Genomic DNA, 71311 nt, shown 5'->3' on the forward strand with positions numbered 1-71311 from the left:
GTTGCAAGAACTAACAGCAGGAGCACCAAAATTGCAGAAATAGATGCTAGTATATAAATAACTCTGTTATTTTTCTTGCTTTTATCCTTTGTCTGTTGGTCACAAAGAGCAGATTCACATAGCAGATTTGGATTTTGCCCCAACCTAGCATCATTCAGTAACGAGAATTAAGTCAGAACGAAAAACTACACTTGCATTCTTCGGTTGGAGATTCTTACTTTCAAGTTTCTATGTGTCATGATTTAAAGTTTTTTGGGTATAATATAAAAGAGAAAAAGACAACAATAATGAAATCAAGATATTGTTGCTGATTCATGGCATCAAATTGAATAAGAATAAGATGCACACCTTAGTGATAGTACTCCTTCACTTGATCTTTGGATGAGTGCATTCGGAACTTGACCTGTGAGGTTGTTATTATGCAAGTTTCTACAAATGAAAACTCATCAGCTTCTTATATATATTGCCGTATAACAAGTCTAATTGTATACGTATTTAACATATAAGATAAATTCTCTCATTTATATTTTATTTGAATAGAGTATCATGTTTGAATTAAATTTTAAATAATTAACTTATTATATGATTTTCATTCTCACAGGGCTATAAAACTTGAAAACTATATACAAATGCATGGTGAAATATGGGATGAACTTACAGGACTTTAAGTGATGGCAGGTCTGCCAGAAAATCAGGTATCTCCCCGTTTAAGCTATTATTTGATAAATCCCTAACACCACAAACACAAATCAGTACAAAACTTGGTTGAATCGTTGAGTATATTAACTAAATGAGCTGAGTTAGTTACTCACAAGGACTCTAAGTCAGTAAGCTTGGCGATATAATATACAATTTGTCCCGTTAGTCCACTAGAAGACAAATTCCTGCATGCATTTCCAAAGATACTCTCAACTTAAGAATTTATACATCATTTTTGTGAGGATGAATTCAATTGTTGTACAAAACATTGGTAGTTAATAAATAAACTTACAAGGCTGTGATTTTTAAAGTACCAACGGAACTACAATTTAGACCGTCCCACTTGTATGCTACAGGGGCACATGGATCTCCTTGCCAATTTTTTGACACCTTATAAGCAATCTTGATATTTCTCATAGCATCAACTGCCATTTTATTTTGATAAACACCAGTTCAAAAGAATTTTAACTTATAAGCCATTCTATAAGTTACAAATAATGAGAATGGAAATTAAGGAGTATGCTTAGAAAAATAGAACTAGGCAACTACTGTTTATGGTATTTTCTTAAAGTTAGAGGGTAAATTATTTTTTGTCGTATATTACTGTGTAATAAATCTGATTATGCACTCATTTAATGTATGCAATAAATTTCTTTACATAATTTTTTTCGAATGTAAAGTATTGTGTTTGAATTGGATTCTAAATAATTAACTTATTGCATTATTTCTACTTTTAGAGAAATATAGAAGTTTATAAATACTTCTGTAATTCTAAAGTATATTTAATGCATACTTTAAAATTTATTTTTGGTCAAACTTTAATTTAGTTTACAGGTTAAATTGATTGAAAATGTGATAATTTTATGCATTATAAGAGTGTAATAATGTTTGGAAATAATACAAAATTAGCTAAAATAATTCAAAATTACTTTATTTAACATTCATTAAATTATCGCTAGGATAATTATATAATTTTTGTCTTAATAAATATATAGTTACAAATGTTATATGTATATAAAATAACTTTAGATATGGTCTCTATAGCATTACCGATAAAAAGTATGTATAATAAATCTATCATACAATTATGCATACTAGAAAATAATTTACCTTTAGCTTTAATTTCAAAAGATACCAAAACAATTGCCATAGAATTATAGTTTTATTATACATACCTTGATCATTTTGAGTTTGTGGCTGTGAGAAATCCTTAAAAAGAAAAATCTCAATAGCGTTGGTGATAGGAGGAAGGGTAGAGAACTCTGTAGGAAGAAGTGAGAATCGATATTCACTAACTCTTTCAAAATATGTACTGAAAAAATCGTAGAAAACTGTTTGATTGTATGTGGGTACAATGGGTCCTTCCCAATAATTGCCATTGACGCTGATGTTGAATGATCTACTTTCATTTGCTGACAGCTTTTGTACCTCAGCAAAATAGAATCTGACATGATATATGTGTGCAACATAATCCAAGTGAAAGTAGAAATCCAAAGAATCTCTTGCATTTCTTGGTGTAGCGGCTGTTCTCATCACACTTGCTGGTGGAACATAAATATTATCAATATCTGCCTTTTTCTGAGTTGGATTAGGATCAATATTTGTGCTGATTAACTGTCTCCACCCATTCACGGAATAAGGCTCCCATAAGCAGTCATATATGTCATCTCTGTACCTGCATGTACACCCCCAATTTTCTTTCTTTTAAATATTTATTCTTTTAATCATTTCTAAAAGAAAAATGATATATGTATTACTTTTTGTGTATATATTTTTTATCTTCTTTTTTCTTATCAGTTACTTTTAGAAGGCACAGAATGAACTTTGCATTTAGAATGGTGGAATTCACACAATATCAGATTGATGAATTGGTTTATATAAAATTAAAATTTGGATTATACTTTAACCATTGTGGTTAGCTAAACTATAGAGACTAAGTTACTGTAGCTTTATACACTAACCATAAATAGTAAAAGTAGAAGGTGTATAATCCTTTAAGGTTTATATCTAATCAAATTCATGCGTCTTGAGCACCCCTAGTAACAAGTGAAGTTGGCATGCAGAAACTGCAACCATATTTTAGAAATCACTCACCTGCATGTTGAATTGTTCTTGCTGCCCAAGTCTAATCCTTTGAGACGTGCAACTGAGGAAGAGCTGGGACCATTATTCTTCTCAAGAATCCTCAATTCTATAGCCGAAATGAATGGTGTGCCAGTGCCTATGTTAACCAGACAGATATCTACATAATCCCTTGTTGGAGAGTGAGAGAGCTCTCTGTATATGCTCACTGATGCATCCGAGAATTTCAATGTGTCCCACAAATTAGTTCCAACATGAACTTCAAACTGTGGGAGCTTATTTAGACCGTCATAGTTTCCATACAAAAAACTAGTTCTGATTAAATATTCAGTGTTGATGGTTACATTATTTATTCTGTAACAGTTTCTTGTTCCATAAGGAAAGCTTCGAAGGTAAGTAAAATATTGTTGATGAGTAGCCTTATCTTGAGGCGACACAATCTTACTCACACCAGAATCAATGAAATTAGCATCTGAAATGTAACTGATTCCTGTATTCTTTTCAACGTAGCTGTAATTTTCAGGTAGTCCACAATCTATGCTAATAAATCCTGATAGAAATCATTATTATTTAGACTTGTTAAAATTAAGAAATGATGAAACACAAAATGACTCTTAAGTAACCGAACCTGATTGATCCTGGCCTTGGATCGTTGCTATGAAAGAAAGAGCTCCAAGCAGTAGAAAAAGAGAAGTTGCCATTGCACATGCATATCAAAGATTACGAGTGGTTCAGTTCAGTGCTGCTATTTAAATATAGCTCAAGATTTTTTTGTATGTAGCAATTTATTTGCGACTTGCATTTTATTTTTTGATAGGTAAAAACTCAGGTGTAATTACTTTATATGAAGTTGATAGCATAGAGTCATTAGATAATAATTTAATTAAATTTATTAAATTATTCAACGACTCTCAATTATTAATTTACATATATAGTTAACTGCACATACGTTTTTACTTTTTGATAAACATTTTATTATAATTGTGTTTCTTTTTTGTACTAGGCTACTAGCTTCCAATGATATATGATTTTTAATATACACATTATCTGATATTGTAAAGTTGACCCGGGCCGTAAGGGGAAAAATCCTGAGTCAGCTTCTATTGTTCATTCATATATATGATTTTTTTATTTTTTATTGTTTGTGGTAATAATTGTTTATTGTTTCTTCAGATATTCGTCCTATTTCACACCAAGACTATTCAAAGTACTAGTTTATAATATTATATATATATATATATATATATATATATATATATATATATATATATATATATATGAAGAGTATTAAGAATTAGTAGATTTTGTGATTTGTAGTTATTAATTAGTTATCAATAATATTTTTAATGGTATAAAATTATATCTAATGATGTGAAATTATTTTTTTTTTTGTTGGTTAAATACTGACCAAATTTTAATAAAAATGTTGGTCTCTAGACTTTCTCTAATCTATCGGTGGTGGATTAGAAAAGGGTGACTAAGGATGGATAGAAATTGATTAACCAATACCTGTTGAATACTTGGCATTTAGCAAGAGAATTAAAAAAAAAAAGGATAGTTAATCAACGCAAAAACTGAGTAAGTTACAGAAATTTACTAGAATGTTACTGTAAGGGTATAAATAGGATTTGGACACCAAAAAGTTAGGCCTGTGTTATGGGACCTGGACTTAGGTAAAAATCGGGATAAAACAACATCATCAATAGGTACCAAAAAATTCGAGTCTATAAATTTTGATGGTGGTTTAATATTTTGTTACCCCAATACTAAATAAGTAATATCAATAAAAAAGGTAACAAGATTATAATTGAATAAATTATCATATATATCTATGGTGGTAGTAGTGGTAGAGAGAAAGACAATTTAAAATTTTTAAATAGCTTTTTAAAGTTTGAATATTTCTATTTTCTGCCATACCGAATCCATCTTTTTATGGATACAATGGTCATTTTTTTATTTAATGGATATATTTATTAGCGTTTATATCTTTTATGGGTATATATAGTAATTTATTCTTTATAATTATTGAGTGGAAAGAAAAAAAAACTAGAAAAACAAATTTATTAGAATATATAGTAAAAATAAAAAAAATTTGTTAAATAGTTATTTGAGATAAATTTTTTTTAAAATGAAGTGACTTATATTGAGACATAAACTTTGAATAACTTTTTATCAATTATATATTAATATTGAGGTTTAGATTTTAGCTTTTATTTATATAATTTTTTTTTCTTATTGACATATAAGAATTTAGGGTTTAGAATTTAAAATTTAGAATTTTAAATTTTTTCTCTTTTTATAGAATTTATGGAAAAGATTTTCTTTGAAAAAGATTTATATATAACGTATATTTGCATAAAAAAATTACATAAATGTTCCAAAAAAAATTTCACTACATACAAAATTCTACGTGATATGTTTGCTGATGATAACCAATGGAATCTAATAATTTAGTATAGAAGAAAGACAACACTAAATCATGGGATGTCATCATTATCTCAATGCATGTTTTTAAATTGTGTAAATAATTGGTTTAGGAAAAAACTGTCTCATATGAGCAAACCTAACCAAAGTGATAAAATTGAGTAGAATTTGATTGATTTAAAATTACTTGTAAAATTTAAATATTGTATGAGTCAGGAAGTAAATTCAACTCGATGAAATATTTTTTTTGTTACGATTGATAGATTCGTACTTGACATAGCATATCCAATTATTCGGGTTTATTCCTAATTTTGATTAAAATTATTTTTTTGATAGTGTCAATTGAAAATTTTTTCTAATATATTAAAATTGAGTTGTTGAAAATTAAATAATATAACATGAATTAACTATAAAAGTTATCTTAGATTTATTTACTTAAAATAACTTTTTTTTAAAATAATTTTTTTGCCTACAATTTTTTATTATCAAATAATTTAAATAATTCGCATTAGTTTGTAGCGCTTAATAAGTTGGAGAAATAAAATTATTCAGATAATAGGTAATTAGAATAATATCTGAATTTTTCAATAAAAGAATTAAAATTGTAAAATATAATACTTTATTGTCTTATTTTTTATTTATTTTAAAATAAAAAAAAACAAAAATAGGATAATAAATAATTTTGTTTATTCTAAAAATTGTAAAGTATAATGTTGTTTGCTCTTTTTGTTTTTTCAATTTTTAGAATAAACAAAAAGAAAATATTATACAAGTAAAACCTAAAACCTAAACTCTAATATTGATATATAATTGATAAAAATTTATTCAATGTTTATATCTCAATATAAAGCACTTTATTTTTTAAAAAAAAATTTATATCAAACATTTATTTAACAATTTTATTTTTTTTACTGTTTACTCGAATAAATTTGTTCTTTAGTTTTCTTTTCTTCTTTCCACTCATAAACTGTAAATTTGCTTTTTTTTTTCCTACTGATTAATATTATTTATTTAGTATTTAAAATAACAAAAAACAATTCATCATAAAAATTTATGAATTTTACGAAATTTTTCGGTCTATTAATATTACCTTATTCAATATTTTTGTTTAAGTTCAAGGCCTATAACTCAAGCCTAAATTTTTGGTATCCAAATTTTATTTATACTCTCATAGTAACACTCCAGCAATTTACCGTATTTTTTTTTTCATAATCCTTTTATCAAATATAAGTATCTAACAGATATTAGTCAGTCAACATCATCCTTAGCCATTCGTCTTTATGCCACCACAGACGTCACCATCTGATCTCGTGGCATTGAATTTGAGATTTTGAGGCACAATAAAACAATCAATCATAATATATACCAATTTGGTACCAAGAAAATGAAAGAAAGAAAAAGCCAAGACTTAGCGACTTAAGTCTTCAGCTACAACATAAAACATATCTTTCAAAGTTGCCTGCCTTTCATTTGTATCTATTCTCTAACGTCAAATATGTGCTTATTTATTTATTTAGTGTCATTATTTTGTGATGAGAGTGGAATAATACTTGATTTTATACTGAGAATAATTTATCATGGGACCATCAGATTCGACACTTCTCTTGCATGCAGGGGAAAAATGATTACAACATTTTGAAAATATTTATTTCCATCCAAAATATTGGTCTATTCTTAACATTCATATTTTTTCATTAATAAATTTATTAAATAAATAAATATAGGATTTTTCACAAAAAAAGAATAAAATAGAAATAAAATAATTAATAAGTATAATTTTATATTCTCTTGAATGTATCTATAATCAAATATTTTGAATACATTTTTAATCTTTATAAGTAAATATAACAGGTTCTTTTGATAGAAAAACGTATAATATGTATTAGCATTTTTTATTTTCTCCCTAAACTCTATTTAAAAATATGTTATTGGTTAATAAATTTTTGTATACACAAGGTAAAACTCAAATTCTCTTTAATTAAACAATAGAGGTTGCAAAGCTTTTCTGATTGTTGTGCAAAGTAATTTGGCACAAATGGTTGACATTAAAAATAATTCAATAATTAAAGTCGAAAATTATATATGCATAAAACATACTAGGTTAAAAAAAATAAAAATGAGTTAGGTTTGGTGGTCAAGCTAATTTATGTTTGATACACAAATTTACTTAAAGAGTTAAAGTACAAAATTACTTTGAGTTTAAATTTATTTGAGGTCTAAGACTACTTGAAATCTAAAGTTATACCAATTATTTTAGGATTTTTTTCTATAAATAGAATTAATTTCAATAAACTAGAGGAGACTTCAATTTATTCACACGCTTACTTATTTTATATTGGGAGACTTCATTTTTCTTTCCGTCATTTCAATTTTTTTTTATTATTTAAATTTTATTATTGCACATTTTAATACAAGCTAAGTTTTGCAATTTTTAGTTTTTTTTTGTATTTATTTTTTTATTTCTTACTTTTCATATTTTTTTTTACACTTTTATTAGACATGATTTCTAAATCCTAAGAATAACCCATAAAAATAGTCGTATCACTGGAATCTATTTATCTATATATTCTTAATATATAAAAATAAATATATAAGTTTACCAATATTATTTTTAAAATATTTTTTTTTCTACTAATGCCATGTTAGCAACATCGTTTACTTGGCAAAATATTAGAATCAACCACTCAATTTTTGCCAAATCAACTATTATTTTCAAATCACCAAAAAAAAAAATATAAAAAAATTTGTAATCAAATTTGTAACCTACAAAGACATTCAATCCATATCCATATATTTATTATATCTCACTGTTATAAACAATACAATATATTTATAACTCCAATAATTATTTTGTTAATTTCTATAAATAACTCATTAAATATAATAAACATTCATATTACAAATGTAATAATAATATCAATAATCATAATAAATTTTACGTTACAAATATTCAAATTCCATACTATTTGAACTACTTATATAAGTTTCTTATCACTATTCCTTCAAATGACATCAAATTTAGCACAAAAAATTTATTTCCTAACTACACAACATCTTAAACTTACTCAATGGAGCATCGTTATTTGGACAATATCACTAAACAAAAAGACAATTGATTTATCAAAATTCGCGTGGTTCATATATAAAAAATATTAACACCCACAAATGAAAAAGAGTCTTTTGGCTTAGAAATTATTATATTAGATGAAAAGGTACAAAACAAACATATTTATTATATTTTCAAATTGAATTTACGAAAAAATACTTTAATTACTTTTGCTTTAATTTTTATACTTTTTATATTATTTTATAATACTTTATATATAATTATATTTTAATATCGTTAAAATTATACTTCTTTTAATATGCTATTCATTGTTCTTTTTTAACTTATTATTAACTATGATTTACTAACACTGCAGGGAACACATCTTCATATAATTGTGAAGAGAAATATGATGAACAAATTCAAACATGTGTTACAAGAAGAAAAAGTCTATACTATAAAAAATTTAAAAATAGAAGATGCAAATGATTTGTATAGGCCAATTAAAGATACAATGAAAGCAAACTTTTTACTCACAACTGTGAAAGAAATTAAAGATCCAATTTCAAACATTCTTCAAGACTATTTTAAATTTGAATCATTTGAGACATTGTCTGACAGAGTGGGTCAAAGAAAAATACTAACAGATAATTTTATTTTATACTATTTTAATTATTCTTATTAAAAATAATTTATTCAAAAAAATCTACACATTTTTGTTCTTTTTATTGTAGATGTCATTGAAAAACTACATCAAGAAATTAAGAAGAAAGAAAACCATACAAATTCAAGACACATATTCAGAAGAAAAATATACATGTAAAGATGGAACAAACAATATAATAAAAAATGCATACAACTCAAAAATTTATAAATAATATACCTTTACAAGACCCTACGACAAAAAGAAGAAAGCAACAATTCTAACAATAACCAATAAAGAAAAAAAAAGGAAGACGAGCGCTACATACATAAAAAGACTAAGCCCATCAACTAAAACAAATGTAAAAATCAAATCACTAAATAAAAATATCGCTTTGTACAACTCCAACATCCAAATTTTTTGTACTATAAATTATTTTAAACAAAGCACCTTTCAAATTTAACTTTAGTTTACACATATTTAATTTAATTCTACAAAATATAGTCATTTTTAATATTTATTATATACTATTATTAATTTACCGTGCGCGGGTCTCATTCTAGTTAAAGTAAAGAAACAAGGAAACAAAAGAAAATGAAACACAATACAACTTAGAGTATTTCATTTTAAGCACTAGGATTAGGAAGGAATTATTTATTAACTATCTAGCTATGGGACTAATTTCAGTAACTGGATTCATGGTAACCAACTCATTTGAATCTTTGGCGCCAACATTTTTCCGAGCTGATTCCACCGCCAAACACTCCTTTAGCTCCACCAAAACATCTCTCATGTACGGCCTTTCTTTAGAACTAATGGAGACACATGCCATTGCTACTTCAACTGCTTTCCATGCAGAATAAATGTCGAAATCTCCTTCTAAGCTTGGGTCTACAATACGTTCTATGTCCCCTCTAGCAACCACAGAACCCACCCACTGACTTATGTGAGCATTGTTATGTGCTTTTGATGATGCTGCTGCTTCACCTGTGATTATCTTCAAAAGAACTACTCCAAAACTATACACATCACTTTTTTCAGTTAATTTATTTGATGTTTGGTACCTGCATCACCAATAATATAGTTTCGTTAATTTATAAAGGTCTTATAATAATTTCTTCAAACTCATGAAAATAACATAATTACAGAATAAAAAATAGTATAGAGACTTCATTGAAAAGAAAAAAAGTATAGAAACCTAATTATAAATTTGGTGAAACTATAGAGACCAACACAGTAATTAAAATTAAAATTAAATAATTCAAACCAAACTTTAAAAATAAAATTTAAACCAAAAGTAATTACAACACTTACTCTGGATCAAGGTAGCCAGGAGTTCCAGCAACCATAGTGGACACATGTGTGTCTCCACTGAAAATGAAGCTTTTGGAGAGGCCTAAATCCGCCAATTTTGCTTGAAAGTTTTCATTTAACAAAATGTTTGTACATTTTATATCTCTGTGGATTATAGGTGGCTTGCAACCACTATGCAGATATTCCAATCCTGACACAAGATTTTAGTACAAATTAAAGAAAATAGGATGAGATTGAAGAAAGTAGTTTGTTAGCTTTCTTGTTAACCTTGGGCTACATCCACTGCTATTTGGAGTCTGTCCTCCCAAGTTAAGAATTTTTTCCGGGTAGCTTTTCCTGCACAATTATGATTAAGTATTTTTAAAAGCCTGTATTTATAGCATAATTAAGTTAATTAAATCTAAATTAAACAAAACATAAGTAATTCAGATATACACCTGAAAGATGTTCATTGAGGTTCCCATTTGCCATATATTCATAGATGATCCCTATCTTGTCGTCTTCATTGCAGTATCCAATCAGAGAAGTCAGGTTTCTGTGGTGAACCCTCATAAAAAATTTAACCTGTAATTTATCTCATTTCAGTGTGTAAAAGAATTTGATTATTTGGTTGATTTAGTAGCGAATTTGTTTTTATACTTATTGAATATTTTGTATTGAGATTCAAGAAATATTAGATAACCAACATTTTTATTATCAAATTTACCTCTGCAAGAAATTCCTGATATCCTTGTACTGATGATTGCAAAAGCATCTTGACAGCTACTGGAATATTATCAATAATGCCATAGTAAACTGTTCCAAATCCACCTTTACCGAGGACTTTTTCGAAGTTATTGGTCATGTTAACAACTTCATCGAATGAATATTGTCGGCGCTTGGATTCCAAAGGATCACCAGATTCCATATGAATGTAGACATCATCTAATTTTAAGGTCAAAATGTGTGTCATGGTTAATTGTACTTAGAGGACTGTAAATTGTAGTTTGCAGTATTGTTTCTTTTACCTTTTAGCTCTCTCTTTTTAATGTGAATGATGTTAACTGCTGCAAGAACTACCAGTAGGAGCATCAAAAATGCAGAAACAGATGCTAGTATATAAATAACTGGATTGTTTTCCTTGCTTTTATCTTTTGTCTGTTGGTCACAAGGACCAGATTCACATAGATTTGGATTTTGCCCCAACCTAGCATCATTCAGTAACAAGAATCAAGTTAAAGTGAAAAACTACATTTAATTTGCAATCTCTATGGAGGTTCTTACTTTTAAGTTTCCATGTGTCAAAGTTGTATGATATGTGATACTACATAATTTGTAGAAATTCATGTAACTATGTAAATAACAGGTATTGCTGATTTAGGGTATCAAATTAAATAAGAGTAAGATGTATACCTAAGTGATAGTATACCTTCACTTGACTTTTGTAGAAGTGCATTTGGAATTAGACCTGTGAGGTTGTTATTCTGCAAGTTTCTACAAAAGAAAATGCTTCTTTATTTTTTCTGTAACAACGAAATCAATCATTTATATTAATGCAGAGAGTATGAAATAAACTTACAGGACTCTAAGCCATGGCAGGTTTTCTACCAGAAAAACAGGTATCTCCCCAATTAAGCTATTATTTGATAAATCCCTGACACAACAAACTCAAATCACTACAATCCAAGAGGAGGATAGGAAAAAACACAGAAAAATTCAATGAATTTGCATTGGAGTGACGCACAAGGACTCTAACTTATTAAGCTTGGAGATATAAACTGCTATGTATCCAGTGAGTCCTCTTGAAGATAAATTCCTGCATGAATTTCCAAATACATTATAAACGGTTCATTATACTTAACAAATCAAATCTATACATGCATACTTACAAGGATGTGATTCTTGGGGTGCCATTAAAATTACAATTTAGACCCTCCCACATGTATGCTACAGGAGCGCATGGATCACCTTGCCAATTTTGGGTCACCCTGTAAACTTTCTTGATATTTGTGATAGCATCAACTACCACAGATATTAGAGAGTTAACAATGAGGCTCATATATACAGAACTATAAGATTACTGATGACAATGAAAAGAATAATATTTTAGAACATACCATCATCTTGTTGAGTTTCTAATTGTGAGAAATCCTTAACTTGATAAATCTCAAGAGCATTGATGATGGGTGGAAGGGTAGAAGCTTCTGTCTTAACAAGAGAAATGTTATTATTCTTATAGAATACATTATTTGGAGATGGATCAAATATGGTATTTACAAAGTGACCGGGTCGAAGTAGATTATAAAAGTACTCTCCATTAAGGGTGATGTTGAATTCTCTAGTTTCATTTGGTGCCAGATTTTGAACCTCAGCAAAGTGCAGATAGAAATAGCACTGTTGCTGTGTAGTTACATTAAGTGTATCAAAGTAGAAATCTAAGGAGACACCATTAGCATTTCTTGGTGTAGCAGCAGTCCAGATTACTGAATTTGGCAGTTCATATTCGTTGGAAGGTAGATCATTGCTAATAGGGTTGTGTAGTTGTGTCCACTGGTCGTTGGAATAAGGCTCCCATAAACGATCATGAAAATCATCCATGTACCTGGATACCACAATTTTCTTACACTTTGTAACATTTATATAGGTTAATTATCAACAACTATAATAATCAAATATGTAGTAGAGGAATAATCAAATATCCATCCAAACAATACTAGCAAAATCTGACCTGTATGTTAGGTTGGTGAATGAACCAAAATCTAAACCAACCAAACGAGCCAATGTTGTAGCTCCGGAAGTTTTATAAACATTGTTAAAGTCCATATTCCTGAACTCTATGGCAGAAATAAAAGGAATCCCGTTGCCAGTGTTAACTAGACAGATGTGTACATAATTCAGTGTGGGAGTGTGCATCAGTTCTCTGTAACTGCTCTGTGATGCATTGGTTAGTTTCACTGTGTCCCACAAATTAGACCCGAGATGAATATCAAATTGTGGAAGCTCATTTAGACCGTCATAGTTTCCATACAGAAAACTTGCTCTGATTAAATATTTAGTGCCACTTATCACACTAATTTTGTAACAGTTTCTCATACCGTTGGGAAAGCTCCTCAGGTAACTAAACTGTTGTTGGTGAGTAATCTTATCTTCATTCGATACCATTTTGCTCACACCTGAATCAATGAAATTAGTATCTGAAATGTAATTAATTCCTGTGCTCTTCTCAGTATAGTCCTTTCCTTCGGGTAGCCCACAATCTATGCTAATGAATCCTGTGGCATACAAATAATATTGGTTTCAAATTGAGTTGTTTCAATTGACTGTTCAAATAATTAAATATTGGTAAGTATATACCTGATTGTAACTGGGTTTGAACCAGAAGCCCACTAGTTACAACCCCAAGCATCACAAAAAGCAAGTGCATTAACATTCTCATTATTTTTCGTTGTATTCTATTCTGCACCTTATAATGAGCGGGAGAGTAAAAAGAGTTCCATATATAATATGGTTGATAATGTTGAAGTATGAATTCGAGGTAATTTAAGGGGCAACGTAGTCAATTATGGTGTAGGATGTAGTTTAACTGTTTATGGCAAATTTAGAGCAAGGATATTTGTATATATCATTTTTTAAATATGTAATAAAAATAAGCACACTGCATATATATTTCACGTTACTGAGAAATTAAAGCCAGGCTTGTTTGAAAAGTATGTTTTACATTGTAGCTGAAGACTCAAGTCGCCAAGTCTTGGATTTTTCTTTTTCTCTGCAAATTTCAACCTCGAATTAATTAGTCTCTGAAATAAAAAAGTACTAATTTAGTTATCCATGATAGTAAACGGTGAAAATGTGATGTTCTTCTATCAATTCATCATGTAAACTTTAATGATGGTGTTTATATGTACCGTTACCTACTGTAATATGTTTATTTATGAAAGACCGTCATACAGATCCATAATAACTTTTGGAGTGAAACTTTATCTATTTTGGTAGGATTTGTGATAAACAGGGAACAGTTGATAAATATTATATAAATTCTCAAAAGATAATAAATGCTTCACGATCTAAAACTACATCGTTTCAGTGCTCATGTGGCAACAACGAAACATAATATATAGATAATTCCGTTTCGTTTTACAGCTTTGCACTATCCATTGATGGAAGAAGATACATGTCCACCGTTTGTTATCATGAAGAATATAATTGATAATTTTTTTTCTTCAAAAATTAATTAATCCTTAAAATCTTTAAAAATCTAATTATCACTTTACTCATAAATATATTTTTAAAAAATTTTGCCAAACTAAGTTTAAACTTTAAATGGTTGAGCCTTGGCTTTTTCTCTCTGTCATTTTCTTCTTTGCAACAAAAAGACCAAACTTGTATATGTTGTGAGTTGTGACTGATTGTTTGTATTGAAGAGAATATAAAGTTCTCATTAATATTATTCTATTCCTATATTTATTCATTTAATAAATTTATTAATGAAAATATATTAATCAATATTCTAAACTGAATTGAATTTTAAGAATAGACCTTTTTTTTCAATATCTCTTAATTCAACTGGTCAAAACTTAATTGGTCATGAATTAAATTTTTTTTAAAATTTATTATTAGCTAATGTCTGATAAATTATTACATGTATAAATTAAGATTTAAATTCTAACTTATTTTAAATAAGTAAATTAATCACTGAATCAACCCGATTAAATAGACCATTGTTTTGTATCAAAAGAAATATTTCCAAAAAGTTGTCATTTTTTCCAGCACGTAAGACAAGTATCGAAGCCCATGGTCCTATGTAGTCTAATTCATTGCATCTAGAGAATCAATCCTGCACCTCATGACAATCACAGCTGCCAATTCAACTGTTTTGGTAGTTATTGATACCAATTGGTTGATGAGGTAGACGAAGACGTAGCTTGGATAGTGATCATGGAGGATAGGTGCCAAGGTAGACGAAGACTTAACTAGAATAGTTATCGAGGACATTAACTTCGTGGCCTGGCTCTTTCATGTTGTTATTGCATTGCATGTCTCAGATTGGATTGTCCAACCCAAAACCTTGACCACAAAATTAAAAAAAATAATAATAATAAAGTAAAAATAAGCACATCGGATATATATTCCACGTTAGAGACAAACTAGAGCTAGATACTTAGATAGTTTGAAAGGTATGTATTATACTGTAGCTGATGATTGATGAAGACCTAGATTTTGCTGTAGACTTTGTAACAAAAGACCAAATTGTTATATATTGTCATTGATTATTGTTTTTATTGTGCTTCAATGGTTTATGGCATGATGGGACTATTTACAATATATATCAAAGCAATAAATTATTACCACAAAATAAATAATAAATAAATAATCCTACGAAGGAATAGTATAAAAGCGGACGTAGGATTTTTTTTTTTTCTCCTATTCCGGGTCGTCAACTTTAAAAATTGCATAGTAGTTGTAAAACATAGCTGTAATTTGTAATTTAATGCATGAGCATGACACTAAATTGTGATGTTTAATTCAGACACTCTCGAGTTTAATTTGTTGATAAATGAGGTGTTATTTGTTGATGTTACAGTACTCTTGGATCTCATCAAGCTAAGCTTATATTCAACCAGAGTAACTTGTATTTCCTGGTTCAACCATGGGCTTGATTTATGGCTGAACTCACAAATGGAACATCAAAGTGAATTTATCCATATACACATGCTATGCCTTCACATTCTCCTGTTTTAATGGAAGCCGAAGAGAGACACACTTTTGCTTCATGCAACTATGTATAAGTCATTGAAATGCTCATTGTGTAGCCTCTTTGGTGAAGACGGTGAGTGAATAGAGTTATTTCTAGGGTATCTTTTTTAATTTCCACCTTGAATTTGATATCTAATTGAAATTCAATTCAAAATTTACATTATATTATTCTTACTGGAATGTTAACTGTTTTTAGACCCTTTTTTTCTTATGTTCAGATGTTAACCATTTATGTTTTTACACTTTTTTGTCTTTTTCTCCCTATAATTACTCCCATTTTTTAAATTTGTATTTTCACAACCACCAATATAATTGTGAGTCTGTTATCATTTCTTATTATCCTGTCTCCTTACAAAAAGAAAATTGAATACCCTAAGGCTTCCACTCAGAAGGATCAAGGTAAGTTCTGGCCTCACTCTCACTGTATCAGATTTGACGTTATAGTGACGAATTTTTTATTTTAATAAATAAAATAAATATATTAATTACTGAATTAAATAATTTCAAAAATTATTACCAAAATCTGTCACCTTGTCATATCTTGTTTATATTATGAACGAGTTGAATTTACATGTGATATAAACTCATCTCGTTCACAGTATAAACGAGATATGAGCAACGTCAACTCGTGTACAGTGTAAATAGACGAGATACGTGTAAATAATTTTTCAACAACTATAAAAGGATGTCTAACTTTTGGGATTCTTCACATTCATTTCATATCTTTTTTTGTTCCGTTTTTTTCACAAAAAGAAGGCAATAATGACTAGTAATAACGTATACTATAATACTCCGAATTTTTTAAAATTAAATAATAAATTATTTATAATTTATTATTTTAATTAAAAAAATTATTTTTTAAAAATAATTAAAATTAAATTTTATAATATTTTAACTTTAAAATTTATTAAGATTTTTAAACTATTTTTATTATAATAAAATATTTAAAAAAAGATAAAAATTATTATTATTATTATTATTATTATTATTATTAGTAAAGTAAAAAAAAAAAAAAGAAGAAAGGAAGGAAGAAGTTGGCCGAAGCCTTAAGGGAATTGAAACAAAGATATATATATAATGACACCTATTAGCCTCTAATATTTTCATTTCCTTCATTCATAACTGTTCCGTTCGTACGTTGTCGAGGTATAGTAACTCCTTCTGCCCGCAACTGTGCTTGAGTGAGAGAGTTATACATCGGCTGAGTTGGAATACCGCGGCGGGAGCACCTGCAAAAAGCACTCCAACGCTCAAGTAAGAATGTGAATTATTAGAAAATAAGAGAAATAACTTAGAGTGAGTTCTGTGACCTGCCTTACTCCGAGGTTAGTTATGTGTTTATATAGGCGTCTTTAGTATGTTCGGTTATAGTATATCTCGGGATTCTCTGTGTCTTTCGAAGTTATCCTTAATGATAACGTTTTAAAATGTCAGTTATGTTCCGAGCTTTTCATAGCTCGTCCGGATTTGGTGGGTTTGTTGATATTTGATTTTGTTTTCTTCCGAGGTATTCGCTTGTTGTGTTGGCCGAGGTATTCGTTATGTATCATAGCCCCCAAGCTTGCTTTGTTGTAAGAAAACAAAGGTGAGCTTTAAAAAATTTTTTGTATACCTCGGCCGAAAATATGTCCTTGGAGGTGTTCCTTTTCCCCCGAGCTTGCCTTGGTTTTCTTGGGAAAAAGAATATGGAGCATTTAATTATCGCTTCGTTTCCCGCACTGGGGGAAATGATTGATGTGAAGTCGTAGCTCAGTTTTCGGAGTTATCTGAGCTGCTGGATGTTGATGTAATAATTGGACGGACAGGATGGGAACGGTTATCGAAAGATAAAAAATTGTTTCACTTCCCTCATTAGCTTATTACCTGGTTTGTCTTAAGTGAGCCCCCAATTTTACCTTGTTTGGTTTTGCACTTTGAGTTTTTCTGTGTTTAGAGAAAATGAGTGGAAAAGGTAAGTTTTGACGTTTTCTGGTCTTCTTCCTTTCTTCTCTGTTTTGTTGTTGTCTTATGGTAACGGAAAAAGGTAAGGTTGTGATTGTGGAAAGTGATCCTTGTAGTTGGGTCAGTGAGCAATTGAAGTGTTGTGTGTCATGTTTTCAAGATGTTGAGTCCGTGAAACTCTTAGGGTCAGATGTGTGGGTCAGGGATGGCTCTGGGGTAAGGATAGAGGTTTTGCCTTGTGGGGAGAGTGACCGTGTGTGTGAGAAGGTTGACAGTTGAGCTTATTTTTATCTTTATACCTGTTTGCTGACTGAGTTAGGTGTCCGGCTTCCGTTTTCTGATTTTCAATGCGGTGTCTTTAAGACCATGTTCGTTAAAATTAGAAGTGTGGAGGAGGAGTTTCCGTTTTACCTGAACCAATTTTTAGAAGAGAGGTTTCCAGTTTCTTGGTCTCTGGAGCCTGTTCAAGTGCTTGATGTCGATGATAGGGTGCTTGATGATGATATTGTTCTGGAATTTTTGTTAGAAATGTTGGAATCTAGTGGGCTTTTATCTGTGGCCGAGTTATTAAAGTGGAATTCGGATAAAGAAGCTATTTTGGACTATTTAGGTAATTAGTTTTGGTGTGGTTCTACTGTTGTTTCTGATGTTTGTTTTTTGCTATCTTGTTTGTAGCTGAAAAAGCCCCCACTATCACCACAGCTGGGCTGAAATAATTTTTTAGCCAGAGGAAGAAAAATGAGAAGGAGGGGTCGACGACAAATTTAGGCAAAGGTGGTGGTGCTGCAGCACAGACCGAGGTTAATCCTCGTCCAAAGAGGAAAAGGATAAAGGCTTGTGCTGAGGTGGTTGAGAGTAAAGAAGAGAACTCTCCTGCTTTGCCGATTGTGGAAGCTGTGTATGAATCTCAGAAGAGGCTTCACACCTACCGTGAAGATGATAATATGAGGTCTCTATGGTCGAGGTTCTTCCCTTTGCCACCCTTGCTGATGAGCTGTGCCGTTTCCCTAATGATTCGAAGATGATTGAAGAAGTTGGTCAGGCTGGAATCAGCCATTTCCTTCAGGTATCTTTATTCCATTGTTTGTGTTTGCCATATTTTCCATTCTTGGTCCATTGACTGATGCTTTCTATGGCAGGTTATTGAAGCTCAGATTGTTGCTATTGGGAGGGTTGAGGAGCTTGCTGTCGAGTCAGAGGTGAAGGACTCTGTTGATATTGCTGAGCTGTCTACTGCTGTTCAGGAGAAAGAAAAAATGATCGTTGAGCTCTCCTCATCTCTGAAAGGGAAGGAGAACGAGCTAGCTGAGGAAAAGTGCCTTCATTCGTTTGTTATCGAGGATAACAAGGTTCTGAAATATGATAATGGTCAGTTGGCGGCGCGAGTGAAGGAGTTAGAAAATGAAGTCTATGAGGCTTTTGCTCAGTGTTTCAAGCGAGCTGCTTCTCAGGTCCGGGTTCTGTTTCCTGAGGTTGATGTTGGTAAGCTTGACGCGACGAAGATCATTGTAAATGGAGAGCTGATTGATGATGAGGCTGACAAGCCAAGCGAAAGTTCTAGTATTGGTGATAAAATAGAATGAGGACTGTTAGTTTGTTAGTCTTTTGTAGATTTGATATTTTGATGTTTTTGGATATTGCCAAGGTTTTGGTTTTTGTTTCTTTATGCTGTTACCGACTATGTAGTTCGGTTATTATGACTTGTTCCGAGTATGAAGCTCAGTTTAGCTTTTTTGAATATATATATATATATATATATATATATATATATATATTGACTAGATGTGGTTTGTATGAGTGGTATAGGAGTCACCATGGACTATGTTTTTTGGAAGTATTTGATTAAAGTAGTTATGTTATTGAAAGAATAGGATATGGCGTCCGGCCTCGTTAAAACCCCTTTTGAGTAAAACTCTGTTTTTTGTGGGGATAAAACCTCAAAATGGGAAAAAGAGTACCTTCATCCGCTTTGGCATACATTATGACTGATATTTCCTCAAAGAGGATACATTCCAGTTCCCTGGTATTTGATCTCCTAATAATGTCTCTAGTTGATATGCTCCCTTGCCGAGGACCCTATTAATTCGGAATGGGCCCTCCCAATTTGCTGCTAACTTCCCATGGGCTTGTGGCTTTCTTGCTTCCTTCGTTTTTCTGAGGACGAGCTCTCCCCTTTCGAATGTTCTGGGGATTACTTTTTTGTTGTGTCGCTTTTGCAAAAATTGTTTCATTGCTTGTTGCCTTATTGTTGCCATTTCTCTTTCTTCATCGATGAGATCTAGGTTGGTTGACCTTGCTTCGTTGTTTTTGCCTTAATCGTATAGTTCGGCTCTTAGGGTTGGCATTCCGATCTCTATAGGTATAAGAGCTTCTGCACCGTATACTAGTTTGAAAGGGGTCTCCCCAGTTGCAGACTGGACTGTTGTGTTGTAGCCCCATAGTACTTCTGGGACAAGGTCGGCCCATTCTCCTTTTACGTCGTCCAATTTCTTTTTTAAAGCCTGCAAAATAACTCGGTTAGCTAATTCTACCTGCCCATTTGTTTGGGAATGTTCGACCGAGCTAAAATGATGTTTTATATTGAAGTTTTGTAAGAAAGTTACGAGGTTATGATCTGTAAATTGTCTTCCATTTCTAGAGATTATTTCTCTTGGTATGCCATAGTGACATATTATGTTTTTCCAAAGGAAAGATCTCACCTTTTCGGATGTTATTCGTGCTAGAGGTTGTGCTTCAATCCATTTGGAAAAGTAGTCTATTGACACCAAAAGAAACTTTACCTGTCCTGGCGCTTTTGGGAAAGGGCCGAGGATATCTAATCCCCATCTGTCAAAAAGCCAGCTTACCTTCAGGGTGTGTAACTTCTCGGCGGGTGTTGTTGAGATTGTGGCGTGTTTTTGGCAATTGTCGCATGCTTTTACTTTGGCTATGCAGTCTTTCTTCATTGTAGGCCAATAATACCCTGTTCGTAGTATTTTGGCGGATAGTGTTCGGCCTCCTATATGGTTTTCGCACACTCCTTCGTGTGTCTCTGCCATCACTAGCTCGGCTTCATTCTTATTTATGCATATTAAGAGAGGTTGTGAGACTCTTCGTCTATATAGGTTGTCTCCGACTATTGTATAGTAGCTTGCTTTTCTTCAGAAAAGTTGTGGGTTTTGCTCCTCTCTTGGGATGATTCCTGTTTTGATATATTCGTGAAGTGGTGTTCTCCAATCTCTTACCTGTGTAATACTCAGTATACTATTTAGTTCGAAGCTCGGTTTGTCGATTAGTGTTAGTTGTAAAAGTGTTGGTGTGTGTAATTGTGGTCTTGTGGTAGCTAGCTTAGATAATATGTCAGCTCATGTATTTTGTTCTCTGTTTATGTGTACGATTTCAAATTTATCAAATTTTGAAATGAGATCCTTTGTTATGAGCCAATACCTCTCTAACAAAGGATCTTTTACCTGGAAGTCGCCTTTGATTTGTTGCACCACGAGTAGTGAGTCGTAGTATACAGTGAGACGAGGTATTTGTAGGTCGTTTGCCAGTTTTAGTCCAGCTAACAGAGCTTCGTATTCTGCCTGATTGTTGCTTGCTGTAAAGGAAAATTGTAGCGACTGTTCGGCTATGACTCTTTCTCCTTCCTTTAGTGTCACCCCTACTCCACTTCCTTCTCTGTTTGATGCGTCATCTACATATAGCTTTCAGCCTTGTTCTGCTTGTTTGTCTTTTGTTGTTAACTCGTAGATGAAATCAGCTAACAGCTGTAACCTTGGAGTTTTTCTTGGCTGGTATTGTATGTCGAATTCCGAAAGCTCAATGGACCACTTTATTAGGCATCCGGCTAACTCTGGTTTTGTTAGGATCTGCCTCAACGGATGGTCTGTTGTTACTATTATTGTGTGGCTTTGGAAGTATTGTCTCAATCTTCTTGCTGTGGTGACCAGTGTTAGTGCTAGCTGCTCTATTCTTGGGTATCTGGTTTCTGCTGGTTGTAGTATTCTGCTAATGAAGTAGACTGGGCATTTTGTTTTCCCTGTTTCAGAAACTAGTACCGAGCTGATTGCATGGTTAGAAACGGAAAGATATAAAAATAATGGTTTACCGAGCTCTGGCTTCTGGAGGATTGTTGGAGATGATAAAATTTGCTTAAGCTCGGTGAAGGACCGCTCACAAGTGTCTGACCAGTTGAATTTTTTGTTCTTAGAGATTGTCTGGAAGAAGTGATATGATCGGGTAGCTACTGCAGGTATGAATCGTGACAGCGCGGCTACCTTTTCTGCCAGTTATTGTACCTCCTTTATCGTTTTCGGGCTGTTCATTTTGATGATGGCCTCACATTTTTCTGGATTTGCTTCGATTCCCCGTGAGGTCAGCATAAAGCCAAGAAATTTTCCTCCTTGGACTCCGAGTGCACACTTTTCTGGGTTGAGTCTCATGTTATATGTTCGGATTTGTTTGAAGATTTCTTGCAGGTCGTCACAGTGTGATCCATGTGCCGAGGTTTTTACTACCATATCGTCTAAGTAGATCTCCATATTTCATCCTATTTGTTGTTGGAAGACTTTGTCCATCAGTCGCTGGTATGTTGCTCCTGCATTCTTAAGGCCAAATGGCATAACTTTGTAACAAAATTTCCGTGTTCTGTTATAAAAGCTGTTTTGCTTTGATCTTCTGGATGCATGAGGATCTGGTTATAACCAGAGTATGCATCCATGAAGCTTAGGCTTTTAAATCCAGAAGCATTATCTACTAGTTTATTAATGCAAGGTAAGGGGTAGGCATCTTTTGGACAAGCCTTATTTAAATTTGTAAAGTCGACGCACATGCACCATTTACCTGAGCTTTTCCTTACCATTACCACATTTGAGAGCCATGTGGTGAAGCGGAGTTCTTTGATGAAGCCGGCATTGAGGAGCTTCTTGGTCTCTTTAAGAGCTGCTTTCATTTTTTCAGTTCCGAGGTTCCTCTTCTTCTGGGCGATTGGTCTACTTGTTTTGTCTATGGCGAGCTTATGGCAGATTACATTTGGATCTATTCCTGGCATATCTACTGGTATCCAGGCGAATAGGTCGGCGTTGTCTTGCAGCACCCTTATTAACTTTGATCTCTCCTCTCCTTCTAATGCTCGGCCAATATAAGTGAATTGTTCGGCCTTTGTTGTCAGGGAATCTTTTGGAGTTCGTCTGTTGGTTGGGGTCTTTCTTGGAAGTCCTCTCTAGGATCCAATTCCGCGAGGGACAATACCTCGGATGTGGCATGAATTATTTTTGTCCCCTGGTTAGTCCTTGGTTCTATGCTGGTTTTCTTCAGGCTGGCGTTGTAACATTGCCGAGCTTGTTGTCGGTCTGAGTGTACCGTTGCTACTTTGTTGTTTTGTACCTGAAACTTAACATACAAGTGTAATGTAGATACTACCGCTCTGAAGTTATTCAGGGCGGGCCTTCCGAGAATGATGTTATAAGGACTAGGACAATCAACTATGAGATATTGGACATCAATAGTTTTTGCTAATGGGGGGTTGCCCATTGTTGTTTTTAGCCATATGTGTCCTTTTATTGGGACCCTTTCTCTGGAGAACCCAACCAGTTCTCCTAATGAGGGTTGCATGGCTTTTTCAGATCGTTGCATTTTTATGAAGGTTGAATAAAATAATACATCAGCACTACTACCTGGGTCCAAAAGGACCTTTCTTACCAATAACTCTCCTGTTTGGATGGAGATCACTACTGGGTCATCGAGGTTCGGGCCTGTTGAAGCTAGGTCGTCTTGATTAAAGGTTATCTCTGGCTCCGTTGTGTTGTGTTTTGTTGTAGGTATCGTTCCTTCGATTGCCAACATTGCTCGGTAACTTCTTTTTCGGGCCGAGCTTGTTTCGCCTCCTCCTGCGTATCCTCCTGATATGCAGTTTATGATTCCTCTAGGAGGGTCTGTTGTTGTCCATTTCCCTTTTTCTTTTTCCGTTGATCGTTTTTCTTGCTCCTTTTTGGTTTCCCTGCTTTTTTGCCCCTCGACATATTTGTCTAGGAGTCCTTGTCGAGCTAACCTCTCCAACAAGTCTTTGGCTATTACGTATTCGTCTGTTGTGTGTCCGTACTTCTGGTGGAAAGCACAGTGCTTGCTTCTGTCCATGAATCGTTTATCTTGATGACTTCCTGCTCTAGCGGGGGGCGGGGGGGTTTTACTATCTTGGCGTTGAGGATCTCCTTGATTATGTTCTCCCTTTTTGTATTGAATCTGGTGTAGGTGTCGAACTTTGGTGTGAGCTTGAAGGGTTTCTTTTGCTCTTTTTTGCTCAGCGGTTTGAATATCTTCTCTTCCCCTCTTCTTGTCGGCTGTTTGTCCATTTTTTGGGCTTCCCGAAGTTCCTCGATCTCCATCTGGCCTGCGGCCCTTTCCCGGAATTCCTCCAACGACTTGGGTTTGGTAATTGCAATTGTCTCTCTGAATTTTCCAGGTCTGAGGCCGGTCTTAAGTGCGTGTAGGTGGACTTTGGGGTCCAAGTCTAGGATTTCCATGGTGGCCTCGGCAAATCGGGTTAAGTAGTCTTTAAGACTTTCGTGTTGTCCTTGTTTGATCGTGCCGAGGTAGTCCGATCCGTGGACATATATCCTTGAGGCGGCGAAATAGTCGATGAAAGACCTTGCTAAGTCCTCGAAGGATGAAATTGAACCTACAGATAATTTAGAGAACCAAAGTAAAGCAGCACCATCAAGGCAAGTGGGAAAAAGATCGGCAAAGTATAGGTTCATTATTAGGCCGTTAAAGAACATCATAAACTGGAATTTTTTTATGTGAGCTCGGGGGTCACCAATCCCCTTATATGGTTCCAGGGAGTTAGGTGGCACGAAATTCTTCGGCATTTTGAAGTTGGTAATTTCTTCAGAGAAGGGGTTGTCTAGCGTCAGCTTTTCCTTTAGCAAGGTGATGCTTAAAGGATCTGTGTTTCCCAGGGCTGAGCTTTTAGAGCTACCTTCCTCGTGCTTTCCTGCATTATTCTGCGTGGAAAGCTCGGCAAGCCTTCGCACTTCTGCCTGGAGTTCGGCCATCTGGGCTAGAAGCTCGGCTTGGTTGAATTGTTGAGTCCGTTCTCAGTCATGTTTGGAAAGTCAAAATCCCTGCACAAAAGAAAAGAGCAAAGAGCAATGTAGGAGAAATAGTGGGGTTAGATTAATTCAGGGCCCCACGGTGGGCGACAAATGTTCCGTTCGTACGCTACCGAGGTATAGCAACTCCTTCTGCCCGCAACTGTGCTTGAGTGGGAGAGTTATACGTCGGCTGAGTTGGAACACCGCGGCGGGAGCACCTGCAAAAAGCACTCCGATGCTCAAGTAAGAATGTGAGTTATAAGAAAGTAAGAGAAATAACTTAGAGTGAGTTCTGTGACTTGCCTTACTCCGAGGTTAGCTATGTGTTTATATAGGCGACTTTAGTATGTTCGGTTATAGTATATCTCGGGATTCTCCGTGTCTTCCGAAGTTATCCTTAATGATAACGTTTTAAAATGTCAGTTATGTTCCGAGCTTTTCATAGCTCGTCCGGATTTGGTGGGTTTGTTGATATTTGATTTTTTTTTCTTCCAAGGTATTCGCTTGTTGTGTTGTCTGAGGTATTCGTTACGTATCAATAACCACCGAATGAACTTGCAAAAAAATAAGAAAGGGAGACCATGAGTGAGAGAGAGACCGAATGCATGCATGAGAAAATTGTGACCCACACCAAAAATTTCAGTTTCGATTTCTTATGATACGTAACTCCAATAAAAAATCTAATCCAATGAAAGTGTTCGTGTTTTCTTCTTCTACATGTTGGTGTCATTTTTGTTCGGTGGAAGTTGACGGTGGCATATAGCTCCCCTTCTCCTTGAGTTCGGCCAATTGGAGTTCTAGCAGGCACAGACGATTTTTGACATTCTCTTCTTCGACAGCTTGATTAGAAAACTTTTTCGAAGCCTCGAGTATTTTGATTTCACATGGAGGTAGGTTTTGGTAATTTATCATTGGTTAAATTGGTATTGGATAAGTGAATTGATGTTGTGATTGATTGTTGATTGAATTTGACTGAATTTATGTTAAATTTTTGTGATACATTGATATTTGTGATTAGTTTAGGGTTTGGTCGGTTTAAATGCAGCCAAAAACCGAATTATTTTGATGAATTTGGGGCTGGAATATTGTTGGTGATCAAGTAGAATTGGTAAAATTTGATGATGGCATTGAGATTTAATAAGAAATGAATTGATGAATTGATAACATGATTTAAGATATGAAAATGGTTTGATTTTGGAGGCAGTTTGATTTTTAATTAGTTGGATTTTATAAACGTTTTGATATTAGAAATGGTTTTGATTTATTGGAAATGATTTGAAAGAGTTTGAGAAATAGTTAGGATGGGACCCAAGAAGGGCGGCAAAAGTCCAAATTTTAGGGGAGATGCTGTCAAAGTTTTGTTACAAAATTTAAGACTTTGTTTGAAATGTTATTTAGAAAAATATTGGATTTGAGAAGTTATATTGTTTGATTTATTAAGAAAATACTTATGTTTCGAGTTTAATTTATTTAAGAAAAGTATATGTTTTGAGTTCGATTTATTTTGAAAAGAATTATTTTACAACTTTAAATTATTTTTAAAAAAAGTATTATGTTTTAAGGTTGATTTAAATATGAAAAGAGCTTATGTTTTGAACTTAACTTAAGAATTTCATTCGGAGGAGTTTTAGTGAACTTTAAGAGTATTTGAATTTTGATTGAATGATTTCGTTTTGCGACTTCTTGAAAAAAGTTAAAGATTTAGTTTTAAGGATGAAATTGAGATTGGTTTTGGTTTTTAAATTGGTTCAGAACTTCTAATTTGTATGATTTGATTTTGATTTGATATAGAAACTTTATTTGATTAAATTCAGTTTAAGAAAACAATGATTGTTAAGGATTTTTTTAATGAACGTCTACTACAGTAGAGCAGATAGAAAAGAAGGTATTAATTAAAGGGATCTCTACCACAGTAAAGTAGAGAGCAAAGATTGAAAAGAAATTGATTGATGTTAGGCCTAAGTGCTAAGTGTCTAGTGAGGACAGCGATGCGTAACGCTCACTTGATACTATAAAGACAACTTAGTGAGGACAGCGATGCGTAACGCTCACTGGAGACCAAAAGGAAGGTTTTCCCATGAGGACGGCAATATGTAACGCCGTAGAGGAGACGTTGGCTGAGATAAGGACGGCGGTACGAGACGCTTATCTCAGGACTAGTGTCGGGAATCGGGCAACAAACCGACACACGAGATCATGGCCTGTATAGGACTAGACATGCATCATACTTGTTTGTGCATACTTGTTTGTGATTGTATTTTCTATAATTGTGTGTGCTTGTGATTGGATTATGTGTTCTATGATTATTAAATTGGATTGAGCTTTGTTGACTGTTATTGCGGACTAAATATATATAAAATGAATATAAGTCTACACCCCGATCGTACTAAGAACTTCCCAGTTCTTACCCCCTATTTCCATCCATTTTCAGCTACAAGTGTGAGGTTTAGTGCGGAGCTACAGGAGCATAGAAGATTATATTTATGAGTTGAGTTGTTAGATTTTATTTTTCCCTCGTCATTTACTATTTTGGTTTTTAGAGGGGTAGGAATTGTATTTGAGGATCTTTGAGTAAGTCTATGTATATAATGCTACGTGAATATATATAATTTTGTGATTAAATGATTTAAAGTACTGATTCTTCATTTTCTTGGAGAAGGTTTCGGTTCGTATTTGCAAAGGCTCAATATTAAAATGATGAGTTTGGAAAACTCTAATTTAATTTTGATGATGAACAAACATTATTGAAATAATTACTTACAAAAATTATTAATTTGATTTTCATTACACATATGTTAACTAATAATTTTTTGTGATGCAGATTTTGATTTTGCCAAAAATAAAATTCTGATGCAAGCCCAATTATATTCAGCTTTGGTTTAATATGAATGAATTGTTTATTGTGTTACATGGGCCAGAATTGAGTTATTATTGCTACAAGCCCAAAATGAATGCTTTCCTATTTGCTCAATGCTTGATCCAAATTTCATCAGGAAAGCAAATGTTAATATTGGGTCAGAAATTAAAAGTTGTTGCAACTAAGCCCAATTTCACATTTGATGAGAGTTCCTCATGCAAGATCCGAAACCAAATGGAAAAAGAACTTCCAACGGATCCAAGCATTTCACCATGTGATGGATTCCAAAATTTATTACATTGTCATTTATTGCATGGGAACTATGAGAGAGAAAACAAAACTTTTGATTTGATTGTAGCACTTATGGCTACACGCTACTCAGCAAGGAAAGAATCAATTCATTTAATCTCATTCTCTTTCCTAAATCAATGCTTTTCACATATCTCTCTTCTCTCTCTATTTTCTTCTCTTCTTCGGTTATTACACAGGAAACAATGGATGCCATGGAAGCTACATTGAGCCACCGAAGTGAAGAAAGAGCAAGCTACAAGACCATCACAATGATGGCAAGAAAACATACTAAAATAAAAATGAGCTGTGGCTGAGATTGTCACCAAATATGGATAGATTTTGTGAGGTAATCTTGGGTTCTTCATGCTCAAAAAGAAGGAAGTAGATTCGGCCAGCAAGGTGAGATTCTTGGAGGCATGGCTTGTCTTTGATTCTGCTCAACCACCACAGGAAGTAGCTAGAGTGGCGAAGTGATGGTAGAGGCAGAGATTGAAGCAGATGAAGTCATCATCATCATGAAGCATCAAGGGCCAGAAATCCATCTTGGAGAGCAAGCCAAGGATGGAGAGCTCGGATTGATGAAGAGTGATGACCAAGGAAGGACTAGAGGTAATTGCATGTTGGATATTGCATGGTTATCTCTTCTCTCTCTGTGTGGCCGAACCGGTTTCTTAAAGGAAGAAGAAGTTGACTTGGGTTTTTTGGCTTCAAGTGTGGAGGCTTCCCTCTTCTATAAAAAGAGTGAACAACCACTGTTTGGAGCAAGGAGTTAGAAGTAAGCAGTGAGAGTGCAAGGCACAGGATTCTCAGAACTACCTAAGCTTACAGATTTTCTTCTCCTTCAATGTATTCTGTTTAGTATTTTTCTGTTTAATTTTGTCATGTCTTGAGTCTCATGGAAAAAGGCAAACTATGAGGTTTGTATGAAAAAGCCATAGAGCAAAAAAAGGCAGAGAGTGCAAAATTAAAAGAAAAAGCCATAGATGTCTTAGAGTTCCTTTGTTCATCTATGTTGTGTTTCATGATTCTGTGGGAATCCCCTTGTAAGTTGGGTTAGCACTTTACAGATTGTAATCAGGAAGATTATAGTGAAATTCCATCATGTTTGTGATGGAGACTGGATGTAGGCTGCACTGCACTTAGCAGCTGAACCAGGATATATCTGGGTGTAACTTTCTCTCTTTCCTACTCCATTTTTGTTTCTACTGCACAGGAGCAAAAACCAAAATATCTCGTGCCAAGGAATGAGACAAAAAGAAAAGTCTCGTGCCAACTGACGAGATAAAAATAAAAGTCTCGTGGCTTGGGATGAGACAAAAATCCAGAAGTCTCCTAAAAGTTTTTTTTAAGGCCAGCAAGTATTACAAAGCAAAAAAGGGGGCTAAGATTCAACCCCCTTCTCTTAGCCACTGAAACCATCATAAAATAAAAATAGTATAAAATAAAAAGGTTTAGAGGTAAGTAACGCCTGAACTTTTAGTACGATCATGAGGGGTTAAAAGTTAGGGTGTTACATATACATAGTTGTGTGTCTTTACCCCAATTGTCATATGAGAAATGGTGACAATGGGGTGAAATTTGAGTGTGAGAATCCGATTCTTTTGCAGACCCAGCATGTAAGTTCGTTGTCTGAGTTAAAGAGTTTGATATTGAGAAATCTTAGGGGCACCGAAACGAGGGAGGTCGGAAGAGTGGGCTATAGGTTGTTGCCATCGCTGGGTAATAATGGAGTGTTCCGGTTTTGACTATTTCGGCTTATAGGGGACGAGCATGTGCGACTGATATTCGACATCCATGGGAGAATCATGACGGAGCAAGTGATGGAGCTTTCTGCCGAGGTTAGAGATGTTGGTGGTGGTAGTTCTGTACATTCAACCTACGTACAGGATGACTGACCTCTCACACCACCACCCATTTATGTCTTTATTCCAGTGGAGGACATGGAGTTGGGTGAGGAAGACTCTGATGAGGAGTACATTGCCGATAATGGCGACAGTGATTCTTCCGAGGGGGGTGACGATGAGGAGTTTGTACCGGAGACGCCCGCTCAGGCAGCTGTGCACTATGTTTTGCCTCCCCCTACCCAATTCTGACGCTATCCGATGTAACAAGTCACTATCATACGTTGGATTTGGACGCCATGCACGAGAGAACTCCGTTTTTCAGCATGGTGGAGGAGGATTAAAACCTAGACGGTGGGGTAGATTTTCGGGTCGGCCACAGATTCAAATGTCGAGAGCAGTGATTCAGGGTGTGAAGAACTACAGTATTCGCCGGAGTGCAGAGTACCGGGTAATCGAATCCGACAGACTGAAGTACTATGTGCAATGTCGTCAAGCTGCAAACGGCTGTCCATGGAGTCTCTGTGTTGCCCTTCGATAGAACCTCGGATACTGGTGAGTTCAAGATTCATTGAGGCGTACTTAGTAGTTCATGGTTTCCATAGATAACATATTTTCGATGCATGACACCTAAACATCGCTATTTTATTTCGTCATGGAGGTCCGGAGGGTTGGAGAAGTTCACAGTTGTTTAGCACCCACCATGTCCTAGGACCACCGACAGTTGGATAGCAATCTCATCTGTAAGGTCATCTTGTCGTTGATACAGTCAAACCCCTCCGTCAACATCTCTGTCCTGCAAGGTGCGGTCCAACAAAGCTATCACTTCAAATCCTCCCACAGAAAGGTGTGGATGGGGAAGTAGAAGGCAATTTCTCAGATCTACGGGGACTGGGAGGAGTCATACAACAAAGTGCTAAAACTACTTCAGGCACTGCAGAGTAGCTTCCCTGGGACTATTTGTGAGCTATGGGTCGCACCGTACTACGATGGGCACCAACTGTTACGCGATTGTAGCATGTTCGATAAAGTATTTTGGACTTTTCCATCCTGTGTCGAGGCTTTCAAGCATTGCAAGCCATTTGTTTTCGTTAACGGCACGCATCTGTATGGCAGATATAGTGGGGTGTTACTTATAGCGGTGGCACAAGATGGCAACAACAATATCCTACCTATTGGTTTTGCCATTGTGAAGTCTGAGAGTACCAAGTCGTGGTCCTTCTTCCTAACTAATCTGAGATTCCATGTCACCCAACAGGAAGGTCTGCTGGTTATCTCTGACAGATCGCAGGCTATTATGGCCGCACTTAGTGCCGATGATAGTGGTTGGCATCCTCCGAAGGCGTTTCACGCTTACTGTATTAGACACATGACCGCTAATTTCATGACTCATTTTAAGTCGGCCGAGGGCAAGAGATATCTTATAAACACTGCTTACAGTCCAAGCAAGGATGTGTATGAGTGGTATATTGATGCCTTGAAAGGAATTTCTCCAGCGATGATGGACTGGGCTGGTCGTTTCAACAAAGAGATATGGCTCCAACACTGCGACAGTGGTAGGCGGTTTGGTCACATGACTACCAATCTGTCCGAATGCATCAATGACGTCCTAAAGGGTACACGATACTTGCCGATTTTTGCCATCGTACGCATAATATACGAACGATTGCAGAAGTTGTTCGTCACAAAGGGCAGGGAGGCACAGTCACAGCTGGCTGCTGGAAAACGCTTCTCCCAGAAGCTGCTGACAGCCATTGAGAAGAATAGAGAAGGCATCCCGAAGATGTGTGTTACTCATTGTGATAGGCGGGCTACTGTTTTTGTCGTGGAGTAGTTGGAGCCGTTCGAGGGTTGGTCGCAAGGTTCATTTCGTGTCCGTCTTTCAGCGGGTACATGTGACTGCGGTCTCTTTCAGTCTCTCCACTACCTGTGCCGCCATGCCCTTGCCAGATGTGCCACTGCTAGCATTGAGTGGACCCCTTATGTTCATTCAGTTTATAGACAGGAGGCAGTCTTTAAGGTGTACGAGATGGAGTTTCCACCGATCCCAGATGAGTCTCTGTGGCCAGAGTGGTATTGGAGGTTGCTGCATCCTAACCCACTCATGCGGCGGAAGGCGACTGGGAGACCCGTGTCGACTAGATTCCGAGGTGATATGGATGAGGTAGAGCGACAGCAGAAGCGATGTAACCTCTGCAGGCAAGTCAGTCACACCAGACGAGATTGTCCTAATCAACCCATGGAGGATTCTTAGTGTAGATTGTACTTTTAGGATTTGTCCATCCATTTCATTGTAGTAGTTTGTTCATCTTGTTATTTCCTTTTGTTGTACTTGTAATGTTATGGTATGTCATCTTTTTATTTCCATTGTAGTACCTGTTATGTTATGTCAGGTTGTTGTTAACGTACGATCTAGTTTATTTAAGTACCCGCTTATAGTTTTGCACTCTTATGAAATATAATTCGTAACATAGGAAATATAATGCAAAAGGAATATAACAGCGCTAAGTCTATAAACAAAGCACATATACATAACAAACAACAATAAAGTAACAAATAGGAGCGGTTCACATTACGACTACCACCAAGGGCCTTTTTCTTTAAATTACAAAATCACGACATATAAAGACATGCAACATGACTACAAAACAGATCCTAAACCCTCAACATATAATAACACATCAACGGTGGTGTGGATCCTAATAATGGCGCCTGTGTCCGGTACCACACAGTGGAGGCTGCATCTGGCACTGAGGTTGGGTAGGTCGAGGATCTCCCGTAGGCATGTGCTGAATAGTAGAATCCTATGGGGGGTGGTGGAGAAGGTGGAAGAGGCGGGACGTAGTATTCACCTGAGTACGGAACTGTGGTGTACTGATGGTGAGACGGTGGATCTGATGGAGGGGTAATTAGAGGCCATGAGGAGGTCAGCAACATATCATAGTCATACGATGGCGGAGTGGCATACTGTGCATATAACAACCCCAGTTTTTTTTAAAAAAAATAAATAATGAGTTCAGTTTATTTATGATCATTGTTGATAAAGAAATACAGATTATCGAGTTTGTACTTGTACTGGTGTTATGTAGGACATTTCATTAATTATTTTGTACCTCTGAAGTTTGTACTTGTTCTCCAAATTATCAACCTTGTTCTGGTACTGCTGTTATGTAGGATTTCGTTAATTATTTAACTTTGACCTCACGGTAGGACTATATTAAAACTAAATAAATTTTTTTTTTGAATTCAAATAAAAAATTTTAAACTTTAAAAACCAAAATAAAATTATACCCAAACATAAAAAATCAATTTAGTATTTTACCCCATATTAATTATCATTATCAAAAGGGATACATTATTTCATGTAGAGTTGTAGACCCACAGGTGTTACAAATCATTGAAAATTTTAATTATTGCATGTGGACCCAAGGCGCCACAAATCATTGAAAATTTTAATTATTGCCACAAAGAAGTGTTAAAAATTTACAGACTACAAGGTGTAAACGAAATTGCCAAAATTAAAAGTAAAATTCATATTCGTACATTAATTAATATTCTATCTCTTTGAGATGGTTGCTCTAAAGCCAATGAAAATTTTCTTAGGCATTTTTGGTTTATCTTTTAATACATAATAGAGTTCGAGTCGAAAATCTAAAAAAAAAAAAACCAAAACTAATTATTCTAATCAAGTGAATTAACCATAGTTAATACATTTTTAATTTAGTTTATAAATTTATCATAAGTATTTTATCTACACTTAACTATTCTAATATATCATTATTATTCTTTTCAGACCGATAAAATGATAAATCTTTGAAAGAACAATTCCTTATTATTATGTTGAGAATTAAGATTAGTAATGAAATCTTATAAAATTTGCGCAAGAAATAAATAAACGATTTTATAACAATTGTTATGTATATTATTAATTAATTATTGGAGGATGTTCCTATAAAGACACTTATGTGTCGTATTATTATTGGACGTATTAATGAATTGGTTATTTTTTAATTTTTTAATAAATTAGAATAAAACCGATTTTTTTATAACAATAACAATAAAGAATAAACCCAATTGTTATTAGATTCGGTTGAACCGACCAGTTTACATAACTAATTGGATTATATTTTTTTTTTTGTTTTTTTAAAACAAAAATAAGAGATATATTTGTCTTTTTTATAAAAAAATTTAAACATGATTCAGTTTAGATTGTGTAAATCGATCGGATCAAATCGAGTCTAATAATTATAATGCAGACAATTGTGTTTATTATTGTTGCTATAATAAATCGATTTTGTTCTGGTTTATTAAAAAATAAATTATTAATTAATTTAATAAAAATGTCTAATAATATCATAACACGTATAAATGTCTTAAAAAAAAGAAAGATATTTTTGGGGAGTGCTAGGTAAACAATGACCATCTTGAATAACATAAACAACCACTAATCAAATAAAAATACACTACATCATAATTTAATGTTACTAATTAAATTTAAGATTAATTTATTCTTTTAACCCTATTAATTTATATTATTTACACATTATTCAAAAATATTGTTAGTTACCTATACTTTTCCGATATTTTTAGTGTCGAAGTGGTCTCTTTAATTATTATCCATGTTTCAGCACTATACAAATATTAGACAAAAGCAAAGAACGTTGTTACTTTATTATTTGTGCTCTGCAAACTGAAAACACGAGATTCCATTTGCTTGAGAAAACCCAGAGACCTGAATACTTTATATTGATCTAGCTACAACAACTTCTCTCAACCCCTTTCATTCTTTTCTCAGCATCTGCTGCGCTTGATTTTGAATCATGACTTCAAAACTTGAAGGCGGAGCTTATCTCTCTTCTTTTGTTGATGTTATTTCAAAGAAACTATCTTCAATACTTGAAGATGACTCTGTCCTGGAAGGAAATGACTCTGCCCTGGAGTTGCTTGAAAGGTTGGATGAAATTCTGTGTGATGTTGAACCTGTGCTTGATGATGCTGAGCTGAAGCAGTTCCGTAACGATAGAGTGAAGAAGTGGCTTGTAGATCTCCAAGATGCTCTCTATGTGGCTGATGACTTTCTCGATGAACTCTCCACTAAAGCTGCCACTGCTACTCCAAGGGATCCAGGTAACTCTTATGACTGGTCTCGCCCTGTTGATTCAATTATTGAAGATAGTGGTGTCAATGTCATTGAAAAAATAGTTGCCAAACTGGAGTCTGTTGTACGACGAAAAGGTAAACTTGGACTGGAAAGGGGTGCCAAGTTGGACACATCATGGAGAATTCCATCCACATCTCTCGTTGTTAGTTCTGACGTATTTGGTCGGGACGAAGACAAGGAGAACATAATCAAATTGCTGTTAGATGATAGTACCTGCGATGCTGAATCACTTGTGACTGTGATTCCCATTGTGGGTATGGGCGGAATAGGAAAAACTACTTTGGCTCAACTGGTTTACAATGATCCCAAAGTTGTGGAAAATTTTGGCACTAGAGCATGGGTGTGTGTTGCTGAAAATCCTGACCTTGTCAATGTTACAAGGACAATATTAGGGGCAATAGATTCATCTCCTTGTAACATGGATAATTTTGATTTGCTTCAGACTAATTTGAAGGAAAAGTTAATAGGAAAGACTTTTTTACTTGTTTTAGATGATGTTTGGGACGATCGACGAGACATGTGGGAGGATTTTCTAAAACCTTTTCACTATGGGAATTGTTAGAATATAATTAGGATCAATTAGAATCAATTAGAATTATTTAGTATATCTGAATATTTATTATAGAATATTAGGTCTTTATTATTACGATTCTCTTAGCCCCTATAAATACCCTTCTATATTGTATCATTCAGACAACTTGAATATACACAAATCCTTCCTCCAGTTTTGTCTCTTCTTTCTAACATGGTATCAGAGCCATGGTATCCTCCTTGAAGAGGATATGTTGTTTTCCTTGCGGTGAAATCACCGTAGTTTTTGCATTTTTTTTCTATGTCATTCATCTTTCTATTTTGTCACTCCTTTGATACTTTTTCACCTCACCGACTAGCCTATTTTCTCTGTCTTCTGTTTTTTTTTCGAGTTGAATGATCAAACACCATTGTCATCTGCTGCTTACCTATTCTCATGAAGAAATCATATAGTTTTCGCTCTCTTTTGGCAGTTCCGTTTGTATTCTCTCGTGGCAGTTCCGTCTGCGTTCTCCTTCCGTCTGCATTCTCCCGTGGCAGTTCCGTCTGCGTTCTCCCGTGGCAGTTCCGTCTGCATTCTCCCGTGGCAGTTCCGTCTGCATTCTCCCGTGGCAGTTCCGTCTGCGTTCTCCCGTGGCAGTTCCGTCTGCGTTCTCCCGTGACAGTTCCGTATGCGTGTTTCCTTGTGGCAGTTCCGTATGCGTTTCTTTCTGGCAGTTCCATCTGCACTTCCTTCAGACAAGCGGCAGTTCCGTCTGCGCTTCCTTCAGACAAGCGGCAGTTCCGTCTGCGCTTCCTTCAGACTAGCGGCAGTTCCATCTGCGCTTCCTTCCGGCAGTTCTGTCTGCACCCGTTTTATCAATTTATGCAGTTCTTTTTCTATTTATTTCATTGTTTTAAATATGTTTCAAACTCACTTGAGTTTGAGGGGGGATGTTAGAATATAATTAGGATCAATTAGAATCAATTAGAATTATTTAGTATATCTGAATATTTATTATAGAATATTAGGTCTTTATTATTACGATTCTCTTAGCCCCTATAAATACCCTTCTATATTGTATCATTCAGACAACTTGAATATACACAAATCCTTCCTCCAGTTTTGTCTCTTCTTTCTAACAGGAATAATGGGAGTAAGATTCTCCTAACAACCCGTAACGAAAATGTTGCTTCTGTGTTCGCACCTATCAATCTACATTATGGACTAAGTTTACTGTCAAATGAAGATTGTTGGTCGGTGTTTTTGAAGCATTCAACTATTTCTACTAATTCTAAACACTATGCAACTGTTGAACCCATTGGTAGAAAAATTGTTGAAAAGTGCAAGGGGTTACCTTTGGCTGTGAAGACACTTGGAGGCTTATTGCGCAACAAGGATAATAAAGAGGATTGGGAGAATATACTTGAATGTAAAATCTGGGAACTCTCTGAGGATGGTTGTAAGATTATTCCTGCGTTAAGAGTCAGTTATCATTACCTCCCATCGTCTTTAAAGCGATGTTTTGTTTATTGCTCTTTATATCCCGAGGATTATGAATTTGACAAAGACGAATTAGTCTTATTGTGGATGGCTGAAGATCTTTTACAACCAAAGGAAAACAACACATCAAAAAAGATTGGTTGTGCATATTTTGATGAATTAGTTGCAAGGTCATTTTTTCAACCTTCTAATACTAAGAGAGGGTTATTTGTAATGCATGATCTCATGCATGAACTAGCAACATTTTTTGCTAGAAAATTCTATTTCAAACTCGAGGTATCTGAGAATCTACACATGGTAGATAGCAAAATTCGACATTTGTCCCTTTTTTCAAATTATGAGGATACCATCACACTATTTGGAGAGGCCTGCAAGAGAGCAGTACACTTGAGAACAGCTTTAGATTTTTCTTCATATCGTCCATCAATTGATGTTGAAAGCAATCCTTTGCTCTTACAACAATTTAGAGTTTTCTCATTTCGTGTAAAGTCAGTACCTGATTCAATTGGCGAATTGATTCATTTACGTTATTTAAATCTCTCTGGCACATGTATTGTTACATTGCCAGAGTCAATATGTAAATTATACAATCTCCAAACTTTGAAGTTGCGGGGTTGTGTTGAGTTAGAGATGCTTCCCAGCCGCATGCAAGATCTAGTGAACCTTTGCCACCTTGATATTCGAGGTGCTTCTCGTCTGAAAGAGATACCCAAGGGAATGAACAAGTTAAAGCATCTACACTTCTTAAGTGATTATATCGTCGGCGAGCAAGAGAATGGGATGCGAGAATTGGGAACAATGGACAATCTCCATGGCTCATTTTGCATTTCCAAATTGGAGAACGTCAAGAATAGTGGTGAAGCTTTGGAGGCAAAGATGGGTAACAAGAAGCACATCAACACTCTAGAATTGAATTGGCTTCCAGATGGTGACATTGATGATGTTGAAACCGAAAGAGATATTCTTGACAAGTTACAACCTCATGAAAACTTGAAAGAGTTATCAATTAATGGTTATCCGGGTGAAAGATTCCCAGATTGGTTAGGCCTTTCTTGCTACTCCAATATGACCGAATTGAGTCTGGATAGTTGTATGAATTGTTGTGAGCTTCCTTCACTGGGACAGTTACCCTCTTTACAGCATCTGAAGATTTCTAAACTTGATGGGTTGGAGAAAATTGATTTAGAGTTTTACAACAAAAACAATGCATCATTTCAGCAGGAGACACCCTTCAAATGTCTCGAAACTCTGGAAATTGAGTATATGTATAGTTGGCGGGAGTGGCATTTTCCTGATGAGTTTGATGGGTTTCCTCAGCTTAGAATCCTTGAAATAAGAAACTGTCCTGTGTTAAGTGGAGATCTGCCTTCTCACCTTCCGGCTCTGGAGGAACTTACCATTGATGGATGTAAAGAGCTTGCATATTCGCTGCCTAGGGCTCCCAAGCTTCACAAATTAGATGTAAAGTGCGACATGTTTCAAGGGTATGCGGGACTGCACCACGTAAACATTTCAGGAAGCCAGCGGGCGAAATTTGTATGGGAATGGCTGCTGCACATCCAACCACCACATGTCCAATGTCTGTACATCGATGATTGTCAGTCAGCGATATCAATTTCAGCAAATCATTTGCCAGCTTCATTACAATTTCTGGAAATCATTGATTGTTCAAAATTAACATTCTCGGAGCAACTGCAACACAAGTCGCTGACGAAGATACTTGTAGAGGACTGTGATTCACTGACGTTGTTTCCATTGGGGGACCTTCCAAATCTCAAGAAACTCACAATCAGTGAATGCAAAAATATGGAAAATGTTGAGGTGGCACATGCTCTTCCAAGTCTCCGTTGTTTAAACATCTCAGACTGCCCCAGTTTAGTATCCTTGCCGCCGCTAGAGTCGGCTGCGCCCCGCCTACAGGAGCTGGATATACGCAATTGCCCGGAAATCGATTGTTTTGCTGGGGAGTGCCTACCGCCGAGTTTGAAAAAACTTGTAATCGTTGAGTGCCAGAAACTAGCGAGTTGGATATCATCAAATGTTTTGCATAGTGAAGGCCTTACCCATCTTTGGCTTGGTTCATACTTTGATGTAAAGTCGTTCCCAAGAGAGGGTTGTCTTCCTGCTTCTCTCAAGTCTCTACAATTCTGGGACTTTCCAAATCTGGAGACGCTTGACTGCAAGGGGCTTCACCATCTTACCTCCCTCACATATTTAGCAATTAGATACTCTGAAAAGCTTCAGAATATCACAGAAGAACATTTGCTTGCCTCCATAAAAAAAATCTACATAGGGGAAGAATGTCCTTTGAGGAGCAAGCTGGAAGAGATGGAACAACTACGGATTCAATTGGGTTGTGACGAATCAGGTATGTGGTTTTGCTTTGATCTTTCCTAAACTCAGTGCTCTCCAATTACAATGCTAATTCTTTGCATCAAACATTTTCGTTCCCTTGTTAATACACCAACACAATGTCAATGTTTATTATCTTTTCATTCTTACCCATTTCTCTGTACTCTAGCTACCCGTTTCACTCACAAGTTTTACTTTTTGAATAAAAACTTGTTATGGGTGCCAATTTTTGCAATTTTTTAAAGGATGACAAATTAGATGCTTAGAAAAAACAAAAAAGTAAACTTTTTCATGATGGCTTCTTTGTTGCTTACCATATTTGTATGGTTTATTGCAGACTCAAGTGATGAGTATGCTTTGAAAGATGAGGATGCTACTTCTGATTCTGATTGATTAATGATTATAAATCTTAATTTATCTTTTTAATTATTTTTCTAATATTTAAAGTTAGAAAGATAATTAAGAAAGTGAATTAGAATTTTAATCATTTAATGTGCAATGAGAGCGGTCAACGGCATACAGGTAAGCATGAAGAAGATTATTTTTCTTTATTTGTGAAAAGCCATTCCAATTAGAAAGAAAAAGGCTTACTTTTTCTTATGCCATGAATTTTAATTTTTAAACCCTTTTTTTTAAGGAAATGTTTTGTAACAAAAAAAAATTTAGCCAAAATGAGCCAGAACTTAGCATTCATTAATGAACAATTAATGAATGTCAAATAAAGTAAGTTCTGGCTTGTTTTTTTGTCTTTCTAACATTACCGTTTTCTTTATTTCTGTCATCTTGAAAACTTAGATGAGTAACTAATTTTGAAAGTGCTCCGATCTATTTATCGATTTGTAATATTTATAAAAGTATTTTTTTTGTTGTTGTTGAAGTTATGGGAAGAGATGTTATGTTGGTAGACAGGTATAAAGATAATCCATATGACTGGATATGGGAGCCTTATTGGGACGACAAGTGGACACAATTAAGCAGTAGACTTAGCAATGATGACTTGGATCAGAATGACTTTAAACCACCAGCAGTTGTCATGGAGAATGCAGCTACACCAAAAAATGCTACTGCCTCATTAGACTTCCAGTGGGAGGATGATTATGCAGAAAACAATGAAACAGATGGATGAAGTCTGGTTGATTGTACCAGTTTTGATTTCCATAACTCAAAATAGTCTGCGAATAACTGAAATTTTTAATCAAATAAAATCAGCTGCTGCCAGAAACATTATTCTTGGAAAGCATTGTAATTCCATTAAGGGGTCAGAATTGGAATCCAAGCAACGACGATATTCATTTAATGAGGTTGTTGAGATGACCAACAACTTTGATAGTATTCTTGGCAGAGGTGGATTTGGAACAGTTTACCATGGCTTTATTGGGGATATTCAAGTGGCTGTCAAGATGCTTTCCCTATCATCGGTGCATGGATATCAGCAATTTGTTGCAGAGGCAAGTAGTGCTCAAAAATCAAAATAAAAGCGGAAGACATCTCAATCTAAATTATATTGTTGCTATGTTTTACAAAAACAAAAATTGGCTTTTTAATGACAGGTTAAGCTACTAATGAGAGTACATCATCGAAATCTAACTTCTCTTATTGGTTATTGCAATGAAGAAACTAATATCGGACTCATCTATGAATATATGGCAAATCGAAACTTAGATGAACATCTGTCGGCTGAGATCACAATTATTTCTATTATAGTATAGTTGAATTAGTGGAAAAATTGTTATAATTTCATGAAATTTTAAAAATGAATTTCTATATTTAAAAAGTTTGTAATTGATCTCATATTTTTAAAAAGTTTTTAATTAGAAAAATTCTATTACTTTATAATAGAGGATAACAAAGAATATTATTTTTCTTTTTCTAATCATGTATGTTATTCAACATATACATGTTAAAAGCTTTTAACACTATGAAATACATTGCTTTTTTTTACAGGAAAAAACAGTAGGGAAAAGTCCTTGAATTGGGAAGATAGACTTCGAATAGCATTAGATGCCGCCCAAGGTTGGCGCAAGAAAAATAATTTATATGTAAATTTAATTTCTTCGTCAAATTTTAGTTTTTAACTGATAACTATCTATACATGGTGGAAACTAAAATTCAGGATTGGAATATCTGCATAATGGCTGTGAGCCACCTATAATCCACAGAGATGTAAAATGCATAAATATTCTGTTAAAGATTAATCAAAGAAATTTTATTAGAGATAACGAAAAATTAACTAACCAAATTATTATTCGATTGGTCATGTTAGGTTCACGACATCAAACAGATTGACAGAAAAAAGTGATGTGTATAGTTTTGGAGTAGCTCTACTAAGGATAATCACAAGTCAAGCGGTGATAATGGTAAGGGAAGACATGATTCATCATATAAGTCAACGGGTTAACTCCATGGTTGCTGAAGGGGATATAACAAAAATTGTTGATTCAAGGTTACAAGGAGATTTTAACAGTAATTCAGCATGGAGAGTAGTTGAAATAGCAATGGCTTCTGCGTCTGCCATTTCGGTGGAAAGACCATACATGAGTGATATAGTGAAAGAACCAAAGGAGTGTTTGGCTGCAGAGTTAGCCCGAAAATATGATAGCTGTGAACTTCAAAATGAAGATTTAGGTGGGCAGGGCAGTCTCAACTTGATTAGTAGTGATATGACTCCCTTAGATAGGTAGGTTCATAGTTCATTCCAAATTAATACTAGTGCGATAAATAAAATGGCTTGGAAATTGTGGTGCATTTTAAGTTATTGCATATCTTAAAATGTATATTTCATTATTTTGTTTTCATTCTCTCCCGAAGTTATGGCATGTTCTCCAAATGTATATTTTCTGCACCAAGATTTTATTTTTTGCATCAGAAATTTCATGCAGATATATTTTTTTTTCAAGTGTCCGTCAGTGAAGGAATATATAGATAAATAGCTTAGACAGTACAAGGCAGATGTAGTCTTAACAGAATTCAGGTAATTTCTGTTAAAGGGAACTTTCTGTTATTTTTGTTTTCTGGTGTAACAAACTCTTAGCTATAGTAGTACGAGCTCTGCTATATATATACACATAGCTGTACTTGTAAAACAATTACAATCAATAATTCAGTTCATTTTCATCACTTTTTTACAGTAGAACACACAGCTATAATTTGCAATTTAATGCCTGAGCATGTGACTAAATTGTGATGTTTAATTCAGACACTCTCGAGTTTGTTGATAAATGAGGTTTTATTTGTTGATGTTACAGTACTCTTGGATCTTATCAAGGTAACCTTATATTCAGCTTGTATTTGCACAACCACCAATATAATTGCGAGTCAGTTATCATTTCTTATTATCTTGTGTCCTTACAAAGGTTGTGAACATCTTCCATTAGCTTTCTCAACTTTGGATCATCACCTTGTGCAAACTTGATTTGTTCTATTAGAGAAGACTGAGATCGTACATAAGCTAAGAGTGGTCCTGACCCTTCGAGCTTAAAGTATACACCCTCAGATTCCAACTTGTGAATCTCTTGCACTAAAGGTCTCCTTGATAGAGCAATTGGACTCAAACTACACATAGATTTTCTACTCAATGCATCAGCAACTACATTAGCCTTACCTGGATGGTATAAGATGGTACAATCATAATCCTTAAGCAACTCCATCCATCTATGTTGTCTGAGGTTAAGATCTTTTTGTTGAAAGATGTACTTTAAACTCTTGTGATCTATATAAACCTCACATGTTTCACCATAAAAATAGTGTCTCCAGATCTTTAAGGCAAAAATCACTTCTGCCATTTCTAAATCATGAGTTGGGGTGATTCTGCTCATGCTTCTTAAGTTGTCTAGATGCATAGGCGATGACTCTACCATGTTGCATAAGAACACATCCAAGTCCAACCTGAGATGCATCACAATATACTGAATCTCCTCCAGATCCTGAAGGTAAAACTAGAACTGGGGTAGTAGTCAAACACTTCTTAAACTTTTGAAAGCTTTATTCACATTCATTAGTTTACTGAAATTTTACATTCTTCTGAGTCAGCTTGGTCAAAGGAGCTGATATCTTTGAGAAATCTTTGGCAAAACGTCTGTAGTAGGCTGCCAATCCTAAAAAGCTACAGATCTCTTTTACTAATGTAGGTCTTGGCCACTGTTGGATGGCTTCCACTTTCTTTGGATCCACTTTGATTCCATCCTTTGATACAACATGACCTAAGAATGCTACTTGGTCCAACCAAAACTCACACTTAGAAAATTTTACATACAGTTTGTGATTTCTTAGAGTTTGCAAAACAACTCTTAGATGATGTTCATGTTCTTCTTCACTCTTGGAATATACTAGAATGTCATCAATAAAGACAATCACAAAGTGATCTAAAAAAGGCTTGAATACACGGTTCATCAAGTCCATAAAAGCAGCTGGGGCATTGGTTAAACCAAAGGGCATCATCAAAAATTCATAGTGCCCATATCGAGTTTGAAAAGCCGTTTTTGGAATGTCTTCTCCCTTAATCTTTAATTGATAGTATCTAGAACGAAGATCTATCTTGGAAAAACAAGAAGCTCCTTGGAGTTGGTCAAACAAATCATCAATCCTTGGTAAGGGATACTTGTTGCGAATAGTTACTTTGTTAAATTGCCGATAATCGACACACAATCGTATTGAACCATCCTTTTTCTTTACAAAAAGGACCGGAGCTCCCCAAGGAGAAGTACTAGGACGGATAAATCCCTTGTCTAATAACTCTTGTAACTGAATTTTCAACTCTCGTAATTCCGCGAGAGCCATGCGATAAGGAGGGATTGACACAGGATAAACCCCTGGGGCTAGGTCTATGGAAAACTCTACCTCCCGATCCGGTGGTATGCCTGGTAGTTCCGCTAGAAATACATCTAAAAATTCTCTAACCACGGGAACTTGATCTATGCTAGGTACTTTGGCTTCAACGTCCCTAACTACTGCAAGAAATCTTTAATTTCCTTTATCCATCAAGTGTAAAGAACTTATAGAAAAGATAAGATCAGACAAGGTAGAACAACCTTCACCAAAGAAAACAAAGGGTGGATGGTGCGAAAATTCTAACCACAAACTAACCGGCAAGTGCACCGGGTCGTACCAAGTAATACCTCAGGTGAGTGAGGGTCGATCCCACGAGAATTGTTGGACTAAGCAACAATGGTTGATTAATTTACTTAGTTAGACAAGTAGAAAATGGTGTTTGAAGGTTCAAAAGCATTAACAGTAAATTCAGAATATTAATAAAGCAAGTAGTAAATTGAGGTGAATAATATATGGAGAAAACAGTTAAGGCTTCAGAGATATCTATTTTCTTGATTGACTTTCTTATTAACTATTTTAATCATGCAAGATTTAATTCATGGCAAACTATATATAAGAGGATTATACGTCACGTATCTCGTTAAGTCCAGATAATTAGAAATTTAGGAGAATATATTTTCAAGCTGTTGTTCAAGTAAAGAGCTTTTCTAAGTTATACAAGAACTCAATTAGAAAAAGGGTCATACTTCCGTTCCACCCAAATTCATAAGATAAAGAACGAAAATAATTTTTGAATTATAAATCAGTACATGAATTAAAATAGAAAAATAATAGTATCAATCCATACAATAGACAGAGCTCCTAACCTTAACAGTAGAGGTTTAGTTGCTCATGGTTCAGAGAGAAAACTAGGATTCAGGTAAATTGGGCTGAGGTAGAATAATCCCCAGAAGAGAAGTTTCTTTTCTCTTTTATATCTAATCCTAATTAATTTAAAATCTATTTTTTAAAACTAAAATAATATCTTTTCCTATTTTAAAATAAAAATAAAGTTTAAATCAGAATTAATTAAATAATCTGTGCCTTGTAACGTGGGGACCACTTGGCTTCACTAGGATCCACGCCTAACTTGGCAAAGAGCTGCGCCTAACTTCATGCTGTTCACCACACAAGGCGCCTAACTTGAACTGAAGAGGAAACAATGCGCCTTACTTGAGATGGGAGTGCGCCTTACTTGAAGTGGCCAGGGTGTGTTGGTGTGCATTGCTTGAGAACTGCGCCTTACTTGAAGGAAGTAACTTCTCTTGCGTGTTGTTGTTGAGCATTGCGCCTAACTTGAGAAATCTCAAGTTAGGCGCAGTCTTGGCAGAATTAATGGAAAAGAAGTATGAACTATTATATATCGTTGGAAATCTCTGGAAGTTAGCTTTCCAACACCACTAGAATCACGTCAATTGGACCTCTGTAGCTCGAGATATTCAGGTTTGAGTGCAGAGAGTTTAGGGTTGACAGCATCATTCGCTTTCTTCTCTTTTTTTGCGGAAACTCCATCAAATCCAGTCGAATGCTACCCAAAATAAACAAAATTGTACACGACTCAAAGTAGCATCCATAGTGTCTAAAAGATAATTAATTCTTGATTAAACTCAATAAATTGAATGCAAATTCACTAGGAAAAGATAGGAAAGATGCTCACGCATCAGTGGAATGCCCGGAATATCAAATTTCACTGTTTTGGAGAAGCAACTTACATTGGCATGATAAGAGGATAACCAATCCATACCCAAGATGACATCAAATTCATCCATCATTTCAAGAAGGATCAAATCAACTAAGGTATCAACAGTGTTCACTCTAACAATGCAAGATCAATAAACATACTGAACTATTGTAGAAACTCCTAGTGGAGTACCAACATAAAATGGACAGTCTAATATTTAAACTTGCTTATCTAAACGAGATGCAAAATATGGGGATATATAAGAGTGATGAGAACCCGGATCAAACAATACTTGAGCATCTAAGGAGCAAACTTGTAAGGTACCTGCTATCACTGCATTTGAAGCCTGAGCATCCTGACGGGTTAAAGCATGAATTTGTGACTGACCTTTGCCACCTTGTGCTGCACCTTTGTTGTTAGACCCTTGACCACCAGATCCTCCACCTGCACCCTTAACTAATGGAGCTGAAGAATTTCCAGGCGACATAGCTGAGAAAGATGGAGTGGATGTTGCAAGTAGTGCTGAACTTTGAATGGAACTTCCCCGAGGATGAGGACAATCTCTACAAAGGTGACCAATCTGTCCACAACCATAACATGCTCCAGTAGTCTTGAAGCATGCTCCAGACTGATATTTCCCACAATGCTGACATGGTGACCTAAGAATTTTTGAAGGCTTGGATCTCTGCATGTTTGGTTCAGATGTACTCCTAGCTCGACTCCCCGAGGCTAAGGTATCCTTTGAGGCAGCTTCAGAATGGTTTACCCCACCTGATTGTGTTTGTGGGCGATTATGATGACCTGATATGCCCCCATAGCTTGATCCTCAAGAAAATGCTCCTTGTATCCTTTTCTTTTTACTAATTTCTTTGTTCACTCTCCTTTCCTCCAATCCAGCTTCAATACCGTAAGCATCATTTACAATTTCTGAATAGGTCATGCTCCCAACCATGGGTGAAAGAGCGGTGAAGTAAGGGTTTGCTAGTCCTCGAACAAATCTCTTGACTCTCATGATATCCGGAGTCACTAAGTGCTCAGCATATCTAGAAAGCTCAATGAAACGATTCTCATCTGCATCACAGACATACCAGGAGTTTGCCTAAACTTTTCAAAATCAGCAACATTTTTCTCCTTTATGCTAGTAGGAAGGAATCTTTCCAAAAAGATCTTAACAAACTCATCCCACAAAGAGGTGGCATTCGACGTGCCCTTCAACTTTGAAGAAGTGTTTCATACCAATGATAAGCATGCCCTGTTAAATTGTATGTAGCTAGATCTACCGTTGTATCATCTGGGCATCTGAGGGCTCGAAAAGCTTTGTTTAAGCTATCAATAAAGAGCTGAGGATCGTCCTCCAGAAGATTTCCAGAGAAGGTAGGTGGATTCAGCTTAAGGAAAGATTGGAGAGTGACAGCTCGTTCCCCAAGAGGTTGTTGGTTTTCTTGATTAGGAACATTTGGCCCCGCAGAAGGTGGGGCTTTAACCTCTCTTCGATCAGTCAAGGACTCCACAAGATTATTAATAGCTTGATGAAGTCCTCGTATCTCAGCAGCAACATTCACTGGCTCTTCTGTAATAGTCGCACCTCTGCCTCGCCCTATTGGTCTTCTACGACCACCACCCCATTGACTGAGTGGGGGAGAAGGTGTTCTATTAGTTTCAACATTAGGAGCATTACGCGCTCCTGCCCGTGGAGTAGGAATACGACGTTTAGGTGGCATCTTCCACCTAAGAATGAATGATTATATCAAATACAAATAGGCTCAAACACAGAAAACAATGAAAACACACTTTAAAGGTGAACATTCCTATAAATCCTTAGTAACATCACAACTTGTGAAAATGGGCAGGCTTCCATTTACACAATCATGATCTTACTATAAAACAACAACTCCATATTACACAGGAAAACCTGAGCTCTGATACCAATTTGTCACAACCCACTCTAACTGTGACTGGCGCTTAGGAAAATCTTCCCAAGCAAGCCTCAAAAATCGATATTATAGAAAACAGAACAAATAGAATTTTCGATTATACTAAAAGGCAACACATTCTCAACCTCATATTTAAAACATACTGAACATATTTATATAAAATTCGACTTAAGTATTTACAGCAAAACATAGTCTATTAGCTTCATCTACCAGAATATTTACAAAGCAACAGACTCAAGTCACTAAAATCGGATCCTGCTTGTGTCACATGGAGCAGTTTAACAAGTCTAAAGAGTTTTAAAACTATTTACACAAAACATCAAGCCCTTAAACAGTAATTTTTATAACAGTTTAACAGTAATTTTTATAAGCTCTCAACAAAATATCAAGCCAAGTTTATAATGAAAAATTTAGGTACATTGGACATTGGAGTAAGACATAGTTATGTTAAAAACCTTATTGGCAATAGAGTTATATCTATAAACTTTATAAGGTCAGAATAAAATCTTGCATATTCTTTAACGAAAGGATTGACAAAAAATTTGGTGTTTAAAACATCAAAAGGGATGGAACTAAAATCCGTATTTTAAATAAACAAATCCTAAGAAGGAATAGTATAGAAGCGGACGTAGGTTTTTTTTTTTCTCCTATTCCGGGTCAACTTTAAAATTCGCATAGTAGTTGTAAAACATAGCTGTAATTTTTAATTTAATGTCTGAGCACGTGACTATACTAATTGTGATGTTTAATTTAGACACACTCGAGTTTGTTGATAAATGAGGTGTTAGGTGTTCATGTTACAGTACTCTTGGATCTCATCAAGCTAACCTTATATTCAACCAGAGTAACTTGTATTTCCTGGTTCAATTAATTATTGCACATGTTTCAGCACTATACAAGTATATAATACTAAGCAAAGAACATTGATAGTTCACTACAAAACGCATATACTTGAGATCCTTTGACCCAGAGATCTGAATACATTATATCGATCTAGCTACAACAACTTCCCTCAACCCCTTTCATTCTTTTCTCATCATCTGCTGCATCTGATTTTGCATCATGGCTTCAAAACTTGAAGGTGGAGCTTATCTCTCTTCTTTTGTTGATGCTATTTCAAACAAGCTGTCTTCAATACTTGAAGATGACTCTGCCCTAGAGTTGCTTGAAAGGTTGGATGAAATTCTGTGTGATGTTGAACCTGTGCTTGATGATGCTGAGCTGAAGCAGTTGAGTGACAAGAGAGTGAAGAAGTGGCTTGTTGATCTCCAAGATGCGCTCTACATGGCTGATGACTTTCTCGATGAACTCTACACTAAAGCTGCCACTGCTACTCCGAGGGATCCAGGTAACTCTTATGACTGGTCTCGCCCTGTTGATTCAATTATTGAAGATAGTGGTGTCAATGTCATTGAAAATATAGTTGGCACGCTAGAGTCTCTTGTTGAACGAAAAGATAAGCTTGGTCTGGACAAGAGTGTCAAGTTGGACACATCATGGAGACTTCCATCCACATCTCTTGTTGTAAGTTCTGACATATTTGGTCGGGACGAAGACAAGGAGAACATAATCAAATTGCTGTTAGATGATACCTGTGATGCTGAATCACTTGTGACTGTGATTCCCATTGTGGGTATGGGCGGAATAGGAAAAACTACTTTGGCTCAATTGGTTTACAATAATGCCGTAGTCATGGGAAAATTTGACACTAGAGCATGGGTGTGTGTTGCTGAAAATCCTGACCCTGTTCATGTTACAAGGACAATAATAGGGGCAATAGATTTTTCTCCCTGTATCCTTGATAATTTTGATTTACTTCAGACTAATCTGAAGGCAAAATTGACAAGAAAGACCTTCTTGGTTGTTTTAGATGATGTCTGGCATGATCAACGAGACATGTGGGAGGATTTCCTAAAACCTTTTCGGTATGGGAATAATGGGAGTAAGATTCTCCTAACAACCCGTAACGAAAATGTTGCTTCTGTGTTTGCACCAAACAATCTACATTATCGACTAAATTTATTGTCGAAGGAAGATTGTTGGTTGTTGTTTTTGAAGCATTCATCTGTTTCTACTAATTCTAAACAATATACAACTCTAGAAATAATTGGTAGAAAAATTGTTGAAAAGTGTAAAGGATTACCTTTGGCAGTGAAGACACTTGGAGGTTTATTGCGCAACAAGCATAATGAAGGGGATTGGGAGAATGTACTTAAAAGTGAAATTTGGGAACTCTCCAACAGTAAAATTGTTCCTGCATTAAGAGTCAGTTATCATTACCTCCCTTCATATTTAAAGCGATGTTTTGTTTATTGCTCTTTATATCCCAAGGATTATGAATTTGACAAAGACGAATTAATCTTGTTATGGATGGCTGAAGATCTTTTACAACCAAAGAAAAACAACACATTAAAAAATATTGGTTGTGCATATTTTGATGAATTAGTTGCAAGGTCATTTTTTCAACCTTCTAGTAGTGAGAGAGGGTTATTTGTAATGCATGATCTCATGCATGATCTAGCAACGTTCTTTGCTGGGAAATTCTTTTTCAAACTCGAGGGATTTGAGAATCTACACGGAGTAGATAGCAAAGTTCGTCATTTGTCCGTTTCTTGGGATATCATCACGTCATTTGGAGAGGCCTGTAAGAGAGCAGTACACTTGAGAACAGCTTTAAATTTTTCTTGGTATCGTCAATCAATTGATGTTGAAAGCAAACCCTGGCTCTTACAACAACAATTGAGAGTTTTGTCATTTCCTATAAAGTCATTGCCTGAATCAATAGGTGAATTGATTTATTTGCGTTATTTAAATTTGTCTGGAGCATGTGTTGTGACATTGCCAGAGTCAATATGTAAATTATACAATCTCCAAACTTTGATATTGGGGATTTGTTATGAGTTAGAGATGCTTCCCAGCCGCATGCAAGATCTTGTGAACCTACAACACCTTGATATTCGAGGTGTTTGTCGTCTGAAAGAGATGCCAAAGAAAATGAGCAAGCTAAAGCATCTAAACTTCTTAAGTTATTATATCATCGGCGAGCATGAAGAGAATGGAATAAGAGAATTGGGAACACTGGACGATCTTCACGGCTCATTTCACATTCTCAACTTGGAGAAGGTCAAGAATAGTGATGAAGCTTTGGAGGCAAAGATGGGTAACAAGAAGCACCTCAACACTTTGAAATTGCAATGGCTTCCATTAGGTTACATTTACACCGATCACGTCAAAATACTTGAGGAGTTACAACCTCATGAAAACTTGAAAGAAATGTCAATTGAGGGTTATTGGGGTGAAACATTCCCAGATTGGTTAAGCCTTTCTCGCTACTCCAATATGACCAAATTGAGTCTGAATGATTGTGAGAATTGTTGTGAGCTTCCTTCACTGGGACAGTTACCCTCTTTACAGCATCTAAAGTTATCTAATTTTTATTCATTGGTGGAAATTGGTTTAGAGTTTTACAACAAAAACGATGGATCATTTCGGCAGGAAACACCCTTCAAATCTCTTGAAACTCTGAAATTTCACAAAATGTATAGTTGGGAGGAGTGGCATTTTCCTGATGGGTTTGATGGTTTTCCTAAACTTAGAAGCCTTTCAATGAGATACTGTCTCAAGTTAAGAGGAAGTCTGCCAGCTCACCTTCCGGCTCTGGAGGAACTTGCCATTGTTGAATGTTCAAAGCTTGTATGTTCGCTGCCGAGGGCTCCCAAGCTTATATGGCACCACACACGTTAGACATTTCAGAAACCCAGCTGGCGCAACGTGTTGGAGTGGGTCCCCCACCTGCAATCGCTACATCTTTAATTGTTGGTCGCTGATATCAATTTCAGCAGATTATTTGCCGGCTTCACTAACGGAGATACGTGTACGGGGGTGTGATTCACTGTCGTCGTCTCAATTGGGGGTCAAGAAATTCACAATTATTGAATGCGGAAGCATGGAATGTGTTGTGGTGCCACAGGCTCTTCCAGGTCTCCGTTATATATGGATCTCAGCCTGCTGCAGTTTAGTATCCTTGCCGGCACTAGGGTTGGCTTGGCTGCGCCCCCACCTGGAGGAGCTGCATATACGCGATTGCCAAGAAATCGATTGTTTTGCTGACGAGTGCCTCCCCGAGAGTTTGAAAACTCTTAAAGTCAAGCAATGCAAGAAACTAGCGAGGTGGATAACATCAAAGGGTTTGCAGAGTCAAGGCCGCCTTACCCGTCTTTATCTTTGTGGGTTTGATGTAAAGTCGTTCCCAAGACAGGGTTGCCTCCCTGCTTCTCTCGAGTCTTTAAGAAAGTGAATTAGAATTCTAATCATTTATACATCATTTAATGTGCAATGAGAGCAGTCAACGGCATACAGGTAAGCACATACTTCATGAAGTAGATTATTTTTCTTTATTTGTGAAAAGCCATTCCAATTAGAAAAAAAAGGCTCACTTTTCTTATGCCATGAATTTTAATTTTTAAACCCGTTTTTCTTTATTTCTGTTATCTTGAACACTTTGACGAGTAACTAATTTTGAAAGTGCTCCAATCTATTTATCGATTTGTAATATTTATAAAAGTATTTTTTTAATTTATCTTAATCCCGCCTAAAGCATTGGTCTAAACCCAGATTTTATTTATTAAGGTTCTATGTTTTTCAGCATACTGTTGGATCAGGTCTTCCAGATTTGCACTCATGGAATTCTCTCTTGTGTTACTCATCTGACTTTTATCATTCGGTGAGGTGGGTGGTTATGCAAAAACTGAATGTTAGTGTCCCAGTATACTTCTCTATGTTAATATTTAGTTATTTACAATCTCTAATATACTCATAGTCATAGGGTGTTACAGAGTTTGTGAGTGACAAATGAAATGAAATGTTGGCTTTTATTAATAATAGGGAGGATTGAAGAGTCAACATTAATACAAGGATGAGGCAAGGTGAGAATGGGATTGCAATGAAGTACGTTTGCATTGTCCATGTCTTGCAATTGCTACTACCTCTTGCGCTTGTTATTTTGTCTAAACGATTTATAATATTTATGAAAGTATAGTTTCAATTGATCTTAATTCCATGTAAAGCGCTAGCCTGAATGTAGATTTTATTTATTGGCAAGCTTCTATGATATAAGCATTGGTGGACTTATTTGATTTAGGCAGTTGCCAATGATGGATTTTTCACTTGTTTGATATTTGATTTTTTATTTTCATCAGGTTCAGTATCTTGTTATGTAGTATATTCTTAGGAAATTGAGTACTTCCTGGCTACAAACCTCAGTATGATAAAAACTCATCATGATCCGCGAAAACACAGAAGGAGAGTACAGTGGGCTTGAACATCAGGTAAGCTTTACAACAGTTGATGTTAAATACTATCAACCATGTTCTGATTAATATATCTTTCAGTATTATTGTTTAACAGGTTGTGAGAGGTGTAGTAGAAAGTCTCAAAATCAATATACGCCAAGCAAGTTTAAGGGTCGATGAGTATGCTTTTCACTATGCCAAAAAACATGGAAGAGGGTATCTGCTATTCACAAGGCCAACATTATGCAGAAGACTGAAGGTCTTTTCCTCAAGGTCTATCATTATGTTCAAATTACCTACAGATATCTATCTAATTTTATTTGTGAATCCTAATAGTAACCTTTTATTTTGAAATTTGTTTAGGTGCTGTCGTGAGGTTGCGGTGAAGTATCTTGATATAAAAGTATGAGGAAGTTGTCATTGACAATTGCTGCATGATGGTATACTTGTGAACTTGGATTTAGGGTGTAACTGTATTTGGAAATTCATTTTGAGTTTGAAAATTGAATTACTCTCATTCATTTTTATAATTTACAGCTTGTGAAGATTCCGGCTCTTTTTGATGTACTAGTGATGCCAAACCTTTATGGTGACAATATTAGTGACCTTTGAGCTGGCTTGGTTGGGGGTTTGGGCTTGCACCAAGGTAAAACAGGTCGATCAGCAAAAGCTAGAAGTTACAGTCTTATCATCTCACACCATTCCGTCATTCTGATTCATACATGTTTCAGCTGCAACATTGGTGAGGGAGGTATTGCACTAGCTGAGGCTGTATATGGTTCAGCACCTGATATTGCTGGAAAGGTAAGCTGCAAAGTTCTTTCTCAACCTTATATATTATCCGTTATGGATCTTTTCACCTTATTATGAACTCATTACAGAATATGGGATTTGAATGCTTGTTTCATGAAAGTGCTTAATATCAGTTTGCCCTCTGTGATTTCATAAAACTAATTTGGTCTTCTCTTTCTTAAAAGAACAAATTGTGAATAGTGATTGTTGTCAATTTACTTATCCGGTAGTGGTCACAAACATGTTCTAACCTTGGAAACTTTGTGCTTGTGTAGAATTTGGCAAATCCAACTGCTTTACTGCTGAGTGGTGTTCAATGTTGCGCCATTTGAATCTCCATGACAAAGCTGACCTAATTCAAAATGCCATCCTCAACACAATTGCAGAAGGGAAGTACCAAACTGCTGATCTTGGAGGCAAAGCAAAGACAACCGAGTTCACCAATGCAATCATTGACCATCTCTAAATTCTGCTCGAGTAGGCAAGGAATTGCTGCTAATTTTGTTTTCTGTTAATTTCCTATTTATCTTTTGCCCAGCTTTTTTCGAGGAGTAGGAATACCTCAGCATAATGGAAAAACTCATCTAAGGTTGTGACCTTATAATCACCAGGCATGGGCAAGCCTTAAAATATTCTTTGGCCTTGAGAGTTGAGAGGGTTGGAGTCTCTTACACAGTTACACTTCTAAAATGCACTTTGTCTGATAACCCTCCTTAGTCCATTTTGGTATTCCTTGTCAATAATATAGTTAAATAAATGAAGTACCATTAGTTTGTTTTTATATTTGTTTTGTCTTTTTCTCCCTCTAATTGCTCCCTTTATTTTAATCTGTATTTGCACAACCACCAATATATTGGTGACTAAGACTTTGTTTATTTGGAGTGAAGTAGAAGGGAAATAGAGGAGAGGGGAAAGAAGTTGCAAATTTTGATGCCTAATTTTGTAAAGAAAATTTTCCAATTTATCTTCCTCCTCTATTTCTCTTCAATCAAACAAAGCCTAAGTGTACATGTCAATATCTTTTAGTTTTTTGAAATATTTCTTATTATATTTGTCCTTGTGAAAAAAAAAGGATCTAAATACCCTAAAACTTCCACTTGGATCAAGGTAAGTTCTGGTCTCACAATGTCAGCTAGTTCACGAGGAGGAAATTTGACTAGAAATCATGGATTTGTGTTGCTGTAAATTTCGAGGTTTTTAATGTTAAAAAAGATTGTGATAGTAATAATAACTTGTAATTTTTGTGACATGAATAAGGTAAACAAAGATTCAATTTACACTACTTTTCTTTTGTGTTTCATGGATTTCCAATTTGTCATGGAAAGATAAACGAACTTTCCAGGTCTGTCGAGGATTCTTTTGAAATTGTTGATCACATGTCGGATACTTCATAGAATTAATACCATCTTTGCTTAGAATCCAACTGTGATCCCATTTGATTACTATGATCCCGTCAGAGCGAAAAACTCTTCTCTGTCAATCAGTTAGTTCCCTCACATATATATAAGATTGTGCTTTTGTATCTTGTGCATAATCAATGAATGAATCTATTCAGTTTCATATCATCTGTCTCACGAAGTCTTTAAGCTCTTTTTTCCGACACATTCTAGTTCACATTTTTATTTTGCAGCTCCTTCAATAATGCCTAGTGTCAATAGGGGCCTTGAGATTTCCATGTGGGAAATAAGATAATTTGTGTTCGCTTAACTAGTTTGGTTATACAATTTTTCATTTGTAAGGTGAGCCTATATGAACAATCAGTTATTATGATATATTTCTATCAAATGTGGGGACTGAAATTTTATGTTAACAGTTACATTGCAAGACATGATTTTGATAAAAGTTCATATTTAATACTCAAGTATGAATATCCATGTTAGAAGGGTATTATTGAGTCATTTAAATAATATAATATAATCAAGTATGTATAATGTAAATAGTTTTAGCTTTTGAGAGATGCAAAGAGGTACCAGTGAAAGCGGCATCATCATGTAGAAGAAAAATAAATTAGAGGGCAAGTTACTTAAATAAAATAAATGGCAATCAAAATTACCCATATACAATTTTTATATAAGGGTTACTTATATACACTTTTTTCATTATTTTATGTAAATCACTACGGAGTGTAGCGGTTTATAAAAATAATAGAAACCACTATAGGTTAACGTGATTTTCATGCAGCACGTGAATTATCAAAAACCGCTACAGAGTGTAACGATTTCTGAAGGAGGTAGGTGAAGTAAGCATAATCCGTTGCTATAAACCTGTAACGTCCTGAAGGCCAGAGGAATTACTGCCACCACCGTCACCATGCTTGAAAGGAGCCAGAGGAGTGGGAGAGAGAGAGAGAGAGAGAGAGAGAGAGAGAGAGAGAGAGAGAGAGAGAGAGAGAGAGAGAGAGAGAGAGAGAGAGAGAGAGAGAGAGAGAGAGAGAGAGAGAGAGAGAGAGAGAGAGAGAGAGTAGTGTCGCTGCCGTCACTGTTGGTGTTGTCGCGGTGGTTGCCGTCATCACTGAAGGAGCTCGTCGCTGAGTTGCTGTGTCGCCGCCGAAGGAGAGCTCGTTAGAAAGCTGCTGTCCTGTCCGGCCGTGCTCTATCCTCCATTCTTCCTCACTGGAGCCTTCCGCCACTACCCTTGCTCTTTGAAAATGTTGTAGGAATCGTTTCGCACCTCTGTCAGTTCTATTTCACCACCGTTTTAACCTGGTTAGTAGTTGCTTATTCTGTTTTATTTTTGCTACTGTTTTACCATAGTTGCTGATGTTGTCGTCGGTCCTCTGCTTTTAGCCGTTGTTGTTTCTGTTCTGTTGTGCCCCTGTTCGTTGTTCTACTTGCCTATTGGAGCTGCCGCTGCTCCGGTCCAAATTTTGCGCTCTTTCATACCCTTTAGTTTGGTGCTCCGGGTTTGGTCTCTTCGATCCATTAGGACCAAGTTGTGAGTAGGCCTTATATTTATAACCGATAACTTTTTTATTTATGTAATTCTGAGTTTTTAATTATATTTATAAAACTATTGTTGAAGAACTTTGATTTGATCAAAATAATTAATTTATTATAGTTGAATAATTAATTTTATGAAGTTCATACCTTATAAATTTTACATGAGACTATATATATGTTTGGTAAGGTTTTATATTATTTTAGAATATTTGATTTTACTCGAATATATACCTTTGAAGCATTGAAGTATTTGTTGGCACTCAATTACTTTGAAACGGTAAAATATGTTCTTATGATTGAAAAGTATGATTGAAAAAGATTTCTAATGAAAAAGTATTATCTTGATTCGATTTGATTCAATACCTTATATTTGAAAGATAAGAGATTTATTGTATTTGAAACAATATGTTTTGAATTAGTTTGGGAGGCTCGTATTAGAAAACCGTACTTAACGGCGGTTATGACGTTAACCTAGATACTTCTGGCTCAGACCTCAGCTAACAGGGGCGTTGCTAGCCTAACGTGTAGGCCACACGTTGAATCTATTGTTCCGTATGGACACACGAGAGGAAAGGGCTACCCATAGAGGTGGAGACGCCCAAGTATGAACTTTTGATTTGATTTCTAGATGAGAACTCCCTTATTGATACTTATTATTATCAACTACTATTTTCTAATTAAAATTACTTTGATAATAATGTTTATATGGTCTCATGTCGATTATAGATGTATTGTCTAGTCATTGAGTTACAAAACTCACCCCGTTCTTTTATAAAATATTTTTCAAGAACAAATACTTGACTATATGAGACTTTCTATTCAAGAGTAACGATCTGCAATGAGTACTTATTCTTTGTCGAGTTCCTAGATGTATATGCTCCGTATGTCACAGGCAGGATCTATGCATATTTATTTATTTTACCTTTTGTTAAAATATATAATTATTCATTTTAGAAACTATAAATTTATTTAAAATATTTGTAACTTTTTTATTCAGCTTATATTTGAGTCGGTTAGGCTTGCTAGGGAATTATCTTCCCGCGTGCCGGTCATGACTCATTTTGGGCCGTGAAAAAGTGGTATCAGAGCTTAGGTTAACCTATGCAATATGGAGTAAGTGTCCTATGGTAGGATCACAATGGTATAAATAGAAGTGCGCCTATTTGTACAAATTGTGGCACTATTAAAGGTCTACAGGAATGTCATCCTTGTCTTTTTGTCATTCTTGTCTTCTGGTTCTTGTCATCATGAGTCATCTGTCAATTCTTGCCACCTCTTTCCTCTTCTTTATACCCAACCTTGAGTTAATATTCGGTAGCTTTTCTTGAACTTATTTAATTTTTGCAATGACTTCAGTTTCGGTTTTGGTTTGCAATTCCTGCTTTGTAGCTAGTTCTAATCTTCCTCGTTTTTGTGAATGTATGCTTTAATTTTCTTCATCTTTGTGTTGTTATCTATGATTTTTTATGTCAATATCTCATTAATTACTTAGAAGATTCAATCGGTGGTTACCGTGAATCTATTCTTAATATATAAAAGTAGATACATAAGGTTATCTACATTACTTTTTAAACATTTCTTTCTTCCTACTAATGCCATGTCAGCAATATTGTTTACTTGGCAAAATTTTACAATCAACCACTCAATTCTTGCCAAATCAATTATTATTTCTAAATCAGCAAAAAAATAAAATATACAAATAAAAAACTAAAAAATACAACACAATAAATTTATAACCTACAAATACATTGAATTTATATTCTTATATTTATTATATCTTACCGTTATAAACAATACAATAAATTTATAACCTACAAATATATTGAATTTATATTCCTATATTTATTATATATTACCGTTATAAACAATACAATAAATTTATAACCCCAACAATTAATTTATTAATTTTTATAAATATCTCACTAAAATTAATAAACATCCATATTACAAATGTCATAATAATATTATAATCATAATAAATTTTACGTTATAAGTATTTAAATTTCACACTATTTAAACTACTTATATAAGTCTCTTATCACTATTCCTTCAAATAACATCAAATTTAGCACAAGAAATTTATTTTCGAACTACACATCTCAAACTTACTCAATAGAGTATCATTCTTTCAGAGCAGAATGATTAGAAATCGAATAACTATCAAAGATCTAATGGCCATGCAATGAGAATTTGATGATCAGGTTTGACAAAAAAAAACTCACAACATGCATTATACATTCATACTTACTCAAATACCATATACCTAATGATAACATAAATTGAATATTGGAATAGGAAAAGATCTTCATAATTTTAGCAACTATAAACGAAATTGATGACAAATTTGGATGGAACTATGTTTGGATGGAACTATGTTGAATGTAAAAAGTGTTAGAAAAAAGTATATAAAAAAGGAAACAACTACATTTGTGGCACATGTAATCAAACACCACAATATCCAACAATAAAGTAACTCTATATACTTTTCATAATCTCATCTATCAAATTATTAGTTACTAACCCAATACTTATTTTAGGTTCAGAATTCAATTAAGGGTTTTAGATCAAAGTGTTACAACAACTTTTATACTATTTGATGGCGAAGCAAAAAACTTATTGGGCACAACTGCTTCAAATCTAATAACATTTCAGAAAAATAATGACATTGAAGCACCATTACATCAAGAGATTAAGGAGAAAGAAAACCATACAAATTCAAGACACATCTTCGGAAGAAGAACATATATACAAAGATGGAACAAACAACACAATAAAAAGTGCATCAAACTCAACAATTCATAAAGAACATGCCTTCACAAGAACCTACGACAGAAAGAAAAAAAGCAACAACTCTAACAACAACCAATAAAAAAAAGGAAGACGAGCGCCACATAAAAAGACTAAAGTCCATCAACTAAAACAAATGTAAAAATCAAACCACCAAATAAAAATGTCACTTTGTACAACTCCAACATCCCAATCTTTTGTACTACAAATTATTTTAATTAAAACACATTTTAAATTTAACTTTAATTTACACGTATTTAATTTATTTCTACAAAACATAACAATTTTTAATATTTATTATATAATATCATTAATTTACCAATCGCGCAGGTCTTATTCTAGTTATTATCTAATTCCCTTATAGAATTATATTTAGATTTGTGGATTACATGGATTTGCTAAGTTTCTGATCAAAATGTTTTGTTCTGGATTTGTTAAGCGATATTGGAATTTTTCTTCTTATGTTGATAATCTTTGAAGTTATAACATAATTTTGATTTGTTGTTGATTCTTTCTTTCAAATCAATAATTTTAAAAACTGTTATTTAGTTGCTCAAGAAGAAGGACTAAGTGATGAAACATATGAATAGAGTGTTATTGTTGTTTGTTCGATTGGTGATTTTTTTTTTTTTTTTGCTTAAGTGGAGTGAATTATCTGGGTGATCAGTCAGCTGGATTGAAAGTCTTTTCTGATCTAGAAGTTTGGTTGTGCTTTTCTAATTGGATGATCTGGTTCTGTTATGGTTCTTTGTTGCTGAACATGGCTTTTCTATCACGGAACTATTTTTCTGCTTGATAAGTTGAGATAAAGATTATGAACGCTTGCTTTTGGTTAGTGATTAAAAGATTAATTTTGTTTTTGGCTAAAATATGAAAGTGTATTATTGATAATGTCTGAGTAGTTATTTATGTTGGAGCATTATGGAAAAGATGTATTAAATAAATACTACATGGCATGTGAAGGAATTTCTTCATCTTGGTACAGAACAAATAATAACAAAAGTATTCTAAATCAAGTCATGTGAAATCATCTAATTGAACTTGTGAAGTCAATTTTCTTTAGCTAGAAAATTCTTATTTGTGCGGGATGATTCTGGAATAAGAAGATAATTGGAATTGACATCTTAAAACTTCTTATACTATTACGAAGTTAAGGAAAATATAACGCTGATGACAACTAGAAGTAGAAATGTGTTTTGTGATGCAAATTATTTCATCTGATGAACCATGTTATTTGTTTCGTAAAGATTGTTTGTTTGTATTTTAAAAGCAAGTAATTTATTTTGCCAAAAGTATAGAGAACCCAACTATAAAAAAATTTGCAGTGTTAATTCATGTTGCTCTATAGTAATAATATTGGTTTTTGGCACTAGAATTTTTCTTCCTTTGTCATATAAAATCATCTTTAGTATATTATAATTACTGACTCGCACACACACAAAAAAAAAATTTACAGTAGCCATTGTCTTTTCTATTCTCAACACGGTTTTTAAAAAGTTCATATCTCCTATGGTGTTCCCTTTTTTTTTATCTGATGTTTGCGAAATTTTTTTCTTGTTTAATATAATAAAAAGAATAGTCAAATGTACTATTACTTCTCATGTTTATAGATTTATAGTTAAAATAATTATCTTATTAGTCAACATATTGTGACAATCATAAGATGATACATATTTCATTCTTGCAAATGATTCTATTCTCCTTTTAATTAACTATCTCACACATATCATTAGTTACTATTGTAACTTAATTATTGCTAATAAATTTGCTATACCTTTTAATACATTGAAATGGCATCTTTTCCAGTTTGTCTTTCCAGATCTTGTATCTTGATTTTGATAATTTAACTAATATTTTATCTCAACTTTTATTATAGTATTTTTAATGTTAAGTTTGAAATTTTGACTGATTTTTCTTACATTTCGATAATAAGATGATAAAATCCAGCATGAGCTAAGTGTCACGATAAATTTTAGAAGGTTAGATTTAATGGGGTGTGTGTGTGTGTGTATAGTTTTTTAGAGTGTTTGAGAATGCTCTAGATAGTTTCAAAACATTCTAGAATGTCCTAGAAGGTCCTGAAATACCCTAGAAGGTTCTAGAAGACTCTGAAGGGTCATAGAGTAATTTAGAAGAGTGTGGATGTATATAGAAGTATGTGTAGTATGGAATAATCTAAAAATATTTAGAGGAATGTGGTAGGATAAATATTTGTAGTGAGGGTTCTAGATGATCAACCTGGACCGTTGATTAGATTTAATCATAACCATCTATTAAAGAGGTGGATGGCTATAAATAGGGGTGAGAGTTAGAGTTTGGGTGTGTGAGTCATTTGTAATAAGCACTTGAGTAAAAAGTGTTCTTTCCACCAAAACTTCCTTTCTCTTATGTTCTTAGCTTTCTTGCTAAGTATTGAGGGTTAGACTGACTTGGTCTTAACTCAAGAGATTGAGCAAGTCCGAGTGCCAGCATGGTAGCATTGGAGTGTGTACAAGGCCGTGACAATTTGGCATCAGAGCAAGGTTCGAGAGGGAGCACAAGTAGTTTGTGGATATGGTTTCTAGTGTAACCATGGAGCATGTTGAATCTCAAAGGGGAAGGGACACTATTCCTTCTCAACGGGAGGCGAAAAGGCCTGTTCTTCAAGTGAGCCTAGAGGTAAGGACTCTAACTTCTTAGAAGAGAGTTTATATGTTGGAGAATGTTCTATCCTCTATGGATGAATGCTTCCAAAGGATAGAACGTGACAAGGAGACCCTCGAAACTCATGTGTGGGAGAACTAGATGCTTTCAAAGAAAGCATGCTCCAAATCAAAGAGAAGCTTGAGAATCCCTTGAAGCTATTTGAGGAAGTTCGAGTTTGGTTCGAGGAGGCAAAATCTCGACCAACCATTATAAGGGAGATGACAAAAATTGATCTTCCAAAGCCAAATGAGTTCGAGGGCGTGAGGGACGCTCGAGAGGTGGATAACTTCCTATGGCAAATAAAGAGGTACTTTGAAGACCAAGGGGAAGCAATAAAGGTACACACTGCAACTCTCTACCTTTCTGATAATGCTACTTTGTGGTGGAGGAGAAAGTGCGCAAATATCGAAAAGAGTACTTGCAACATAGCCACAATGGAAGATTTCAAAGAGAGTTGAAAAGACAATTCTTCCCTGAGAATGTGGTCTATGAAGCAAGAAAAAAGTTGAGGGAGTTGAAGCATAAGAATACGATTAGCGACTACGTAAGGGAGTTCACTACTCTTACGCTTCAAATCCTCAACTTAGCATCAGAAGATGCATTGTTCTTCTTCATTGATGGACTCCAACCTTGGGCAAAGCAAGAACTACAAAGAAGGAATATTAAGGATGTCGATGAGGCCATTGTGGTGGCCGAATCACTCACTGAGTATCATTGGGAAGACTCTAAACCCAAGTCTTCTTCCAAGCCTAGTTCTACTAAATGTGGGGAAGACAAGGGGAAGAGTTTCTCAACCAAGAAGGAAGGAAAATACTCTTCAAAGAAAGAGTACGAGGAAAAGAAGAAAGATTTCGTACCCAAAGGAGGATGCTTCGTGTGCAAGGGACCATACCAAATAAAGGATTGTCCCAAGTTGGGAACTCTGGCATCTATCGCCGAGGAACGAGAGGCTCAATCTCAAATAACTGAGTGTGTTGGATCTATCCAACTCATGAATGTTGTGAAGGGCAAAGTGGCAAGCACTGTAGAAAAGAAATGCTTGATGTATGTCAAAGCCTTTATCAATAAAAAACCCGTCATGGCTATGATTGACACTGGTGCTACACACAACTTCATCACACTCGATGAAGCAAAGAGGCTTGGGTTAAAGATCATCGAAAAGAATGGCAGGTTCAAACCTGTGAATACCAAAGTTGAACCCCTTAAGGGAGTACCAAAAGGGGTTGAGATGACTCTTGGTTCTTGGAAGGGCTTTGTGGATTTCTCAGTAGCACTCATGGATGATTTTAAAATACTCATCGAGCTCGATTTAAAAAGGAAGGAAAATATAATGCCTATGCCATACTACGACATAGTATGTGTCACGGAGAAATGGTCTGCATGCATGGTCCCTACAATCTCTAAAGCTGGAAGACTACCAATGCTTTCTGTTATGCAACTCAAGAAAGGGTTCAAGAAGGGAGAGATTACATATTTGACTATATTACAAGAGGAGTCAACATCTGAAAGAGAAGAAATTCCTCCTGAAATCAAGGAAGTCCTTGAAGAAAATAAGGATGTGGTGCCTCTCGAGTTGCCAAAACAACTACCACCTAGGAGGAAGGTGGACCACAAGATTGAATTAGAGTCAAGAATAAAGCCGTCTGCCTCAGCATCTTATAGGATGGCACCGCCAGAACTTGAGGAGTTGAAGAAGCAACTCAAGGATTTGCTCGGTGCTGGATTCATCCATCCGTCGAAGGCACCTTATGGGGAACCAATATTATTCCAAAAGAAGCATGATGGTTCGTTGAAGCTATACATCGACTATCAAGCATTTAACAAGGTAACCATCAAGAACAAATATCATGTTCCTTTGATTGCCGATTTGTTTGATTAACTTGGTAGATCTAAGTGGTTTTCAAAACTAGATTTGAGGTCAGGATATCACCAAGTGAGGATTGGCGATGGTGATGAACCTAAGACCACGTGTGTCACGAGGTATGGATCGTATGAGTGGTTGGTGATGCCTTTTGGCTTGACCAATGCTCCTGCGACCTTCTGTACCTTGATGAATGAGATCTTTCGACCTTACCTTGATCGATTTGTAGTGGTCTACCTGGATTACATTGTTGTCTATAGCAATACCTTGGAAGAACATGTAGAACACTTACAAACTGTGTTCAAGATCTTGCAAGAGAATAAGCTATATATGAAGAAGGAAAAATGTTCTTTTGCATCGGACGAAGTTCACTTCTTGGGACATATCATTAAGGATGGAACTCTCTGCATGGATGAAGAATAGGTAAAGGCTATCAAAGAATGGGAGCTGCCAAACAAGGTATCTGAATTGAGGTCATTCCTTGGGTTGGCTAATTACTATCGGAGGTTTATCAAGGGATACTCTGCCAAGGCTGCATCATTAACTGATCTTCTCAAGAAGAATCACTCTTGAAAATGGTCAAAGTAGTGTCAAAAGGCCTTTGATAAGTTGAAGGTTGCTATCACAAAAGGACCAGTACTAGCACTGTTTGACTATTCAAAGGTGTTTAAAGTCCACACTGATGCTTTTGACTACACTATTGGAGGGGTTGTGATGCAAGAAGGCATCCTATTGCCTTTGAGAGTCGCAAGTTGAATGTTACAGATAGATGATATACTATCCAAGAGAAGGAGATGACCGCGGTGGTCCATTATTTGAGAATTTGGCTCCACTACTTGCTTGGTTCACACTTCATCATCAAGACAGACAATGTGGCTACAAGTTATTTCCAAACTCAGAAGAAATTAAGCCCTAAATAAGATGTCACTCGTTATTACCTCGACAAAGCTATAAAGAGAATGAAGAAATTGACAAATAAGAAGGGGAGGTCTGCAAGCTATCAAGTGGGAGATAAGGTAATGACTAAACTTGTTTCACAACAATTCAAAGCCTTTTGCAAGGTTCATAAGGGCTTAATCCACAAATATGAAGGGCCATCTGAGATCTTGGACGTGTTGGGGAGGTTGCTTACAAAGTACAACTCCCTCCCTTTATGAAGATTCATCTCGTCTTCCATGTGAGCATGCTTAAATCATATCATGAAGACCAAGATAAACTGAGTAGAGGTGACTCGAGTCATGCTCCACCTGTGGTGATTAGATCCATTGATAAAGAAATCGAAGAGATCTTAGCTAATTGCGTCGTGCGACGAAGAGGAGTACCACCAAGTATCTAATATTTGATCAAGTGGAAAGGACTCCCGATAACCAAAGCTAGCTGGGAAGCTCGTGAAGGCCTATGGCAATTCTAAGAACACCTAGAGCGCTATCGTGAACAGAACGGACGAGGACGTCTACGCATTAGGTGGGAGAGAATGTCACGGTAAATTTTAGAAGGTTAGATTTAACGGTGTGTGTGTGTGTATAGTTTTTTAGAGTGTTTGAGAACGCTTTAGATAGTTTTGAAACATTCTAGAATGTCCTAGAAAGTTCTGGAATATCCTAGAAGGTTCTAGAAGACTCTGGAAGGTCATAGATAATTTAGAAGAGTATGCATGTATATAAAAGTATGAATAGTAGTATGGAATAATCTTGAAATATTTAGAGGAATGTGGTAGGATAGATATGTGTAGTGAAGGTTCTAGATGATCAATCTGGACCGTTAATTAGATTTAATCATAACCATCCATTAAGGAGGTGGATGGTTATAAATAGGGGTGAGAGTTAGAGTTTGGGTGTGTAAGTCATTTGTAATAAGCACTTGAGTAATAAAGTGTTCTTTCCACCAAAACTTTCTTTCTCTTGTGTTCTTAGCTTTCTTGCTAAGTATTAAGGGTTAGGCTGACTTGGCCTTAGCTCAAAAGGTTGAGTAAGTCTGAGTGCTGATACGGTAGCGTTGGAGTGTGTCCATGGCCATGACATAAGTGTTCCCTAGAAAGCTACAAACCTACAATTCGTATATATGAAAACTCAGAACAATGCATATGAAGAAAAGAGTGATAAGTGGATTCTTAGTATGTTTGAACCCAAAATGTGGTTATATGACATATTAATAGAGATCATTGAGATTTTTTAAGTAACAAGCAAGTCAATTTCTTTTGTGATTGGACTTTTGGGTTTCTTGATTTGTATTTAGTTGTTATTTTGTGTTTCCTAACCTCACTTCCGAGTTGAAAATTTGTGAAAGACTTTGTGTATTAAAAAAAAAGTTTTTTATTCTTATGATATTATAAAAGTTTTTTATTCTTATGATATATATATGAGTTTGTCCTTAGTTCACGAGCTTTAAGTTCAATTAACTATTTATAAAGGTGAATTTTCTTTTTAGTATTTTATCTTTACAAGAAATATGATCCCATACCATTTTTCTAAAATTCTTTTGCTATGTGCTTGGATTATGTTAAAATAAAAATAAAAATAAAAATAAAAAAGTTGATATTATAATTGATCTTAGTGTGTTAATTACCAGTACTTCAAGTTTTAGTTCTATTATTATTATTTTATATGCGAATTTAATTTGTAACTTCATACTAAGTCTTGTATGATTGTAGGAAATCATTTAACTTTATTTTACAACGATGACAAGAATGAGTTAAATGTATATGTAAATTTTGGCATAAAGGACGACAAGGAGATCAATTATAATTCTTGTCATGCTTTACATAACTTATCTACTATTTAAAGTCATGAGATATTAAATTTTATAATGACATAGTTACTTAATATCCAAAGTCGTGATGATAATCTAAAAGGCACTTAGTTGAAGGTTTCTATAGAATAGGAAAGGAAGCATATTGATTTTTGTGACAGTTGCTGTTTTTAATTTTTATGACTGTCAAGTTGGCTATTCTAAATTGTGTTGTCGTATTTTTAATTTATGTTGTTTTACTTTGCTTTCTTTGTTACTCCTTGCTTGATTGTGCATCTAGGTATCCTCTAAGGTTCTTGAGGAAATAAAAAAAAAAACTTTGCCCTTAACCCTTATTAATATTCAATTCATAAACTCTGCACCTTTTATTTCAACTTGAATTTGTTTGACGTGATAGCATTTATACTTTTATTATTTCTTTTGAAATGTTCGTCTTATATCTTTTCCTTTGAGATTGGAAATGATTCTCTCTTAGCTGTATCCATTGTTGATGGATATCCTACTTGATTGTGTTCCTAATCATTCTCTTAAACCTTCGTGAACGTTGACATCGACTTTAGTGGTTATCTCTTGTGAGCTATGTACTCTTTTTATTTCGCTTGAACTTGTTCCGATATAATACTCCATCCTTCTTTTATTGCTTCTATCAAAGTTCCTTGATTCAGGTTTTCTTATTAGGATGCGATTGACACTCTTTCTGGCACACTTCATTGTTTTTGTACAGCTTAATTGTGATCTTATACATCCTTCCAAGATCTTGCGAACACCATCTATGATGTTTGCTTTTCTCTTCATAAGTTTTGTATCATTTTGAGTAAACTTGAGCTTGTTTCAGTGTCACGTGCGATTTCTAGATATAGCAAGCGATACGTTAGTTTCTAGGACACAGCTCATGGACTCAGAAGGTAAAACTTGTAGGGGTGCGATGTCATAAGAAGATTATGAAGTAGGAGTGTTATGAGGAGGAAATTAAGGAGATTTTAGTACAAGTTGAAAGGTTAGTCCTGATGTTTAAAATTCGGATGTACTTTGGGAATGATGAAAAAAGTAAAAAGTGCTATGTATATCTGAGTCGTCAAGGGAACGAGAGTAGATGAATGTCAACCGCATCGTTTTAACACAAACCTATTTGTAACGTTTTCATTCCATTATACTTCTTTCTCATGTTTGGTAAAGTGTTAAAACCACATAATATTTTGCATACTATATCAATTTTTGAGGGCGAAAATTTTTATAAGAGGGTAGAATGTAACGTCCTGAATTTTTTTTAAAACATTTTACATTTGATTTCTTTTATTACTATCTAACCCTCCAATTTTATTAAAATTTCTATACTACCCTTATATCTTTTACCAAAACCTAACTCTAATTTCCAAATTAAACCCACTAGCACTCACTCTATCATATACACCCCCATCCCACGGACAGAAGACAAAACAAAAAGAGAGAAAGAGAAAGGAGAGGGGTAGTGATGGAGGAATGAAGAAGAGAAGAGGGGAAAAGAAAGGCAGCGCCTGTGGGAGTCACTGCCACCACCCTCACCATGCTTGAGAGGGGCCAGAGCAGTGGTAGAGAGAGAGAGAGAGAGAGCAGTGCTGCTGTCGTCGCTGTTGGGGCTGTCACGGTGGTTGTCGTCGCTGTTGGGGCTGTCACGGTGGTTGTCGTCGTCACTGAAGGAGCTCATCGCTGAGCTGCTGTGTTGCCTCCGGCTGTGCTCTATCCTCCATTCTTCTTCCACTGGAGCCTTTTGCCACTACCCTTGCCCTTTGAAAATGTTGTAGGAAGCATTTCGCACATCTGTCAATTCTATTTCACCACCATTTTAACCTAGTTAGTGGTTGCTTGTTCAGTTTTGTTTCTGCTACTGTTTTACCACAGTTGCTGATGTTGTTGTCGTTGCTCTGCTTTTAGCCATCGTCGCTTCTGTTTTGTTGTGCCCCTGTTCACTGTTCTACTTGCCTATTGGAGCTGCAGCTGCTCTAGTCCAAATTTTGTGCTCTTTCGTACCCTTTAGTTTGGTGTTCTGAGTTTGGTCTCTTGAGACCAAGTTGTGAGTAGGCTTTATATTTCTAACCGATAACCTTTTGGTATATGTTATTCTGAGTTTTTAATTATATTTATAAAACTGTTATTGAAGAACTTTGATTTTATTACAATAATTAATTTATTATAGTTGAATAATTATTTTTATGAACTTCATATATACCTTATAAATTTTACATGAGACTATATATATGTTTGGTAAGCTTTATATTATTTTAGAATATTTGATTTTACTCGAATATATACCTTTCAAGCATTGAAGTATTTGTTGGCACTCAATTACTTTGAAACGGTAAAATATGTTCTTATGATTGAAAAATATGATTGGAAACATTTCTAATGAAAAATTATTATCTGATTCGATTTGATTTGATACCTTATATTTGAAAGATCAGAGATTTATTGTATTTGAAACTATATGTTTTGAATTGGTTTAGGAAGCTCGTTTTAGAAAATCGTAGTTAACGATGGTTATGACGTTAACCTAGATGCATCTGGCTCAGACCTCAGCTAGCAGGGGCATTGCTAGCCTAACGTGTAGGTCACACGTTGGATCTGTTATTCCGTATGGACACACGAGAGGAAAGGGCTACCCGTAGAGGTGGAGACGCCCAAGTGTGGACTTTTGATTTGATTTCTATATGAGAACTCCCTTATTGATTCACTTATTATTATCAATTACTATTTTCTAATTAAAATTACTTTGATAATAATGTTTATATGGTCTCATGTTGATTATAGATGTATTGTCTAGTCACTGAGTTACAAAATTCGCCCCTTTTTTTTTAAAATATTTTTCAGGAAGAAATACTTGACTATGTGAGACTTTCTATTCAAGAGTAACGATCTGCCATGAGTACTTATTCTTTGTCGAGTTCCTAGATGTATATGCTCTACATGTCACAGGCAGAATCCATCCATATTTATTTATTTTACCTTTTGTTAAAATATGTAAATATTTATTTTAGAAACTATAAATTTATTTAAAATATTTGTAACTTTCTTATTCAACTTATATTTGAGTCGGTTAGACTTGTTAGGGTTTATCTTCCTGAGTGCCGGTCATGGCTCATTTTGGGTCGTAACAAAACCGCTAGAAGCAGCAGTAGTTTATGTTAATATGTTATCCAGGGTAATCTGCTGCACTTATACACATGTTTATAAAAGGTATATGGGCATCAAGTGTCTTCTCTTTTCTGTTGTTTTGGTTATATAGAATTTGTTTTGGTTTTTTACCCGTATCTTTCATTCGGGTAGGCCAAGAACTAATTTATCGCTATGACTAATCTATCGCCATGCACAAGACGAAGTTTAAATTCTTTTATGTTGCAAGGTGTCATAAATCATTGAAATTTTAAGTTGCTATTTTATCTGCAAGTGGTTTTTTACTTTATTTTTTTTGGGTGACTACCTGTGGTCTTAATTTTCTTAAGCTTTTTACATTTCTAGTTTGGTCTTTTAACACAATGAAATTTGAGTTTAAAATCTGAGAAAAAGCACACAAAATTACTTACTCTAACCAAGTGAATTAACCTCGGTATTTTAGTTAAGTTTATAAAATTTGAGTGTCAAATCTAAAAAAAAAGACAAAAGTTACTTACTCTCTAAACAAGTGAATTAACCTCGGTTAGCCCATTTTAATTTTTAAATTCAGCTTAAGTATATTATCTATACCAAACTATTTCAATATATCATTGTTCATTTTCCAGACCGATAAAATGATAAATCTTTAGAAGAAACAATTTCATATTATTATGTATGAGAATTAAGATTGATAATATGAAAGTGAAACCTTATGAAATGACGCATAAAAAATTAAAATGGATTTTTAATTGGATTTGATTTGTTCACATATAAATTTTTTTTATGCGGGGTTGAATTGTTGGTTTTGTTGCTTATACATTAACAAATAACAATTATTTAGGTATATACGAATATGAATATGCTTATCCCTTATCATGTTATAAATTAATTATTGCACATGTTTCGCTTGGAGTCATATCTTTCCAATCAAACTCCTCCTAAATTTTCATAGTGTTCTTTCAGATTTGACTCGTGCACCAATTTAACCTCTTATATTCTAATTGCACTATTCATATCCTCGAGATTGCGCTCCGGGCTATATAATAGTTCTTCACTGGAATTCCGGTGTGACTCAGTGACGGACTTGCTTATGTGGCACAGCCACTGCCACCTAGGACCTACGAAACGATGTCGTTTCATGGGTGAAACGTTTTAAAGCCTAAACGTCACCGCTTTGATCCCAGGGAATG

At 35.0% G+C, this 71311-nt stretch overlaps 6 protein-coding genes and 1 pseudogene across 6 annotated transcripts in view; 4 read left to right on the forward strand and 3 right to left on the reverse strand.

Annotated features, from left to right (window-relative positions):
• The window catches only part of LOC107615977 (putative LRR receptor-like serine/threonine-protein kinase At1g05700), a 5681-nt gene extending 1791 nt beyond the window's left edge, over positions 1-3890 (reverse strand). The window contains exons 1-9 of the mRNA XM_016317988.3: positions 3709-3890; positions 3410-3619; positions 2794-3331; positions 1875-2374; positions 992-1124; positions 813-884; positions 659-730; positions 349-429; positions 1-144 (exon numbers count right to left, since the gene is read on the reverse strand). The exon at positions 1-144 is cut by the window's left edge and continues 38 nt beyond it. Of these exons, the coding sequence (XP_016173474.3) occupies positions 1-144; positions 349-429; positions 659-730; positions 813-884; positions 992-1124; positions 1875-2374; positions 2794-3331; positions 3410-3482 (1613 nt within the window). The 5' untranslated portion in view covers positions 3483-3619; positions 3709-3890. The remainder of the gene's footprint in view (positions 145-348; positions 430-658; positions 731-812; positions 885-991; positions 1125-1874; positions 2375-2793; positions 3332-3409; positions 3620-3708) is intronic.
• Positions 3891-9489: 5599 nt separating this feature from the next.
• LOC107615978 (putative LRR receptor-like serine/threonine-protein kinase At1g51880) lies at positions 9490-13841 on the reverse strand. The gene is made up of 13 exons (XM_016317989.3): positions 13542-13841; positions 12916-13459; positions 12305-12789; positions 12077-12209; positions 11932-12003; positions 11767-11841; positions 11601-11681; positions 11216-11394; positions 10915-11132; positions 10646-10772; positions 10476-10544; positions 10209-10398; positions 9490-9958 (listed from the first exon to the last, which is right to left on the reverse strand). Exons 1-13 carry the CDS (start codon positions 13621-13623, stop codon positions 9556-9558), a joined length of 2658 nt encoding a protein of 885 aa, XP_016173475.1. The 5' UTR covers positions 13624-13841; the 3' UTR covers positions 9490-9555.
• Positions 13842-30332: 16491 nt separating this feature from the next.
• Positions 30333-32198, forward strand: LOC107614787 (uncharacterized). Its single transcript, XM_021111698.2, has 3 exons — positions 30333-30395; positions 30876-31733; positions 31779-32198. The coding sequence occupies exons 1-3, from the start codon at positions 30333-30335 to the stop codon at positions 32196-32198; spliced, it is 1341 nt and encodes a 446-aa protein (XP_020967357.2).
• Positions 32199-34599: 2401 nt separating this feature from the next.
• Positions 34600-40708, forward strand: LOC110267055 (putative disease resistance RPP13-like protein 1). The gene is made up of 4 exons (XM_021112203.2): positions 34600-35662; positions 36740-39487; positions 39809-39993; positions 40350-40708. Exons 1-3 carry the CDS (start codon positions 34765-34767, stop codon positions 39862-39864), a joined length of 3702 nt encoding a protein of 1233 aa, XP_020967862.2. The 5' UTR covers positions 34600-34764; the 3' UTR covers positions 39865-39993; positions 40350-40708.
• Positions 40709-43470: 2762 nt separating this feature from the next.
• On the reverse strand, positions 43471-47679 carry LOC148543592 (uncharacterized; annotated as a pseudogene).
• Positions 47680-48702: 1023 nt separating this feature from the next.
• On the forward strand, positions 48703-54444 carry LOC107617698 (putative disease resistance RPP13-like protein 1). Its single transcript, XM_088498559.1, has 6 exons — positions 48703-52251; positions 52538-53219; positions 53299-53456; positions 53547-53623; positions 53721-53987; positions 54251-54444. Exon 1 carries the CDS (start codon positions 48955-48957, stop codon positions 51634-51636), a length of 2682 nt encoding a protein of 893 aa, XP_088354685.1. The 5' UTR covers positions 48703-48954; the 3' UTR covers positions 51637-52251; positions 52538-53219; positions 53299-53456; positions 53547-53623; positions 53721-53987; positions 54251-54444.
• Positions 53172-54441, forward strand: LOC148543593 (isocitrate dehydrogenase [NAD] catalytic subunit 5, mitochondrial-like). Its single transcript, XM_088498585.1, has 5 exons — positions 53172-53219; positions 53299-53456; positions 53915-53987; positions 54065-54095; positions 54251-54441. Exons 1-5 carry the CDS (start codon positions 53172-53174, stop codon positions 54439-54441), a joined length of 501 nt encoding a protein of 166 aa, XP_088354711.1.
• Positions 54445-71311: the final 16867 nt, after the last annotated feature.

The sequence above is a fragment of the Arachis ipaensis genome, chromosome B9 (assembly GCF_059453495.1).
Source record: "Arachis ipaensis isolate K30076 ecotype BB chromosome B9, ASM5945349v1, whole genome shotgun sequence".
In the NCBI taxonomy this organism is placed as follows: Eukaryota; Viridiplantae; Streptophyta; class Magnoliopsida; order Fabales; family Fabaceae; genus Arachis; species Arachis ipaensis.

Bases quoted from the DNA above. Each gene is read 5' to 3' on its own strand.
- LOC107617698 (XM_088498559.1), top strand. From the start codon at position 48,955: ATGGCTTCAAAACTTGAAGGTGGAGCTTATCTCTCTTCTTTTGTTGAT.
- LOC107614787 (XM_021111698.2), top strand. From the start codon at position 30,333: ATGTCGAGAGCAGTGATTCAGGGTGTGAAGAACTACAGTATTCGCCGG. The intron at 30,396-30,875 runs GTAATCGAATCC...AAACTACTTCAG, and splicing joins GCCGGAGTGCAGAGTACCGG to GCACTGCAGAGTAGCTTCCC. The intron at 31,734-31,778 runs GTTACTCATTGT...GTCGTGGAGTAG, and splicing joins AAGGCATCCCGAAGATGTGT to TTGGAGCCGTTCGAGGGTTG.
- LOC148543593 (XM_088498585.1), top strand. From the start codon at position 53,172: ATGATCCGCGAAAACACAGAAGGAGAGTACAGTGGGCTTGAACATCAG. The intron at 53,457-53,914 runs GTCTATCATTAT...TACATGTTTCAG, and splicing joins CTGAAGGTCTTTTCCTCAAG to CTGCAACATTGGTGAGGGAG. The intron at 54,096-54,250 runs GTGCTTAATATC...GTGCTTGTGTAG, and splicing joins TGAATGCTTGTTTCATGAAA to AATTTGGCAAATCCAACTGC.
- LOC107615978 (XM_016317989.3), bottom strand. From the start codon at position 13,623: ATGAGAATGTTAATGCACTTGCTTTTTGTGATGCTTGGGGTTGTAACT. The intron at 11,395-11,600 runs GTATACATCTTA...GAATGATGCTAG, and splicing joins GAAGGTATACTATCACTTAG to GTTGGGGCAAAATCCAAATC. The intron at 10,545-10,645 runs GTGTATATCTGA...ATAATTGTGCAG, and splicing joins CCTCAATGAACATCTTTCAG to GAAAAGCTACCCGGAAAAAA.
- LOC110267055 (XM_021112203.2), top strand. From the start codon at position 34,765: ATGACTTCAAAACTTGAAGGCGGAGCTTATCTCTCTTCTTTTGTTGAT. The intron at 35,663-36,739 runs GTTAGAATATAA...TCCTTCCTCCAG, and splicing joins ACCTTTTCACTATGGGAATT to TTTTGTCTCTTCTTTCTAAC. The intron at 39,488-39,808 runs GTATGTGGTTTT...GGTTTATTGCAG, and splicing joins ATTGGGTTGTGACGAATCAG to ACTCAAGTGATGAGTATGCT.